The 60,948-nt window shown below is 40.5% G+C and overlaps 2 protein-coding genes across 8 annotated transcripts; one reads left to right on the forward strand and one right to left on the reverse strand.

Moving 5' to 3' along the window:
- Window positions 1-19,236: 19,236 nt before the first annotated feature.
- On the forward strand, window positions 19,237-36,221 carry fam131c (family with sequence similarity 131 member C). Of its 4 annotated transcripts, none has more exons than XM_051949431.1 (6): window positions 19,237-19,538; window positions 21,148-21,234; window positions 24,299-24,383; window positions 32,931-33,176; window positions 33,451-33,540; window positions 35,555-36,221. In XM_051949431.1, exons 2-6 carry the CDS (start codon window positions 21,205-21,207, stop codon window positions 35,824-35,826), a joined length of 723 nt encoding a protein of 240 aa, XP_051805391.1. In that variant the 5' UTR covers window positions 19,237-19,538; window positions 21,148-21,204; the 3' UTR covers window positions 35,827-36,221. The 4 variants fall into 4 exon arrangements, with proteins under 4 accessions (XP_051805391.1, XP_022049738.2, XP_022049737.2 ...); XM_022194046.2 differs by having other exon boundaries at window positions 21,169-21,234; XM_022194045.2 differs by having other exon boundaries at window positions 21,169-21,230.
- A 3,635-nt stretch (window positions 36,222-39,856) lies between these two features.
- clcnk (chloride channel K) lies at window positions 39,857-55,554 on the reverse strand. 4 transcript variants are annotated; one of them, XM_051949376.1, is made up of 15 exons: window positions 54,289-55,550; window positions 52,034-52,109; window positions 51,460-51,585; window positions 50,444-50,528; window positions 50,093-50,194; window positions 49,708-49,792; window positions 49,113-49,265; window positions 47,755-47,824; window positions 47,486-47,596; window positions 44,795-45,011; window positions 43,824-43,957; window positions 43,324-43,394; window positions 42,836-42,916; window positions 41,566-41,652; window positions 39,857-40,089 (listed from the first exon to the last, which is right to left on the reverse strand). In XM_051949376.1, exons 1-15 carry the CDS (start codon window positions 54,391-54,393, stop codon window positions 40,051-40,053), a joined length of 1,542 nt encoding a protein of 513 aa, XP_051805336.1. In that variant the 5' UTR covers window positions 54,394-55,550; the 3' UTR covers window positions 39,857-40,050. The 4 variants fall into 4 exon arrangements, 2 of the variants coding, with proteins under 2 accessions (XP_051805336.1, XP_051805337.1); XM_051949377.1 differs by lacking the exon at window positions 52,034-52,109 and having other exon boundaries at window positions 54,289-54,366; window positions 54,604-54,624; XR_007942468.1 differs by lacking the exon at window positions 39,857-40,089 and having other exon boundaries at window positions 41,637-41,652; window positions 43,335-43,394; window positions 54,289-55,554.
- Window positions 55,555-60,948: the final 5,394 nt, after the last annotated feature.

The raw sequence follows: 60,948 nt of genomic DNA on the forward strand, positions 1-60,948 counted from the left end.
ATGTGAAAAACAAACCATATGAACTGGATAGCCACTGTAAAGCATATTGGCTCATTAAAAATCAGGTTGAATTATAAAGCAAAAGAGTAGAAGAGAAAACTAAATGAAATAAAGCAGACTATCAATCCAGAGGAAGCCTTATTACTTAAGTGAAACCACAGTGTTTCTTCCCCCAGCTGCATATCTTTGCGATGCTGCTGGTTGATTTTAGTTCCAGAGTTAGAGTCTATCCCAGCTGACTGAGGGTGAAGGCAGGAGACACTCTGGACAGGTCTGATAGACAAAAGCATTTGATACCATTGATCATCAAATCTTAATTTAAAAAATGGAGAGCTACGGCATCAGAGGAATATTCAAACAATGGTTACAAAGTTATTTGAGTGAGAGACTCCAATATGTACATATGGACCAAAATAAATCAGGGTATAGGAATGTAACATGCGGGGTTCCACAAAGATCAATACTGGGTCCCACTTTATTCATAATGTATATTAATGACATGGTTAAAATATCCAAATTGTTTAAATTTGTACTTTTGCAGATGATACAAATATATATGTTCAGGCATGATATGAAACAACTTTTGGTGCAAATAACGGCTGAAATAGTTAAACTAAAAAAGTAGTTTAATGCCAATAAATTATCCTTGAATTTAAAAAGACAAAACTTATGTCATTTGGTCAAAAAAGACGTGACATACCTGTAATTATCATTGACAACATAACTATTGAGAGAGTGAAACAAAATGTATTTTAGGTGTTGTAATTGATGAAAAGATATCATGGAAACGCATATTAGTTATTTGCAAACAAAAGTTGCCAAATGTGTTGGCTTTATGAGGAGAGCTAGTTTATGCTCTTAATCATAATGCACTACTCATTTTATATAATTAATTTGTAATGTCATATCTAAATTACTGTGTTGAAGTCTGGGTAATTGTTATAAACCAGTTTACGTCCTCTAATTGCATTACAAAGAGGGCAATAAGAGTTGTGCATGGTGTACAGTATTATGACCACACTAATCCTCTTTTCTAAAATCGTCTGATCTGAAACTATATGATTTGGTCGATTTTAAAACAGCACAAATAATGTTTAAGGCATGTAGAAACTCTCTTCCTGCAATATACAAAGTCTTTTTCATGATAGAAATATCCATCATTCTTATTATTTGAGAGGAACTAATATGCTTATCAACCAAAAGTGAGAAGTACTTTAAAATCAGTGTGTATTTCTGTTCATGGAGTTCAATTATGGAATAAACTTACAGAAGATGATAGAGCTTGCAAAAATATTATCAGTTTAAAAAGCATTTAAAAGGAATGTTATGTTGAAATATTTGCAACAGAGACTGATGCTTCGGCTGTGTGGATGTGTGCGGGCACTGGAAAAGTGCTTACACACACGATGATGATGATGAGGATGATGATGTGATGATGATGTTGATGATGAGTTGGGTGGGGGTTGAGTTTAGAGTCAGAGAAGGTGGGCCTGTCTGTCTTTGTATGTCTGTCTCTGTAGTTTGTTTTTTCTTGTATTGTTGTATTGTAATGTTTTTGTGATGGTGAGTGGGGGGTTGGAAATGTAAAAGCTTTTTGCTTCATCCATCCCCTTTTCAAACCAAGATATATTGTTATGTCTGTTGTTAAAAGAGCTGTGTGAGAGTTTGAAATAAATTTGCTGAACTGAACTGAACAGGTCACCAGTCTACCACAGAGCTACACATAGAGACAGTCAATCACACTCACATTCACACCTACAGGCAATTCAGAATCACCATTTAACCTCAGCATGTTTTTGGACTGTGGGAGGAAGCCAGGGTACCTGGAGAAAATCCATGCTTGCACAGGGAGAACATGCAAACTCCATGTAGAAAGATCCCAGTAAGTCCGGGACACAAACCTGGGATCTTCTTGCTGCAAGGCAACAGTTCTAACCACCAACCACTGTTCATTACATCTAATGTCCCAGTTTCCTGAATGTCCTGATAATGTTTTTTTTAGATATACAATTCTAATCAAATAAAACAAATAACCACAAGATTAAAAAGTAAACTTGAAAATCTCAGATTTAGCCCTGATGTTTGTATTTCTTAAAAACAGATCAAGGTCTGAGGTCTGCTATTTGATTACTCTTGCTTCGGGAAATCGCTGGCTGTGTGACGCCAAAACTTTCTCCTCCATGAACTCTTTGGCTGCGTTGGAGGGCAGTAAGTCTGCCTTCTCAATTAAAAAAGTAGAACAGCACATAACAGTGAACAAGAAAGAATAAAATGACACTTCATAGAAGGAAAAATGGATGTCACTAATATCTTTAAGAACAATTCCAATCTTTAAATGTGTCCCAGTCAGTCATGACAGTGTGACAGTGAAGCAACATGCACAAAATAATAATAAAAAAATTAAACAGCTAATATAATTCAGCCATCATTCATCATTTTCTTATCTAGATTATGTTAAAATGTTTTAACATAAGAAAGACAAATACCTATTGGTGGTAACAATAAAAACATTATAAATTCTCTAGGTTTATGTGGCTTAAGTTTAATGGCTGAGATGTAGGAAAGCAGTTAAATCAGAAACACAAGTCAGATAATTGTCAGGCAATCAAACACACAATAAAGACGTGAGCAGGTAACTCATTCAACTAATTTTAAAGGCAAATTATGGAAAAGCCCTTCTCTGGTCACTTCTTGACTGACCACAGGTGTTCCTCAGAGATCAGTGTTAGGACAACTTTTGTACATCACATATTTCCTCCAGCTGCACAGCGGCTTTGTGGTTAGCACTTTGCCTTGCAACTAGAAGATTCCCGATTTGCATCCCAGCCTTCTTGGGATCTTTCTGCATGGAGTTTGCACAACATTTTTATCTTACAAAAACATGTCTGAAATGCAATCCACAGGCTGCAGAAGGTTGGATAAGAGTTTCCTCCTTAGGGCCATGCTGGAAGCTACTGGAAACACAAAAATCCACATTTGATTAAAAAGGAGGAAGCGAAAGGAAGATAGACCTGTCGAGTTGGTTTTGGATAGGTTTTTAAGCACCATTGCATTGCAGCTAGAAGATCCCTGGTTTGCATTCCAGCCTGGGTCTGGGATCTTTCTGCGTGGAGTTTGCATGTTCCTCCCTGTGCGAAAATATAGAAAAACATGCTGAGGTTTAATTGATAACTCTAAATTGTACTTTTGGTGTGAATGTGAGTGTGATTGTTTGTCTCCATATGTAGCCCTGTGATTGAATGATGACCTGTCCAGGGTGTCCCCTGCCTTCACTCTAAGTCAGCTGGATAGACTCCAGCCCCCCTGTGACATTAATGAGGATTAGGCTGTATAGATAATGGATGAATGGATTATATTTCCTCCCCACCCATGGAGGACATTTTCAATTGCTACCACCTAACAGTGACAGCAGAATCTACATCACCACAAAACTAAACAGCTCTTCTTCCCCTCAGCAGCTGTCACCAACATCTGGATGTCAAACAAACTTCTGCAATGCACCAAAATTACAATAGGCACAAAGTCCCATACTTCCCAAAACAACCCCTTCACTGGTCTCAATCCGATGGACTGGTCCCACGTCCACATCTCCGCCCAGATAACATGGTCATAATCTACTGCCTGTTTTATCCCTTTTGCATATATTATCTGAAGTGTTTTTTGTGAGCTTTTTTTCTTTTGGCATTAGCTGGCACTAGATCAGGAGTAATAATACGGTGAGGAACAAGAAGGCAGCAAAGGGCCCTGGGCTTGGAATCAACGCCCAGGATGTTAGAGTCAGCAATCCATTTCGTTCAACCATGTGAGCTACAGTGGGTACGGAAAGCATTCAGACCCCTTGAAATTTTCACTCTCTGTGTCCATTGCAGCATTGCCAAATCAAAAAAAGTTCATTTATTTTCTCATTAATGTACATTCAGCACCCCATTTTGACAGAAAAAACAGAAATGTAGAATTTTTTGAAAATTATATTAAAAAGAAAAACTGAAATATCACATGGTCAGAAGTATTCAGACCCTGTGCTCAGTCAGGTTGGATGTGTGAACGTTGGTGGACAGCCATTGTTGAGGTCTCTCCAGAGATGCTCAATTGGGTTTAGGTCAGGGCTCTGGCTGGGCCAGTCAAGAACGGTCAGAGTTGTTCTGAAGCCACCTCCCTTTGTTATTTTAGCTGTGTGCTTAGGGTCATTGTCTGTTGAAAGGTGAACCTCGCCCAGTCTGAGGTCTGACACTCTGGAAGAGGTTTTCCTCCAGATATCTCTGTTATTGGCCGCATTCATCCTTCTTCAATTGCAACCCGTCGTCCTGTCCCCTGCAGCTGCAAAAACACCCCCACAAACATGATGCTCCCACCACCATGTTTCACTGTAGGGATTGTATTGGGCAGGTGATGAGCAGTGCCTGGTTTTCTCCTCACATACCACTTAGAATTAACACCAAAAAGTTCTATCCTTGGTCTCATCAGACCAGAGAATCTTATTTTCTTATAGTCTGGGAGTCCTTCATGTGTTTTTTTGGTAAATCTATGAGGGCTTTCATGTGTCTTTGCACTGAGGAGAGGCTCCGTCGCGGCCACTCTGCCATAAAGCCCCGACTGGTGGAGGGCTGCAATGATAGTTGACTTTGTGGACTTTCTCCTCTCTCCCGACTGCGTCTCTGGGCTCAGCCACAATGATCTCTGGGTTCTTCTTTACCTCTCTCACCAAGCTCTTCTCCACAATTGCTCAGTTTGGCTGGACGGCCAGGTCTAGGAAGAGTTGTAGTCGTCCCAAACTTCTTCCATTCGAGGATTATGTGCTCTTAGGAACCTTGAGTGCTGCAGAAATTCTTTTGTAACCTTGTCCAGATCTGTGTCTTGCCACAATTCTGTCTCTGAGCTCCTTGGTCAGTTCCTTCCACCTCATGATTCTCATTTGCGCTGACATGCACTGTGAGCTGTAAGGTCTTATATAGACAGGTGTGTGCCTTTCCTAATCAAGTCCAATCAGTTTAATTAAACACAGCTGGACTCCAATAAAGAAGCAGAACCATCTCGAGGAGGATCAGAAGAAATGGACAGCATGTGAGTTAAATATGAATGTCGCTGCAAAGGGTCTGAATACTTATGACCATGTGATATTTCAGTTTTTCTTTTTTAATAAATTTGCAAGATTTCTACATTTCTGTTTTTTTTTTTTTCTATCAAGATGGGGTGCTGAGTGTACATTAATGAGACATAAAATGAACTTTTTTGATTTTGGCAAATGGCTGCAATGACACAGAGAGTGAAAAATTTCAAGGGGGTCTGAATGCTTTCCATACCCACTGTATCAGGATGTCCCACCGTCTCCCCAGACTTTCTCTCATCACAGCACTGCAGTCCTTTTTAAAGTGGTGCTAACTAATTGATCACTGCAATGTCATACCTTTTGAGATCCCAATAAACCTCCCAATCATTCAAACTCTGCAGTGACCGTATCACACCCTCCTCATTCATTCTGGCAAATCAAATTAATATTATCAATTGAATAATATTTATTTAAAAAATCTGTTGTAAACATCCACCACAGCATTCACATTGGACTTTCCTCCTGGGTAACTTGTCATACTTGCGGTACATAATGGAGGATTACCGCTGACTTCCAAATAAATTGATTTAGATAATCTGGCTAAACTGTTGGCTTGTTTGCAGCCTGTCTGACTCCGCCTGTCTCTTGTTCCTGTCAGTCGTTGTTGTAACAATGTCACCCGGGTTCCCAGACCTCAGCAAATACTTCGACGTGAACAGTATATCTCAACCAACAGAAATGATGGCCCAAACCCTGTGTAAATAAGACCCAGTTCAGATTTTAATAATTAAATTGTCAGCGCTGCCTCATACAAGAAGGAAGGTGTGTTGCATTAAGTGTCAGTGAGCCATGAAATATGAACCAGAAGGTCTAGTGTGAGTAATAGATCTATTCATTAGAAGGCTGATCTCATGTCAAAAACACAGCACAGCTATTTAGAATAATATAAAGCAGGACTTTACAAATCATCACATGGCAAATATGAAAAAGGCATTTATTACTCCACCAAGGAACACGCGGAGTCATGTGACAATTGCATACGTTTGTTGGTCTATTTGTTTGTCTATTAGTAATATTACTGAAAACAGCTAATGGATTTGTATGAAATTTTTCAGGGAAGGTCAGAAATGACACAAGGACAAGTGATTAGAATTGGCAGTTGAGCGACTTGTAGTCTGGATCCACAGATTTGTAAAGATTTCTGTATCATTGCATTTTTTTTTCCAAACCACTGAACTACTGAAAACATGTAGAGGGCAGAGGTCACAAATGTTGGGAGCCTTATATGTCTGGCCTTCCTGGGAATGCAGAACATCGGCAGCAGACAGACAGTAGTCAGTAAGTACAGGCTGCAAAGTGTAAGTGTCAAATGTTGGGTGTTGTGAGGAATGTGTCATCGGTTTAGTTTTCAGATTTGGAGACTCACACCTGCTGAGGACCAAAATGCCAATAAAAACGTAACTTTACAAGAACCCAACAAGTCCGAACATGCCCCGTATTCATTTCTCACTCCACCTTGACACTCCCCTTTGCCTTATTCTCACTCTGACCTTGCAGTGCAGGGAAGTCCCTGGCGCCCAGCATTTTGAACATTATCAGCTTCTGCTGATTTATGGCAAGTGACAAAGCCTTAAAGGCACTTCTCAGATAAGAGCCACACACTAGAAAGAGGAATGTCAATATTTAGCTATAGAATTAATCTGCATATAACAGAGAAGTAGCAAGAAAAAGTCCAACACAGACAGAGCATGGGAACTTGGATCTGCCACTAAGTCTCTCATGAGGCTTTGTCCTTGACTTTCATCTGGCTGTGCGTTCCCGCCTCTGTTAAACCAATAGGATGCCTAGAAATAGTCCTGGCTTTATGTGGCGACTGTAAACTGAGAATGTCTTCCACTATTTCCATCTCCATCTATCCATTCCCTCTGCGTTTGCACAGCGTGGTGGATTTTTTTCTCTCTCTCTTCCATCCACGATGGAAAAAGAGGAGCAGAGCCACACCGTTTAACTGCTGATTGTACTGTTTGGGTTTATGCAAATCCACGTCTGAGTGCATCCAAGTCGGTTTTGGTTTATGTCCCTGTCGTCGGCTGTAATGTGATTATCATCGCTCTGCAGGGGTTGAATGTGTGGAAGTTTGTGTCTTGTCATTAGGCTGTAAATGACAGGGATGCATGGAAAGACAGAGAAAGAGCCGGGGGGAGGGGGAGGGTGAGGGCTGGTGGTGTGGGTGGAGGTGGAGGGGGTGAGCTGCAGATTTGAGCTTTACTGCAGGCCACAATAGCATGTGTGGTGATTGTGTTGAAGGTTTGGCGTCCAGGGCCCGAGCCTCCCCCTGTGGACTGTTGTGCGTGGGCTGTCGCTTTCAGAGCTTTTCCCTCCTTCTTGTGGCGTGTTAGATGTCTTTGTTCTCAGGGCGATGGTCAATTTAAAATAAAGAAGAAGGAAAACATAACCATGGCAGTGCTCATGTATGACCTCTCCCTATCCCGCCGCCCTTACATTTTTTTTTTATGTTCTTCTGGCAACCCTCAGTGTCATGCACGGATTTGAAAAACCGGCAACGCTCAGGAATTTACATCCTTGCTAATTTTAGCAATGGGTTCCTGACCAGAAAACACATCCTCCAATTTCTGTCTATATTGGTCTTCCTGCGTCTTTCCGCTGCAGTTTCTCTCACCAGCACTCCGGGACTTGAGCAGATTGTTCTGCTCACTAAGTCTCCTGCAAGCCCCTCAATTTTCCTATTTTCACTGCATTCTCTGCAAAACATTTTACACGGCCTGATCCAAGCTTACTCTCTGAATGCTGCCAAAGCTCCTCTCCAGGTTTAATCCATTTAAAAACAAACTAAGCAGCTGGAACTAAATGCTTTAATGAACTTGTTTAGCAAAATAGCATGGAGCAAATAATTATTACCAGTATCAGGCATTTCCCAAACTGTGCTGCAGAGACCTGTTTGATGTCAACACAGGCAACAGGAGGGGGAGTTAAGAGCAGCAACACAAGCTGCTGTCGACATAAGCCCTGTCTTGCTGCAGACTTGTTGGATATTTTAAAACCCTGGGCTAATTCACTCCCTATTTCTGTAAATCACACTGCTGATGCCACTCAGCAGATGAAAATGTTCTCAGATCCACCTTTACAAGAGCCTGCACACATCGAGGTGCTGCAAGTTGAAAAGCTGGACAGTAAATAGGTGAGAGCATCTCAGTAATTATAGTTAGAGTCTATAGGTTGGAAGGTAATTTGGGACAGACACAAACATGCTTTTGTCATTATCTACCAACAGTGAAACATTTAAAACAAGAAAAGCACTCGGAGAGCGCAGTACTCTATCAAAGCTGCTCAGTTGTTGTATGATTTCCCACTTATAAGTCCCGATAAGTCCGCAGCAGTGCATTTGTAGTTAGATTGTAATCATGCGAACATCAACAGGCAGCTGATGTAGTGTTCACTTGTCATAGTTATAGTGACACCATGCTGCTATCTCGCAATGATGCAGAAATACTTAACAAATCTGTGGATCCAGACTATAAGCCACAATAAGTAAACTCTGAAGTTGGAGCAACACTGCGATCTGAAATGACACAGACTGACCCATTTGACAGTAAAGTGTACCTTTCTTAATGAAATAATCATTCTCAACATAGGACAACAATTATTCCATGAACAGCAAATCAATCCAAGTACTTTGACAACTGATGATTTGTTTAAGCCATTTTTTAAAAATGAAAATGTCCCAACTATTCATGAGGATTTGTCACTTTTTGTTTAGCAAGTGTTGGTGCTAACCAGAGAATTACAAAAAAAAAAAAAAAAAAAAAAGGTTGCTCCGCAGTACAACTGTAAAGTTTTTAGTGGCTCAGCTGCAGCCAAGACTTATGTGACAAACTTTCAAGGAGGCTATGTAGAGCCAGCATTTTTTTCCAGTACTGTAACACCTGTGGACACAATCATGTTAATTCCAGTTTTATTTTCATCTAAATAAAATTCAACTTACATTTCTTTTCTTTTTTATGATTTGTGGTATTGTAACTTTGTTATACTGTGGCATCCTATCACTGTGGTGCTGTTTCATAGAGGTGCAGGCCTTTACATTGCAGTGAAAATTGAATTTACAGTAAGTAAAAATGTGGCAGGAGCATAGAAACTGCTTGGAGTTCAGGGGCTTAACTGGAAAAAGTGTTCGTCACTTTACTACCATGACAATAACTTGTGTAGATTTTTTTTGTGTTTCACCTGAGGGCTGCACAGTGACTCAGTGGTTAACACTGGGATTTGTAATATAATAAATAGGTTGCTGGCACCATTGCTTCACTGCTAGAAGATCCCCGGTTTATGTCCTGGCCTTCCTACGATCTTTCTGCATGGAGTTTGTATGTTTTCCCTGTGCATGCGTGGGTTTTCTCTGGGCACTCCGGCTTCCTCCCACAGTCTAAAAACATTCTGAGGTTAATTAGTAACTCTAAATTGTCCGTAGGTGTGAATGTGAGTGTGATTGTTTGTCTGTATATATATCCTTGTGATAGACTGGTGAATTGTTCATGGTGTCCCCTGCCTTTACTTTAAGTCAGTTGGAATAGACTTCAGCCCCCTGCGACCCTAATGAGGATTAAGTGGTGTGTAGATGATGGATGGATGGATGGATGGATGGATGGATGGATGGATGTTTCACCTGAGAAGCTGGGCATTTTAATAAAAAAATAAAAAATAAATAAATGAAAATCCTCAAAAACAGAGATATTTCATCCACAGGGTGTCAGTGGTACTGCATCCTAAGTCACAAATTCAGCTTTCAGTCGCTGAGGTGGCTGTTTGTATACAGATGTTTTCTTTAGCGTCATTGAAGTTCACTTTTACCTTTCAACTGCATGGGTGGTACATCCTGTATAGGCCCATATGTGCCTCAGAGCACATCTCATTAAATGTTATTTTCTATCTAAAGAGGAACCAAGCCCAAGAAGTGAGTATGCCTATTTAAACCAAAATCCCATAAAGAAAGCCCCTCTAAAGCGCTGTGTCATTGTGCTGTTCTCTCACCCAGCGGGATGCTTCTGTGTCTGCAGCGTTATGCCTCTGTTCTTCTACACAGCTATTCTTTGTCTCAGTGCCCCCCTCTCTTAATTTCCGCCTGTCTGCATATGCTTTGGAGCCCATTAATCGTCCCCTGCACAACATGCACCCCAGCAGATAATTACAGTCATTAAACCAATTAGGGAGCACATGGAGGGGAGGTTTAAATCGGGCCCTGAGGCCTCCCACTCCAGTTCTGCACTACAGGACAGCCGAGGTGGTCTGTAGAAACTCTGGCAAAGCCTTAAATAAAGAAGGGAGTGAAGTACTTCAGCCCAGTTCTGGATTAATGCAATTTCCTGTTGGTGTAGCCTTGACAGACCTTGCCAACTTTGCTGCAGGCCAAGTAGAACTATTAGCCAGCAAACGTCCTCCCCATTTTCACATCTTTCTTTCTTTCTTTCTTTCTTTTTTTTTTTTGTAGGACGTAGGAACTATTTAGGCTGGTGTCATGAAAATATGTCTTCCTCAAAGCAAAGACGGTTATTTTGGTTCTTCTGTGGCAAAACATAAGAAGAGATCAGAAGTGGCAGGAATAGGAGGGGAATGGTCAGACGGTGGTTTTCAACATGATCGCTCAATCACGTGACTGGAGAGCTAATATTATGGTTTCATTGTGCCTGACACAGTGGGAGTTCTGGCAGCACGAGGCCGTCACACACAATACATGCAACTGCGATTACTCAGTTATTGAGACAAATGGAAGTGAGACTTCCACATGTGCAGGCAAGCCACAGAAAGTCCCTCACACTTTCTCACAAAGTCGTCTTGGATGACAGACTGTCCTCTGTTGTCTCAGTGAGGTATTTCCCAGCATTCTTCATATTGTGCTTGGCACATGTTATTTTCTGACCTCTGCAAAGAAAGCAAAAGTGAAAGCCAGAAAATCTGAGGAGAACAAGGAGCTCCATACAAGTTTTCTCTGCTGACTTATGACATATATGTAAAAGTGAAACGTAGATCTTGTGAAGACCCCAGAAAGCACAAAGAAAAACATATACACAGGTTGACAATAAGATCATGACAAGCACATGCAGTCCAAATGGGACTCAGCCAGCACTATTAACCATGTATTAACTATGTTTAGCTTTATTCCCAGGCTTTCAAAAGTAAGAAAATGTGGATCATACAAAGAATACTCTATACAGAATTTATGCATAAGCATAAGTAAAGGGGTTTATTTCATTGTGCTAATAGCTTAGCTGTATGCATGGGGAAACCAAACCAAACACTTCTCCAACTCAGTAACTGAGACACTGTTTTCTGGTTTATTAGGTCCAGAGGCAACAGAGGGTAAAAATAATCATTTGTGGTTTCATAGCTCGAGACAATGAACAGATAAAATTAACAGATGAACTACTGGTTTTACATCCATTAAAACTTTGCTGCCAGTAATGCTCAGTCCAGGCCAACTGCCTTCCTGAGTACTTAACATAGAGACTTCAAAGTGCTACTGATCTTCACAACAGAATTAATTACACTCCTGTACAAAATTATTTCAATGCATAATATTTCAAACTATATCATCTCTCAGCAACTGTATTAGTTCTCAGTTGAGCAGCAGACCACTGAAGCAAACTGAGTTAGAATTTGATTTCCACGTAGCCTAATTACATGCACATGGTTGTAACATGAGCTGTGAACACCAGAGCTTTCTCAGTTTTGGACAGATTGACTGTGTGCATCATGGCTTCACGTGGAAAAGACCTGTCAGATTACCTGACATTTTTTTATTGTGAGACTTCACAAAGCTCTACAAGATGACCAACTGGCGGCAAACAAAAATGCAGAAATAATAAGTCATGGTACCACTAATCAGAGCTGCAGTGGTTCTGATTAAATGACGGCATGCACAGTGTGCTACTTGCACAGTCCAGTCCTGAAAAACAGAGAGGCAGCTGCTTTAAACTTGGTAGGGGTGTTATCAGCAGACAACAGAGTTTCTGCAGCAGCTCAAAATGACATCTTCAAGTGTCTTGTTTTGGCCTCAACCCAAAGATTTAGCTTACTAGAGGAGAGGAGGAAAGAAACCAGAAAATATATACATTTAAGAAACTGCAATGAGAGAACTTTCACAAAATATTAATCACACAGATTAATTCTTTATCAAAATAGTTGCGGATTACTTCATTAGGTGGCAAGTAATCAATAAATCATATAATTGCTGCAGCTTTAAAGCAGACTGACACAGTTAAAGACTAACTGACTGATAAACATTTAGCTGTTAAGAGGCAGGACATGAATTGGTAGAGAATACAAAACAAGATTACAGATAGTGAATATTCACTATCTGGCCAGAGACATGACTCTAAACGGATGATAATTTTGCTCTGTAACTGATGTGCAAATAAGCAACAATTTGCTAACAAGGCTTCCAAATAGTGGTAATCACAGTGATTGCAACTTTTGTTTCTGCTGCATCCAAGTGACTAAAACAAGAAGGAAATGTAAAAACAAAAAAACCCCAAAAAAAACAATACAATGAATATAAATAGTTGCACTTATAAGGGCAGGAAAAACAAATGTGAAGCAAATTTTGGTTAGTGATGGCTCAGTTCCAGCAAGTATCCCAGCATCCTCTATAATGAGCTTGCCTGCACAATACCAAGGCATCAAGTAAGCCTGCTATGTTTTAGTCTGTTTGTTTTCTGCTGTTATATGCCAGAATGTCTGTGGTATGAAAAAGGTTTATTAACAACTGAACCTGAATGAAACCTGTTAGATCTCTTTCCTATCAGTTTTTGTTAATCAAGTCATGTGATGCAAACATGTATGTCTGATATACAGGATGAACGCGCTTTGATCATTTGGATGTTCAAGTGCTTTTAATCTTGAATTTGAAGCCTGAATTTAGTTATTCTGCCAAGGAGCATGACAGAGTTATGTGATGATCGCTGTATGTTTGTCTGTTTGTGCGCAACATCACTCAAAATAGGATTACTGGATTTGGGCGAAATTTTATGGGAAAGTCAGAAATGAGACAAGGACCGCCTCATTAGATTTTGGCAGGGATGTGGCTCATAGTCTGGATCCACAAATTTACTAAAAGTTCTGTATCATTGCTAGATAGAGGCATAGTGTCACTGTAACTATGATAAGTGAACACTACGTCAGCTGCCTGCTGATGATCACATGATTGTAATCCTACTCCAAACTGACCGCTCCAGACTTATCAGGACTTATTTGTTGGAAATGATACAAGGAACAACTGATTAAATTGTGGGGGTGTTTCCAAGTTACATCATTTCCCGCCACCTGCTTCATATTTAGGTCAAGCAATTTGGGATTTATACATAACGCACACATGAATAACACACACCTGTGGTCAGTGAAAGGTAATTTTTTTATTAAAGATTCCATTCTTAGGAAATGGTACAATGACTGAGCAGCCTTGGAGGAGTACTGTGCTCGCTCAGTGTTTTTTGTTTATTTAAGTGTTAGGACTTTTAGATGTGAAATATTTTTTTATATCAGAGCAGACTTTTCAGTTTGAGCAACATAATATGTGGTATTAATGGTTAAATCGTGCTTTCTGCTTTCAACTAACGTTAACCTTATTGCATGATTCTGCAACAACTTTTATGTGCTGTCATGCTGAGATGGCCTCACTTTCATATTTTTTGTTATTACAGCTTCTGCCTTCCACTAAACAAGCCTTCATCAAAGCGCCATCAGGGCTGATTTTGTTGTTGACTGCACATTTGATCCTACCATTATAATGCAAACAAACCATGCCCAGAATTGTTTTATAAAACTTTCAACTCTTGTTCTCCTTGAGGACCTGATTTTTTGCTGGGCTTCCACCCGCTGAGAGTGGAGGACTGTCCCGGTCAGATTCAACTGTGAAATGTGAATCTATGTGAATGTCAAGCAGGGTGGGTCTATAAAGAGCAGGGTGGTCTGCCAGCTTGACCTTGTTAAAGGTTTTAAAATATACCTCCAGGAAAGTTCATTTCCATAAATTTTTCAGACTCAGGAATTCCCAAACTGACAGAGACTGCAACAAAGAGAGGTTAATTTCCCCTCAAGCTGAATTATTAGATTAAGAGAATGAAAGTAATCACATTTATATTCCACCATGTGTTGACAGTATAAAGTTTAAAAAAAAAACTGCTTCATGTATGCTGTGCATATACATGCAGTTATTTCATAAGTTTATAGTAGCTGAAAATCATCCATCTTTCTCTTTACCTCAAAGGACCACAGAAGGAATTGTTGCTGAATACTGAGGAGCATCACCAGAAGAAGGTGAGTTTTATAGATACATCTAAGAACTTGACACAGCAACAAAACCGTTTAACACACGTTTAACAGTTGGGAATAAGACATGCTGAGGTGTTGTTAAGTAGATATGTAGTAGCAGAGAAATCACTTTTCCTGTAACATACAAGCAACTGAACCCTCAGGGGAGACGTGAAGACTTTGTTCTGCTGGACTGAATTATTGATGGAACACTTTGCAAAGCAATTTCTTTGTAATCCCAAGGCAGCTGCTGCTTGTCCGCATGCCTTGTTTGGCTTAACAATGCAGTTACAAAGAGCTAATATATAAAAGGTTGTCATAACATAGTTTTCTAAGACGGATGGCATACAGTACATGACATTAGATCTAATGCACTTTTTCCTTTTTACCACAAGAGGTCAGACTGCTCCTGAGCCTGCCCTCTGCTTGTCATCGTTTGTGTATAGGATTCAGGAACCAAAGAGGGTTTCAGAAGAGGACAGAGGCTGTTCAGAATGTTCTAGGGGAGCATTAGCTGAGGCAATAATAAGGTTCCTTGAGCTTCTCTGTGGGATTTCTTGAGGAACTTCATGGCCACCATACTGTGATAGGTTCACTGAACATTGTTGAGAGTTGTTCCAGTGGTAATTTAAAGGATTCAAGGGAAAATTGAGAACTATAAATTGTCCCAAACATAGGGAATTCTTTGCTTTGTTGTCTTTTGAAAAGTTTCTTTATGAGTCAATGGAAGGCCCCTTTTTGTTGAACATGTTGTACAGTTTCTGCAGTGAGTTTAACGGGTTCCTCCGTGAAGATTTTCAGAAGATTAATGAAGGTTTTTCGAGCTCTTTCCTTTTTCAAAAATAAAAAAAATTTGCCCTTACATGATTCCAGAGGCCTGTGGATTTCTTGAGAGATGTCCGTAATTTCTTGATGAGGTTTTATGGTTTATTGAGTTTTCCTGGGACACAAATTGCTTAAAATGTAAACTTGCATGTGCATGCTTGAAGAGGACTCCTCAAACCCACGAACCCATGAGATCATGAGGAAACCACAAAGACATTCCTGCGGTCTTTATGTGGTTCCAGGCTAATAAAAATTTAAGTTCATATACACAGCGTAACAAAAATCTTTTCAAACAGGTTTTCATGTGATGAAAACAATTAACTATGTGGAATTGCTTTACCAACAAGACAAAACATTGAGGTTGTGCAAAATATAATAATGTTATATTTTCATAACGGTCAAGAGACACTTGAATGAGGAGTGTTCTTGAATGCATCACATTCCTTGTCCAGGCGTAGAACTCTGGTTCTGTGTGCTCAGAATAGATGAAAAGGCAACAGCTAAAATAAAGACATCACAGTGTCCTCTTTGTCTGAGCTGAGATTTCATCGAGTGTTGCGATCCATATCTGATGTTGTGCTGACTTTATCAGCATCATCCGCCCATCGAACATTTCTTTGCCTGCTTTCCCTGGTCAATTAGTTACGAAAAAACCTCAAAAGCATGGAGTGACGTGGTTACTATGGTAACAGGATTTTCCTTGCGATGAAGGCAAGGGCACTGTTGCAGCTGGTGATGTCAGCAAAGCCCCAGTCACCCTGGCAGTTTTGTGCCAGAAGGAATCTGAGAAAAATGACGACAGCAAGAGCTGAAGAAGAACATTGTATCGGACTGTTTCTTTTCAGGTGTGTGTGTATGAGTGTATTTCCGTGAGCGTGTGTGTTGGCGTAAAGGTGTGAATATCTTCAAATAAAGACTGGAGTCAGATTAGCAAAATTTATAGAGAAAATACATCAGAGCTATGCATCACCATCTGTTCAGTAAATACCACAAATAACTGAAAAGAAAGAAATTGTATTCATTTTGTGGCTGCACAATGGCTTGGTGGTCAGCACTGTCGTCTTGCAGTTAGAAGATCCCCGGTTCATGTCCCATGGGATCTTTCTGCGTGGAGTTTGCATGTTCTCCCTGTGCATGCGTGGGTTCCACCAGCTACCCCAGCTTCCTCTCACAGTTCAAAATCATGTTGAGGTTAATTGCTAACTCTAAATTGTCCGTAGGTGTGAATGTGAGTGTGTTTGTCTCTATATGTAGCCTTGTGATAGACTGGTGACCTGTCCTGGGTGTCCCCTGGACTCTAGCCACCCCATGACCCTAATGAGGATTAAGTGGTTGATTTATAATGGATGGATGGATATTCATTTTGTCCCTGCAGTAAAACTTGTTTTTACACTTGAAAACTCTTATTCTTCCAGTGCTCAGGTATTTGATTATTTCTCTTACTGTGAACCTTCACTGTGATCACAATCACAAACTCTGTCTGGTCCTACATACACAGTGACATATGGTCATATAGATAGATGTAACTTCATTTCATAATAGCATCGCTTCAGATGCTAACTTAATTTTTTTTTGTCTAAAGATTTGTCGATGGAAAACCAGTTTGTGGCTTGAGCTTCTTGGCAGTCATATGGAGAATTCTCTTTGACACTAAGCTTAATGACATTTCAGACAGTGAAATGGCAACCTGGAGGCAATTTAATGTATATATGTTTTTATCCTTGTAGGGATCATTTTGCTGAGAGGACCTTACTGATAAGACATTTTGAAGGGACAGATGGGTAAATCATTATGAGACAACCTGTGCAAAGAAGTCTAAACAAAAGGCCTCTGACACTGATAACTTTGCTTGACTTTTATCAGAGTGCTTAAATAAGTACAGGATCTTCAACAAACATGACCAATTTTATAAAACATGCAATACAATTTGTTTTGAAATATGATGTACTGAAAGAACAAAAATTTCAAAATTCACACTTGATGGTTGAAAACATTTTTTGAGCCACCATTATTTCGTGCTTGTAATGTATATTCTCAATTCAATTTTATTTATAGAGCACCAATTTACAACATACGCTATCAGTCAAAAATTTTTAGAATATTCCAATTTTTCCAGTTTTTTATTGGAAATTATGCATGGTAATGTTTCATTGTACTCTGACATAAAAGTTTGGAACAATTAAACAAATGAAGTTTTCAAAAAATCAATTTAGAAACCAAAATGTATTCTAAATTTTTTACTCATCAACGTTGCCACTTTTGGCAGATATAGCAGCTGAACACACACGCGGCATTCTTTCTACAAAGGAAATCAAATATTCTTCAGAAAGTTCTTCCTAACTCTGTTGCAGAAGTTCCCATAAATGTGTGGCACTTGTAGGTTGCTCTGCTTTCACTCTTCTGTCCAGTTCATCCTAAACCAGCTCCATGGGGTTTCAGTCTGGAGACTGTGCTGGACACTCCATGTTTTCAAGCTTACCATCTTGTTCTTTTTTTATAAGGTAGCTCTGGCACAGCTTGGACTTATGTTTTGTGTCATTATCTTGATGTAGGATGAACCCCTGACCAACTAGGAACATACCAGAGGGTACTGCATGGCGCTGCAGAATGCTGTGGTAGCCGTTTAGGTTCAGGGTTCCTCTCACTCTGTGCAATTGACTGACCCTGGATCCAGCAAAACAGCCCCAGACCATCACACTTCCTCCTCCATGTTTGACAGTTGACACACTGAGGAAACATCCTTTCGCCGACTCGACGGCGTACAAAAATCCTGCATCATGAACCTCTTCAGTAGTCCATTGGTCGTGTTTCATGGGCCAGACGAGCCTCTTTTTCTGATTCTGACATCTCAGCAATGACTTTCTTGCTGCAACTCGACCTGTCAAATCTGCAACTCCAGTTCTTCTCTTCACAGTTGAAACTGAGACTTTCTTACTGCGACCACTGTTAAGCTGTGCTTGAAGCTGTTGTCCTGTGAGCCGCCTATCATCCAAGCTGTTGACTCTCAGAAACTTGTCTTCTGATTCTGTTGTGACTTTGGGTCTTTCAGACCTCTTCCTGTCAGAGTTTCCCCCAGTGTCTGAGTACCTTTTGATGGTGAAAAAAATTGTATGCCTTGACACCTTGATTTTCTTCACAATTTCTCTGTAGGAAAGACCTACATTTTTAAGTGTTAAGATGGTCTGTCTCTCTTCTATTGTTAATTCCCTTTTCCTTGTCATTTTTAAAGCAACACACTACTTTCTGCAGTACAATACAGTTCAGATAATGCTCTAGAGGGTTTGGAGAACTGGTAGCAAGCAACAAGTACATGAACTTGATAATCCTCATCAATGACTAAAAGATGAAAAACTGCAAGATGAGAAGAAGACAGCCATCTCGTTGCTGAACAAAGAGGGTTACAGTGAGAGACCCATCGCTAACCTGCTCGTAATCAAAACAGCTACGACCTGAGCAAGAAAATGTCGTAAGAACTGCAGAAGATGGGGCAGAAAATAGTGATCCCAAAGCTGTACAATGTGCAGTAATAGTGTCCAGTACACATTATGCATCAATGACAGACACATTATTCTGTACTGTAAGTAAAGTGCTGTATTGATGATCAAAGTTGAAACAGATCTCAAATGAAAGTTTCCACAATTCCAGTCCAGAAAAAAATTTGGTTCTGTAACAATTTTGAATTTTCTTTGACATATTTCATGATGTTTTTTGAATTCTGAAAATTGCTTTGGTCTCAGAATTAAAGTATGTATTGTACTGGAAAGTAGAAAAATAATCAAACCCCAGTGCAGATATTCTGTTCAATTTAATATACTCTGTGGTCTTCGCCAGACATAAATGACTGTGCCCAAAATATAGCGGTGTCAAACCGTCCTCACAGTGAGAGTCTAAAATATACAATAGGATGGAGAGGAAAGACGGAGTGGGAGGAGAGTAGAAGAACTAGAGAGGAGGGGATTCAATATCGTCAGCAAACAGGCAATCATGTTTTCTCCCTATTTCCCTCTCTCTCTCTCTCTTTCTCTCTCTCTCTTTCTGTACACCCTCCTCCCCACATTTCGTCTGTGTCACTCTCTCACCTCTCGTCTCCTATATAGAGAAGTCAGCCAATGCATAAGCTCAGCTGGCATTCACTCTTACTTTTCCCCCTGCCTCAGTTTCTCACTCCTCTCTGCTCCTCTGCTGACTGATACTTCTGCTACTACTGCTTCTTCTTCCCTTCCTTCATCCTTTTCCACCTTTCTTTCGCCCGCTCCTCGTCTTCCACATCTTCGGTCCACCATGGTGAACAGATAACCACCTGACTGTCCTGAGACCATGGGTGCCTGCCTCTGCAAAGGTCACAAAGGTCAGTGCCTGAGCCTACCTGCCTGCTTCTATGTGTGTGTGCATGTTTGAGGGTTAGCTCAACCTGCAGGATGAGTTGACAGCAGTCAACAACGGGATGGAGGATGCAGCCACCTGAATCACATTTTTAGCCAAACAGGCATGTTTATTAGTATGAAAGTGATACACAACACACATTCTGCTATATAACATTACACTAGACACTTTTTTTCTCTCACATTTATTCTTGCTTGAGCCTGTAGAGATTGCTATTGGGGGTGGGAGCTTTATGAAGAGCATTGTGTGGATCAGAGGAGAACAACAGGGGCTTTAGGATATGACACCTTCATCTGAAGCTCATGTCCAACTTGTCGTGACTTGAAGATGTGACTCGGGCTGCAATTTGCTCTCTCAGATTTGCTCTCTGTCGCAGCTTTATTAGACAATAAGTTTGTGTGTGCTGCTTCTTAACAGCTGTTAAATCTTAATGCCTTTGCTGGATGCAGGGCCTCTTTCGGGAAGAACACAAGGAGTGATTTCTGCTATCCGAACAAAAGATCCAGGGAGATTAAACATTGATTTGAGGTGTACCAGCTTTCTGTGATACCAAGCAACAATCCACCTGTTATTTTGTTAGAACGTGACATTTAACAACATTTTACAGTCTTAGACATTGTTTTCAGCTGCAGTGTGTGGTCTGTCTGAAAAAATGTTGTGAGACAAAGTCGGCTTTTGTTCAGAAAGAGCCCCTTTTAAAACGATGGAGGCGACCGAGCGCTTTCTAGCTGGGAAGAAAGAGAGGAGGTAGCTGTGAGGCTCCAGACAAACAGATAAGAAACAGCAGGAGTGTGTGTGTGTGTGTGTGTGTGTCTGTGTACGTGTGTGTATAGGTGTGTGTGTGTGAGTGCAGCTGGGATTCAACCCCACACGAACAGCAAATTGATTCAGAAATCATGATGGGGTTTCTTGACCTGCTAATAGCATCTGATGAGACCATAGATCAGAACTAGTCCTGAGCGTGTGTGTGTGTGTGTGTGTGTGTGTGTGTGTGTGTGTGTGTGTGTGTGTGTGTGTGTGTGTGTGTGTGTGTGTGTGTGTGTGTGTGTGTGTGTGTGTGTGTGTGTGTGTGTGTGTGTGTGTGTGTGTGCACTGGTGACCGTGGCTTAGGTAAGTGGACGGGTATACTCACCTCCTGTTGCTGTAGTGTTTCCATAGCGACAGCAAATTGTCTGGACAACACCTCCCTGGGGAGACACCAAGCATGTGTTTGTATCCTTACGTGTGTATGCCAATGTGTGTCTGCTGACCTTTCTAATAATGTTAATTCTCAATCCCACTGAGCTGCACTTTGTTTTGTCTTGCTCTTCATGTGAGCCTCATCACCATCAATTAGAAAGCAAATAGCCAGTGTGGGATGGTGCAAAACTAAATATGCAGAAAGGATTTGGTTAAATGACTCTAACAGGATTCAACAGTCTCTCCCTCTTTGTCACCCATTATATATGAGCCTCGCTTGACCCCTGACTTGACTTGACAACAGTTTTGAAAGACTGTGATCCTCATGTGTAAATGCACACACACAGACTGGCATACACAAAAGGAATGGTCACACACTATAAACCTAGCACCAGTGTTTGATTGATTCCCCACAGAGATCCACCTCCCTGTATCAACGCTGCAGCAGACTGATGAGGGTCAGCCATCATCTGTCAAAGTACGTAAGTAGCCCTGCTGTTATTTTGTAGGGATGTTAGTCTTTTCACTGTCTACTTTAATTACAGTACCAGTCAAAAGTTTGGACACACCTTCTCATTCAATGAATTTTATTGATTCTAATTATTTTCTACATGGTAGATTATTACTGAAGGCATCAAAACTATGAAAGAACATATGGAATTATGTTGTAAATATAAAAGTGTTAAACAAACCGGAATATGTTTTATATTTTAATTTCTTCAAATAAGCCGCCTTTTGCTATGATTACTGCATTGCTCACTCTTGGCATACTCTCAGTTAGCTTCATGAGGTGGTCACCTTAATTGGTTTTCCAACAGTCTTGAAGGAGTTCCCAGAAATACTGAGCACTAGTTGTCCCTGTTGCCTTCACTCTGTGGTCCATCTCATCCCAAACCATCTGGATTGGGTTTAGGTCAAGTGACTGTGGAGGCCAACTCATCTGACGCAGCACTCCATCACTCTCCTTCTTGGTCAAATAGTTCTTTCACAGCCTGGAGGTGTGTTTGGGGTCATTGTCCTGTTGAAAAAGAAATGATGGTTTCAGTAAGCCCAAACCAGATGGGATGGCATGTCACTGCAGGATGCTCTGATAGCCATGTTGGTTCAGTGTGTCTTAAATTTTGAATAAATCCTCAACAGAGTCACCAGCAAAGTACCCCCACACCATTACACCTCCTCCTCCATGGTTCCCAATGGGAACCATGCATGAAGAAAGCATATTTTGATATTTTGTTTAATACTTTTTTGTTTGCAACATAATTGACAATATATAATGACATTCTACCCTTTCGCTTGATTCAGTCTACAATGATATATATATATATATATATATATATATATATATATATATACATACAGTGCCTTGTGAAAGTATTCGGCCCCCTTGAACTTTTCAACCTTTCGCCACATTTCAGGCTTCAAACATAAAGATATAAAATTTTAATTTTTTGTCAAGAATCAACAACAAGTGGGACACAATCGTGAAGTGGAATGAAATTTATTGGATATTTTAAACTTTTTTAACAAATAAAAACCTGAAAAGTGGGCCATGCAATATTATTCTGCCCCCTTGCATTAATACTTTGTAGCACCACCTTTTGCTGCAATTACAGCTTCAAGTCGCTTGGGGTATGTCTCTATCAGTTTTGCACATCGAGAGACTGAAATTCTTGCCCATTCTTCCTTGCAAAACAGCTCGAACTCAGTGAGGTTGGATGGAGAGCGTTTGTGAACAGCAGTCTTCAGCTCTGCCCACAGATTCTCGATTGGATTCAGGTCTGGACTTTGACTTGGCCATTCTAACACCTGGATACGTTTATTTGTGAACCATTCCATTGTAGATTTGGCTTTGTGTTTTGGATCATTGTCCTGTTGGAAGATAAATCTCCGTCCCAGTCTCAGGTCTTTTGCAGACTCCAACAGGTTTTCTTCCAGAATGCTCCTGTATTTGGCTCCATTCATCTTCCCATCAATTTTAACCATCTTCCCTGTCCCTGCTGAAGAAAAGCAGGCCCAAACCATGAGGCTGCCACCACCATGTTTGACAGTGGGGATGGTGTGTTCAGGGTGATGAGCTGTGTTGCTTTTACACCAAACATATCGTTTTGCATTGTGGCCAAAAAGTTGGATTTTGGTTTCATCTGACCAGAGCACCTTCTTCCACATGTTTGGTGTGTCTCCCAGGTGGCTTGTGGCAAACTTCAAACCAGACTTTTTATGGATATCTTTGAGAAATGGCTTTCTTCTTGCCACTCTTCCATAAAGGCCAGATTTGTGCAGTGTACGACTGATTGTTGTCCTATGGACAGACTCTCCCACCTCAGCTGTAGATCTCTGCAGTTCATCCAGAGTGATCATGGGCCTCTTGGCTGCATCTCTGATCAGTCTTCTCCTTGTTCCAGGTGAAAGTGTAGAGGGACGGCCGGGTCTTGGTAGATTTGCAGTGGTCTGATACTCCTTCCATTTCAATATGATTGCTTGCACAGTGCTCCTTGAGATGTTTAAAGCTTGGGAAATCTTTTTGTATCCAAATCCGGCTTTAAACTTCTCCACAACAGTATCTCGGACCTGTCTGGTGTGTTCCTTGGTCTTCATGATGCTCTCTGCACTTTAAACAGAAACCTGAGACTATCACAGAGCAGGTGCATTTATACGGAGACTTGATTACACACAGGTGGATTCTGTTTATCATCATCAGTCATTTAGGACAACATTGGATCATTCAGAGATCCTCACTGAACTTCTGGAGTGAGTTTGCTGCACTGAAAGTAAAGGGGCCGAATAATATTGCACACCCCACTTTTCGGTTTTTTATTTGTTAAAAAAGTATAAAATATCCAATAAATTTCATTCCACTTCACGATTGTGTCCCAATTGTTGTTGATTCTTGACAAAAAATTACAATTTTATATCTTTATGTTTGAAGCCTGAAATGTGGCGAAAGGTTGAAAAGTTCAAGGGGGCCGAATACTTTCGCAAGGCACTGTATATATATATATATATATATATATATATATATATATATATATATATATATATACAGTATATATATATATATATATATATATATAAAACCCTAAAGAAATTACCCTCAGCTCAGAGTAATCTGTTGGAAAGCACTTACACAGATAGATATCTGTGGGTATATCTGGGTGTAAGCTCTAGACAGACTTAAAATACCTTCTTTTGTTTGCACCTCATTCAGACTGAGTGTGAAGTCTGCTGAATTCCTGGCTGTTATTATCACCATTTCCCTTGAAAAAAAAGTGGGAAATATGTGGGTTGATTCATCACACATAGGACGTGTTTGCTAGAAAGGATGTTCGGAAATATTCTTGTACATGTATGCGTTAGTATCTACAATCTTGTTTTCTGCATAATACTCATAAATGTAATTCTGGTGATTTGTATGTTTCAAGCAGTTACACGGCCCTCTATGCATTCAAAACTCAGAAGAAATGTCGTAGAAGCTGTTGTTTGAAAAACAGCTTTTCCACCTAGCATCAGTGATAAGGATCACTTATTTTTGTGCATCATACTGTGCAGGATGACCAGAATCCGTCCTACGGCAGCATCGCAGAAAAAAACAGCCGCTACGATATCGGAGAGCTGGCCACATCCTCTTTGATTGGTGAGACACACACACACACACACACACACACACACACACACACACACACACACACACACACACACACACATGTTTGTACTTCTATCTTAGTGAGGACATCCATAGGCGTAATGCATTTCCTAGAGCCTTACCCTAACCTTAACCATCACAACTGATTGCCTAAACTTAATCCTTACCCTAACCTTAACCAAACCTCAATTCATACCTGTTCTCTAAAAACAAGTCTTCACCCTCAAACATGGCTGTTTCAAAGTGAGGACCGGCCAAAATGTCCTCACTTTGTAAAAATGTCCTCACTTTGATAGTTAAATGCAGAAAATGGTCCTCACCATGTAGCAAGTACAAGAACACACACACACACACACACACACACACACACACACACGTTTGTACTTCTATCTTAGTGAGGACATCCATAGGCATAATGCATTTCCTAGAGCCTTACCCTAACCTTAACCATCACCACTGATTGCCTAAACTTAATCCTTACCCTAACCCTAACCAAACCTCAATTCATACCTGTTCTCTAAAAACAAGTCTTCACCCTCAAACATGGCTGTTTCAAAGTGAGGACCGGCCAAAATGTCCTCACTTTGTAAAAATGTCCTCACTTTGATAGTTAAATGCAGAAAATGGTACTCACCATACTCACACACACACACACACACACACACACACACACACACTGTTTTTTCTATCATTGTGGGGACTTACCATTGACTCCCATTCATATCTAACCCCTAACCCTAACCCAGACCAAAACAATGCCTAACCCTAAAAAAACGTTTTTGCACTTTTACTTTTTTCAGTAACAACAACATGGCCAACAAAACGCTGTTTAAACTTGTGGGGACCGAAATGAGGTCCCCACAAGTGACATTGTTTTCGGTTTTCCTACATTTGTGGGGACATTTGGTCCCCACAAGTATAGCCAGCACCTGAGCACACACACACGTTCATTGCATGGCGTATTCTTTCTGAAAATAGCATAGAAGCAGGGGGATTGTGTTTGTACCATGGGAGGTTAGTAATATAATTTTCCTCTACCTTACACACACACACACCCTCTCTCACACACACATTCAGCAAAGTCTTACCAGACAAGATGCATTTCCTTCTCCCATTTGATTTTCTTCTCCACCTTTAACTCTGGCTCTCTGCTCTTCCTATGTCAGTGCCTCCTCCTCATTTCCATCTTCCGTTCTCCATGCTGTGTCTGCCTCATCCTGACTGCTTCCCCCCTCTCTGCAGGAGGTTCATTTTCTCAGTTAATGTGTTATGCCTTGCTGAACTTTTCCAAGTGAAAGCTTCTTTATTATGCTGACAGTCTAATCATGAAGGCCATGAAAACCTCATGAATATGTTAGACAAATAGAGACATTCAGGAAGACAACTGAGAACCTGACACCTGCTTTGGAAGTGACCGATTGCATCCAATAAAAAACAAAAATGCTGTTTAACATTTACTCAGACTTAATCAGATGTCAGTCATTGCTTAAATTGTTGATGCAGGTTCTGTAGACATAGAGCCGACAACCCAACTGCTCAAATCAGATCTCACTGGGTTAACTCAAATATTATTGTACAAATGTAATCACATTTAGAATAATATCATGCAGACACTGCTGGTTTTATTCTTCTTCTATGGCTCTGTTTGAAAGATGCATCAGGCTGCTGTGATTTTAACAGAACACTATCAGCAGCTCCAAGAAACTGGCATGTTCATTAGACTGCACAAATGTAAAAAGCGAATTTAAAAAAGTAATAGTTTTGGTTTTCTTACTGCCTAATGGGACAAAGAATGCACAGTTTGTTCAAAGAATATTGTTGAAGGAAATGATGGTCGTTAAAATCTAATAGGTTTATCTCTATTAGAGTATGAACATGCTGAGCAAATTTTATGGAAACATTTTTCTGTTTTAACATATACTTGTAGTTCACAGACTATAAGGCATCATGCAGGGTTTTAGAAATGAACTCATCTTTACCCTTTACTACACATATATATTAAAATTCTACTTTAAAGGTTATCTTGATTTGAAGTGATACAAATTAAAATTTTCCAGTTTTTATTTTCAGATTAATTAATTCAGAACAACTCAATATATACAGTAATGTTGTTAGGACCCCTTGAGATCAAATTTGAATATACTGGGTACCCTTTCACATCATTTTTAATGTGCAGACACTTTCGCCTTTCACCCACTGGGAACATGTTTCACATGGAGCTCTGTTGTAGAGTCCACACACATCTTCCTGAAACTGGCTTAAGACAGAGCTCAAGTGTAGTCTTTGGTCTTCCATGTTTAATTTGTTATTTACTAATTCTATTCTAATCACAGTAACAGAGTTGCTAATCCATGCTAATGTTAGCTTTTTCTCAGGAGTAGAAACTAGACATTTAGCTGTTACTGCTGACCAAGAGGACAAACTGAATGATGGAAAACAGTAAAGAAAAAGCCAAAATAATCTGTCTTTTACTGATAATATGCAGTAGAATGAGACATTCAGTGAAGGCAGTCAATGTTATGAAAATATGAAATTAGAAGAGAGGACAGAGCTTTGGTCTGCCCATTCTTCTGGAAAATTGTTTACTGATGTTAATACCTGTATATTATGGAATTCAATGTTTTCTTCTTTTTCTACCAGCTAAAAAAGTTATGCTAACACGGTTGTTGTGGGACACACATTCTATGTATAATAATTATCTAAAATATTAAGTTAGTTAAATTTGTTTTTAAATTGATTTAAAATGGTAAAATGGTTCAAAATGTTCCCACAATTTTAACAAACATCAATGATTAAAAAAACAAAACAAAAAGGAGATTTAAATAACTGTTTTATTTGAGATTCAATTTTATTGTCTGGGGTTGGGACAAGAGAAAAAATGCATTTTAGGGGGAACTGCAGACTTATTTGGTATTTTAAAAGATATTTTCAAACATTGTTTTCTCCTTGTTTTTTATTTTTTATTTTTTTAGATTTGGTCTCAGGACAAGTACAACTGCATGTTTTAGTATTTTGTACATGGATTATTTGAAATTTGATGAGTGAGACGTAAAATGTCCTCCAATTCTGGAATAACCCTTATACTTAAAGTCACTGCGAGCAGCTTTGGGAGACCCTGGAGAGTGTAAATGTACAAGTAGAACTCTCTCCAGAAACTAGGTATCCTCTGTGCTGAGGAGGATTGCATCTGTAGTGAAAAATAAAATTTTAAATAAAGGTTTGAATCTCAGTATCAATTTTTGTTGTATTAAGTTCCTACTGTGTGGTCGATATTTTTAATAAAGTAAATCTACTTAGTTTTTACACCTATTGATCTACTTAGAAGTAATACAGTTACTGTAAGGTGATACACTGTTGAATCATTTGACCTTGCATAGTGTAATCTCATGTTTATTTTTCATACCACTACGGCTTCAGTTTGTATTTATTCTAATTAGTAGTTTGGGTATCACTGCTTGAAATCAAAAGCTCCTTACTAACTGTCATACTTCAGTACTAACCAATTTTACTCTCCATTAGCAGGACTGAAGGTTTTATCCAGAATTATTCTCATGTCACCTGGTAAATAACAAGCCCTGTGTCACGAACTAGGGGGGGGCTGGACCCAAGCAGAGAGCCACACTACCAAGACCAGAGGAGATTTAGAATGATTTATTGCAGGGGGATGAATAGTGGCTCGGTGGGGGAAAAACCAGGGTGCAGGAGCGGGGAGCGGCTGAAGTAGTGGGTGGTTTGGCCAGGTGGGTCTCCGAGTGGTTGGGAGGGAAGCAGGTCAGGGGGGTCCAGGTAGGAACGGGGGTCCAGGCAAGAACGGGGGGTCCAGGCAGGAACGGGGGGTCCAGGCAGGAACGGGGGGTCCAGTGAGGGGGGAAACCGGTGACGAATTGGCTGGGGAGAGCAGACGAGGGTTCTGGGTGGCTGGATCCCGGACAGCTGGGTCTGGGTGAAGGCAGGAGAAAACAACGTCAGAAAATGGCAAACTCAAACAGATTAAACAGGAGGCTAGAGAGCGAACTGACTGTGAGGTCTTTGTTCAACAATCTGGCAGGGAGTGGAAGGATGAGCCGGTTCTTATTGCTGAGGTGTGTAATCAGGTCGATGATCGTCAGCTGTCCGGGAGCCGTGGAGGTGGTTAATTGGCTGAGTGGCGTCAGCTGGGAAGCTAGACTCCACTCAGGCACTGAGCTGCAGGGGGAGAGACATGGCAGAGGAGCGGATGGGAGACAGCGAGACAGACAGGGCAGAGGAGCGGATGGGAGACCGGAGCATGAGAGGGAGAGGAACAGGAGAGGGGGAGAGGAGCATGAGAGGGAGAGGAAACAGACGGGGAAAAAGGGGTGTTTGGGATGTCAGGTGGGAAGGACAGGGGTGAGGAGGGAGCCCTGACACCCTGAATGTAGCTCCAGGTTTCATACCTTTCCTGTTTGTTCATTCGATTGTGCTTGCTCATGGGCTTGGCATCTCCCAACACATAGCATAGAGTCATGCTCCACAAATGCAGTATATGTCTATTTTTATGAAGTGACTTACTCCCTACTGACCCTGCGTACTTCATTACACCTAGCCCCTGTTTACTGTAGCAACATGATAAACAAGTCTGAGAAACTGAATCACTTCTTTCAGTGCACACAGAAGCTTAGATGGTATGTTGGCAAGCTTGTTTCTTGCTCTAATTTTCTCTCTGTTTCTCTTTCAGTTAAGATTCGTGCAATGAATAATAATGGCACTTATATTACAGTCATTTGACTCTCACTTCCACACTGAAATCCAGCAAAACCATCTGTCGGTTCCTATTAACATATCTAAGTGTGACATTACAGGGTTTGTTTATGTTAAGGGCTAACATTATGAAGTTCTTGGTTCCATAGAAGGCCCACAGCTGCCATCTTCAGCATGGATTAAGTGAATAATGTGAAAGCGGGGTCATTTGAATGATGAATAAATAGAAACTTATGACCCATACTCTGTAGCTCCCAAATGCTGACAGAGCAGTTCAGTGTCAGCAGCTTGTTATTTGACATTACTTTTAGTTCAGTATCAGTGCTTTCATCAACCTTATTTTGAAAAAAATAAAAGCTAGACAAAAACAAGACTGCACCAAGCACAGACTAACTTAGTGATAAATTGGGGAACATAGTGGAGAATTTAGCAGCTAAAGAGCAACACAATTAATAATACATATATTTATATAATATATACACAAATCCATCCATCCATCATCTATACACCACTTAATCCTTATTAGGGATGTGGAGTGCTGGAGCCCATCCCCGCTGACTTAGAGTGAAGGCAGGGGACACCCTACACAGGACACCAATCTGTCACAGGGCTACATATACAGACAAACATTCACACTCACATTCACAACTACGGACAATTTACCGTTACCAATTAACCTCAGCATGATTTTGGACTGTGGAAGGAAGCTGGTGAACCTGGAGAAAACCCACACATGCACAGGGAGAACATGGAAACTCCACACAGAAAGATCCCAGACCCAGGCTGGGGTGTGAACTGGGGGGCTTCTACCTGTGAGGCGACTGTGCTAACAACCATATTTTATTATACTACAAACCCCAGTTAACATAAAATGTAAATAAATACAAATTACAATGACTTGACAATCTTTTTTTGACGTACATTTAATCAAATGGACTACAAAGACAAAGATATTTAATGTTCAAGTTGCTAAACTGCTTCGTTTTATTTTTATTTTTTTTGCAAATATTCACTTATTTTGAATTTCATGTTGCAACAGGTTCGAAAAAACTAGGACAGGGGCACGTTTACCACAGGTGAAATTCTTTTCCATTCTTGCTTGATGTACGGCTTCAGTTGCTCAACAGTCCAGGGTCTTTGTTGTTATATATTATACTTCATAATGTGCCACATATTTTCAATGGGAGATAGGTCAGGCCAGACTTGCACTCTTTTACTACGACGCCACGCTGTTGCAACACATACAGAATGTAGCTTAGTTTTGTCTTGCTGAAATAAAAAGGGACGTCACTGAAAAAGACGCCGCTTGGATGGCAGCATATGTTGCTCCAAAACCTGCATGTACCTTCCAGCATTAACGGTGCCTTCACAGGTGTGTTTTACACAACGTCCAAACTTCATTGGAATAGGAGAATGTCCTCTTGTTTCGTACTTAGTGTTGCACTTGCTACTGCTTACTAAGCTTATTGCTTTGAGTGCACGGTAGTAAATGAAGGTGACTCAGATAAGCACATCAACATTCTTGTCAAATCCTCTCTTTTCAAGACTCTGGTGACTGCACAGAAAAGGAACAATATTCAAAAGACTCACATGAAAGGAAAACTAATCTGAAACAAGAAAGGGAAGGAAGACAAAAATAGCATATAAACAAAGACCTTGCAGGTAATGCAGGTTGAAGGTTTATCCATCCATCCATTCTCTATACACCGCTTTATCCTCACTAGGGTCGTGTGGGGTGCTGGAGCCTATCTCAGCTAACTCGGGCGAAGGCAGGGGACACCCTGGACAGGTCACCAGTCTGTCGCAGGGCTACATATACAGACACACAATCACACTCACATTCACACCTATGGACAATTTAGAGTAATCAATTAACCTCAGCATATTTTTGGACTGTGAGAGGAAGCTGGAGTACCCGGAGAAAACCCACGCATGCACAGGGAGAACATGCAAACTCCATGCAGAAAGATCCCAGGCCCAGGCGAAAGTGCTAACCACAACACCACTGTGCAGCCCGGTTGAAGGTTTATCTGCCATCTAATTATGCAAACTCATGTCAGTGTCATAGTTTTGTTCACACATCGACCATGTAAATGTGACATTTTGGATTCACATTGTTTATGCTCAGACATAATAACAAGCTGACCAGCGCAGTGTGCAGGAGTCCCCCAGGGAGCCGGTGGTATCTAAAATACAGTACTTAACTGCACTATATCCACAAAGTAATAGAGAAATCATGGCTGACTTACTGCTGCCCACTGCATTCTGGGAACGCCTTAAGCACATTACTGTTCTGCTTCAAGCGGTGCCAGTCTGTTAAAGGTTGGTCCTATTCACAGTGCAATGTGGACAAAATACCCCATTTGAAAAACAAGTTGGAATTTCTTGCTGTGTGCACATCACCCAAATAGATGGAAAAAGCTCTCCCACCATCAACATTCAGCACAGAGTCATGGCAGAGTCATCAGCGTCTGAACGTGGGGTGAGATAGTGTCAGTGTTCAACAGAACACAAAGAAGAGCTCTAAGTGTTGAGCTCACATGAAAATATCATGATTGTGATGATTTTCTTGATTCCCCCATTGCCTGCCTTGGATTTAACACTATCCATTCCTCGCCGTGAAATATTCTTCCTTCCACTTCTGTTCCTCTTTTTCCATGTCTAAGCTTGCTACCCCATGACACAGCCACTCTGCCCCCCTTCCTGTTCTTGACATTTTTCTGCCATTTTCCATAAATTCTTACCTTAACCTTTTTTTTCTCCGTCTCTTTTTTGACCTTTACCTTTTCAACATTTATGTTTTTGTCCTTTTATATCTCTTTAATTTGTACGTCCTGCAGTATGACCTGGGCTGTACGTCCATTAGTTTTTTAGTACATCTTGTGATCTGAACATTGAGGCTGGCAGAATGTCTCCTACCAAGTGTAATGACACAGGAAGGGCTCACAGAACATTCCTATCAGAGCTTCTTTTGACACTTCACATGCTGACCACATATTTCATGAGTCACACAAAGGAGATGACCCGTACGGCCTTTTCTCACATGTATATAGCATCAGTGGATTTTATCAGTATGATAGAGTCTTTTAATGTTCACCATTAGTACATTTTAGCTTCAATGATCATAAATTGACATGAAGTTAATGGTCATACACTTGATTACAATTTCTGACACAATAATTGAAATGACAGAACAGTGATTTCATGGATCATAAATCACACATTACTGAAGAAACACAGGAACATAGTAGCACATAGATACTGCCTGTCCATCAAACCTGCAGGATTTATAAAGACCTGTAATTTAACTTCCCCTGAGACTTAGAAACTCCACCAAGCAACAAATATCAAAGCTGTTATACCATGTTTACTTCATTTGGTTTCCCAGCCAAGTGCTCTCCATACAGTGCTGCAGAAACACGAATTCAGTTTATTCTCTGTGACTCTCTACATCAAAAGGAAGCAGGAGAAATACTTCTTTTCATGGTTCAGGTTATGTAAGTCAATTATAAATGCTTACTTTCAAGTCTGATAAACGCCAAAAAAAAAGAAGAGTAGAATTTGATCTTAAATAAAACCCTCTTTTGGTGGCTTACCATTCTCATGTCTCCATTTACATTTCAACATCCTGCCAATGCTGTCAAAACATTCATTCACTCTTCATATCTATCGTACTGTATACCTTTTCACATAGCTGTGTTATCTTCGATTTGTCATCTTTTTTGCTACTGTGTTACCACACTGGTTATCCATATCCATATCCATGGTTATCCATCTATTTTATCAAGATGTATCCCTTCTTGTCTTCCTGTTTTTCAGGTCTGGTTGCCACAATAAAGGAACACATCACCAAGCCGACAGCAATGGCCCAAGGGCGAGTAGCTCACCTGATTGAGTGGAAGGGCTGGGGTGGATGCGGTGAGGACGGGAGAGGCAGGGGAGGTTGGAGCGGGGCCTGGGGTAAAGGAGGAGGAGGCTGGGGGGGGATGGGGGCCGAGCTACAGGAAGATGAACAATACTACTCCCAAATGACGGACGAGATCAAGGAAGCTCGCTTTGCTGCAGGTGAGGCAAAAGGATGAGTCTCATTCAGGAAAAGCAAGATGTGATGAGTGCCGATGACGTGATGCTCTCATCCCTCTGATGCAGTTTTTGTTTGATTGGCTTGTGTAGATGAGCATCGAGAAACAATAGATAGCCCTTAGGTTCAATGACTGAGACTAAAATCTACCACACTTACGTTGCTTTTATTCGTGATGTTAGACTTTGTGATAAACAGCAGCAATTGACTTCCGAGCAAAGCAACATAAACTGTGTTTGTTATATTTGTGTTTCTCAGGTGTAGCAGAGCAGTTTGCCCTGGCTGAGGCAGCCATGAATATGTGGTCCATGAACGATAACTTAGAGCAGCCATCCACCAGCTTACAAGGTTGGTGTGTCACTACAACTTTAAATGTAACTGTTTCATTTCCTTTTCAAGGGCTTCAGGACTTACTGCAGACTTTACAGATCCATTCTGTTTGAAACGAATAATCAAAACAACAACATAGCAGGCCATTTCAGTTGTAACAGTTTCTTTCTGGGTTTGACTGATAAAATCCTTGTTTGTTTGTTTTGCTGTGCAGCCTTTTCTTTAATGCTAATAATGGATTTTTATGACATTATTTCATGTTATCACAGCATAATTGATTGCATATTTTCATATCAGATCATCAGATCTATTTTGGCTGTTGAAAATTTCTTGTTGTCATATTTGGTCTGCTGGAATGTCTGAATCTTCAGCCTGATGTATGGAGTTTATACTACTTTGAAGACATTTTCATTACTGGAGGTTAAGAAGCAAAGCTTTGTGTCTGTACTTTCTTTGTATTTTGTTTCTGCCATTCAAGTCTATAGCAGTCCCATATAGTAAAAACTTTGGAGTCGGGCAAAGCCTTACACTATTTTTGATAAAGATTTTTGAGTTTTAAAAGCATTCTTCTGTTATGACCAATTAAAACCAGCAGTAAATGGTCAAGCAAGGTCGCGTCTGAGCAACGATGTAGCATATCAAACTTGGTTCATGGACACTGGACCTTATTTTAAGGAACCAGTGTTTGACTGCTAAGTGGAGGTGTAAAAATCAGTCTACCACTGATGTTGATGCTTTAAGCAAATACTTCTTGTATCATGTAATGCTGTGGGAGATACTAAGGCAGAGACATGTCAGCTTGTCATGTCAACCCAATTGATGCAACTGCCATGTTGGGTGTTTTTGAAACAAACAAACAAAAAATCACAAGCCACATGTTTTTAGTTTTCTTCAAAAGAGTAATACAGATGACTGTCAGATAAAGATTCACAAAAGTTGTCAGACAGAAATTATGTTTTGAAAGCTATTCTGTTACAGCAGTTGAAAGGGGCGGGGGCACTGACAAACAGAAAGTGAGAGCATATCTTTCTGTTTACGGTTTCAGGATTTGACTGCAGACTTCCTAAAATTGACTGATTACATTCTGATTACATTCTTTTTGATTATAGAATGTTGCTCAAAGGAGGCTTCATCAGTCAATGAAGTGCTCACTGCAGTGTGAGCAAAGACTACAGGTGGCACTATTGCTCCCTTCCTAAATGTAGTGTGACCCCTTCATGGTCCCATTCTGTCTCAGATCTGTAATAACAAACGTTTGACAGTTTTACATTTACAGTTATTGCCATGGTTCTGTACAGATAAAATTCCATCTGTTTCGTATCTATATATTGCACAAAGAGGATACAGCTTTGAAGGGGAATTTAGCGTATGTTATATCAAAAACAGTTACTTCCACACATGTTTTTATGAGTTTAGATGTATTTATTAAAACTAAAATTGTTTTCAAATGTCATTTACAGTTCTGTTGTCTAATATATACTAGAGACAGCAGCTGGTTCAGAGCAACAGCACCTTTTATTTGATCCAGTTCAAGCTCTGTGTACACTAAAAGTTTAGGTTCACCCAGACAATTGAGACACTTTTATTCATGTGCTAGCATAATTGCACAAGAGTTTTCTAATCATCAGTTAGCCTTTCAAACACCGTTAGTTAACACAATGTAGCATTAGAGCACAGGAGTGATGGTTGCTGGAAATGTTCCTCTGTACCTCTATGTAGATATTCCATTAAAAATCAGCCATTTCCAGCTAGAAAAGTCATTTATCACACAAACAATGTCTAAACTGTATTTCTGATTATTTTAATGTTATCATCATTGAAAAAAACTGCTTTTCTTTCAAAAATGAGGACATGTCTAAGTGACCCCAAACGTTTGAACAGTAGTGTATAAATCTTTATTACTGCTATGCCAGTAAATAGACCTTCTGAAATTGCTTCACTTGGGGAAACTCAGCTGTTAGTGTTTGTGAAATTCAAGTAGTTCTTTTTTCCAAGAAACAACCATTTGACTGACACTGTTTTATCTCCTCAGCAGCACAGAGCCACTTCCTGTCTCAGTTCCTGCTCGATGGTGGAAGTGTTGGTGTTCCCCAGCACCTGTACAGCATTCATGCCCAGACTCATGGCAACAACAGTGCAGTCAACCTGGTCCAGCCACCGCCAGTCAACTCCAATTTCCCAACGCCTAATACCCAGCAGGACAGAGCTCAGCCCTTTGAGGACAGAAACAATATGACTGCAGAAGCAGCTGTTCGACATGTAGACAGCAGCTCGCTATCTGAGGATGATGTTTTTTACAACTAGGCTTGGAAAAAAGACAAGCCATCAATCTTGATGGCAATCTCGAAAACGAGCCTTACTTAGAGGACTTGAGTCTCAGCCACCAGCAATGACAGATATAAAAACATAAAAGGGAGACAGCTGTGAGATCTCTCAAGAGGCAGCCACTCGAATGGCTTTTTCTGGAAAGGTTTAAGAGCCTGGTCCCTAAACACAAAGACCCTAAATATTTTCTCTTTGGTTGAGACTTCTACATCTGTGAATGTACATAGCTCAACTGTTACAATTTAATTTTGTATTCAATGTACAATAAACACTTTCATAATACATGTAGAAGCGAACTGTGAACAGTCAAATGGTACTGGTGTAAATATCTTGTTATAAAATATCAGTTTGAATATATGTGCATTATAGTTGTGTTGGATTAGTTTTTCTTTCACTCTCCTTAACTGAAGAGAAGAATTTGGACAAAAACATGAAGTCCAACCTACAGACAAAATATCTCCAAGAAACTGAAAACGTGTCTCATCTGAATATAGAGAATGGAAAGAACAGCCAATTATCTGTCTGAGGCTCAACTGTGATTAGCAATAATTCACTTTTGTGAGAGCCACGGGTGCAGGGGAGCAGTGAGAGAAAAGATGAGGGCAGGAAAACAGAGAAGGAGAATGATACAGTCTCAGTCTGCTTTCATGTTTTTCAAAGGTTTACATAAAGTGAAGCTGTGGTGTGTTTTCTTTGGTTACTTCAGCATGGCTCTGAATGGTTACATCTGTCCTCAAAATCCTTCAGCAAAGCGGTGAAATAATTTGCAGTCTATTTAATACTCCAGTGCAACAACGTCTGGTTGCTTTGCTCCAAGATGTAAATCTAACACATGACAGTGAAAGTTAATAATATCACACTGGATAGTCACACTGAGTTTCAGTGGTGTGTACAGTATTATTGGTCTATATAGTTTTAGAACATGATATAAAAGAAAATGATCTATACATCAAAACAAGATTTGAAGTGTCCACAAGCAACAGGAAACCAGAAACTAAACAGGGACTGGAGCTACTTTTCACACTGCGGTTTCTGAACAGATCTGAATATGGCATCATTCTTACTTCTGGAGGAACTTTTATCAAACAATTGCTATTTTCATTCACAGTAATCAGAATATTTTTTTATCATGTACTAACTTGACATGGTTTGACTGTATAATTGCCTGCATGTACTGAGACAATGATTTTGTATTTGATGCATGAATAATTGAAATGCTCTATTTTCAGTAACACTCACCTCTCAGACCAGCAGAATTGAAATAGCACAATCCTACTCCAAACATGTCACATACTGCCACTCAGTCACATTTGAGCACATATATTTTTCAACACGCGGGTTAGTCTGATACTGATGAAAAACAGACATAAGTTCACAGTCAAATGTTCTCTGCTGGTGTCATCACTGTCACTCCTTTTCAGTTGACAAGAAGTGTGTATATAATGTGTTGTTGATGTTGAGAAAGCCCTTTGAACCCAAATCAAGATCTTGCCCTTGTCACAGATCAGGGCAGAGACACAAGTGCAGGACGACAAATACGCAGCAGACATGAAATTCAAACAATGATCTTTTTACACACACTGATATTTATACTAATTTACAAGAAGGTCAAAGGGAAAAACAGAACTGATGGAACAGAGCACACATGAGGTTGACTTCTCCCGAGGGAGAAAAATTGCAAACTACTAATTACTAATGTTAAGTACTATGAAAACAGGAGCAGGACGGAAGACTAAGATACAGCTTATCATACTTCTAAACAGACTCGATCTCACAAAAGCAGAATGCACTGATTAGGCATAACATTACAACCAATATTGTGTTGGTCTCCTTTATGCTGCTAAAACATCCCAGAGATGCTCAACAAGATTTGGACCTGAGTAATGTGGAACCTGGATGAACACCTTGGCTCTGTCATGTTCCCTGGGTCACTCCTGAGCAGTTTGCGGTGTGTCGGGGTGCATTGTCCTGCTGAGGGTGGCAACTGACATCAAGGACTGCTGTTGCTGTGAAGGATGTTGGTGGGTTAGGAGGTTGCTTGACTTACAGTGTTTAGGTGGGTGGTACATGTCAAACATCCACATGAATGTCAGGACTCAAAGTTTCCCAGCTGAACACTGCATTATAACAAGATGACCGATGTTATTCACTTCACCTGTCAGTGGTCACAATGTTGTGGCTGATCGGTGTGTATGCACAAAGCTGGGCTAACCAGGACTTGGTAATACAAAGTCAGGAAAGTCAGAAGCAGGGCAGGAATAGGAATGTACATATCGCACACAACACAATTAATACAACACTACGTGGTATAAAATGGAATGATAACTAAACGATCAACAGTATACACAAGCACAATGATAATCTAAAGACCCGAGAGAGAGAAAGCCGGGCTAAATGTAGCTGACAGCCAGATGGGAAGCCTGCCAGTGGTCACACATTTCACCCTCCTTTCGCCTCAGATTTTATTATCTGCATGTTATTGTTTTCAAAATTGATTTCACTATGAGAAACATCAACTTCCAGCATTGCTTAGAATTTGGATCATGCAGTATGCAGCCCTTCTAGTTTATTTATTTATTTTTGTCTTTTTTGTGTATTCAGTTATTGACAATGCTTGCCTCCCTGCCTGCAAATGTTTCACCAAAACAAACTCACATGATTGTATTTCTCAATACGGCTGTGATTGGTTTAAAGAAATAGAAACAAGTGTGCTTTTATCCATTGTATGAGAATTATATGAGGATGCAGCCAGACCATTCTGTTCTGCAGAATGGTTTAAAGAGTTCCTTCAAAGACAATTCCATTTTTTTAATGGTGTATGCCACAGGGCCTTTCTATTATTGCCACTTGAGGCACCAATTCCCATTGTTTTTACATTCGACACATTGCAGCTTTGACTCAGGCCTCTCTTAAATACAATTCATACTAGAAACTGCAGGATAGAATACTAAGGTTAAATGTGACACTAGCCCAAAGTGTTACAGTGTCCTGACATGAATAGAAACCATTTACTGTTTGGACTCAAACTTATTGCACATTATAGGGCAGAGACTGTTTTAAACTGTGGGTTTGCAAAAGCTCATAACTGTCAGAACATCTGTGAGCAAACTGCAAACAGGAAATGCTTATAGTGAATTTATTGTATGCGTGAAGGGAAAACATCTCATTTCCAACTCCTTACAAATGGACACTTGGTCACAACCCCTTGGTGTCAATTTTAGATGCTCCTGTCATAGTCATTCTAGGTTGGAGGCCTGGTGGTGGACAGACAATCTCTCTGGTTATGTTTAGACTTCAAACCTACAGATTTCTTAAAAAAACAAACAAACACTGGCTTAAAAAATAGATGTTAATTTTTAGCCTACAGTTCTCCAGCTTCCTCCCACAGTCCAAAGATATGCTAAGGGCTAATTAGTTGTACAAAATTGTCTGTAGGTGTGAATATGAGTGTGATTGTTTGTCTCTACATGTAGCCCTGTGGTAGACTGGTGACCTGTTCAGCATGTCCAGAGCCTTCACCCTCAGTCAGCTGGGATGGACTCCAGCCCCTCCTCATGACCCTAATAAGGATTAAGCACTGTGTAGATGGTGGACAGATGGATGGATGGATGGATGGATGGATGGATGGATGGATGGATGGATGGATGTTGCTCCATCTTTGCTGACTGCAGCCCAACAGCGTCAGACTTTAAACCCTCTGTTTTAGAACATGATTTATGACAAAAAATGCACAGCTTGTAATTACACAGCCCATATGCCACCACGGAAGCGAATACATATTCAACAGATACTGACTGAGAAGTGTGGTTTAGCAGGAAAAACACACCAGCAGGGATTTGCTGTGCTAACCAGTACACAGCAGTGTTTCAGGCTTTTGTGTTCATGCCCACTGGGCGTGATTCTGGATAGATAGATTCATAAATGTTCTATGTCACAGAGTCCAAATCAGTGAATTAAACTGTTTCCTCAGTGGATAAGATCCTGCAAATTAGAATGAAAGGCCAGACAATGAGCTCAGATTGATGTTTATCATAGGGGTTTCCAGTTAATGACAGTATTGTGTAAATATTGTCACACTTGAGGAATGATGAGATGCTATCACGAATAAACAAAGACTTCCTTACAAGCTAATCAGACAGAGACTGATTTATATTTGCAACATAAAATGGTCGTCCATTGTGTTCATTTCCTGTGTGATCCTGCTTAGATTTCTTTGGCCAAGTCCTCTAGTATTCTCTTTATCTGGAGGAGGAAATAGAGAAAGGAAGAGAGGGGAGGAAGAGAAGGAGCGGAAGATACTGCTATGAATTCATGAGTAGCCATTTTGTCTCTTACAGCTTGCATAATTTTCCAGAAACCCGTACAGAGATGTGGTCTTGTTTAAAAAATCAAAACACAACTGGATGAGACAAATGCCCACAGAGAAATATAACAGAATCATGCAAAGACAGTACTGATACAACATTGACAATTACACTGATCAGGCATAACATTATAACCACTGACAGGTGAAGTAAATTACACTGATCATCTCCTCATCATGGCACCTGTTGGTTGGTTGAATATATTAGGCAGCAAGTGAACATTTTTTGTCCTCAAACTTGATGTGTTAGAAGCAGCAAAAACTGACAAGTGTGAGGATTTGAGTAAGTTTGACAAGGGCCAGATTGTGATGGCTCGATGACTGGGTCTGACCATTTCCAAAACTGCAGCTCTTGTGAGGTGTTCCTGATCTGCAGTGGTCGGTATCTATCAAAAGTGGGAAGGAACGGAAGGAACAGTGGTGAACCAGCGACGGGGTCATGGGCTGCCAAGGCTCAATGATGTGCGCGGGGAGTGAAGGCTGGCTCGTGTGGTCCGATTCAACAGACAAGTCACTGTTGCTCAAATTGAAGAAGTTGTTCATGCTGGTTCTGATAGAAAGGTGTCAGAATACACAGTGCATCACAGTTTGTTGTGTATGGGGCTGTATAGTTAAAGACCAGTCAAGGTGTCCATGCTGACACTGCCCAAATGGCAAAAAGGGGCATGTGAACATCAGAACTGGACTGTGGAGGTAATGGAAGAAGGTGGCCTGGTCTGATGAATCCCATTTTCATCACTTGGATAGCTGGGTGCGTGTGCGTTGCTTAACCGAGGAACACATGGCACCAGGATGCACTATGGGAAGCCAGCGGAGGCAATGTGATGCTTTGGATAGTGTACTGATGGGAAACTTTGGGTGCTGCCATCCATGTGGATGTTACTTTGACATGTACCACCTACCTAGGCATTGCTGTAGACCATGTACACCCTTTCATGGAAACAGTATTCCCTGATGGCTGTGGCCTCTCTCAGCAGGATAATATGCCATACCACAAAGCAGAAATGATTCAGGAATGGTTTGAAGAACACAACAACAAATTTTAAGTTTTGACATGGCCTCCAAATACCCCAAATCTAAATCCAATCATGTATCTGTGGTTGTGATGGACAAACAAGTCCGATTCATGGAGGCCCCACCTCGCAACTTACAGGACTTAAAGGATCTGCTGCTAACACCTTGGTGCCAGATACCACAGCACACCTTCAGAGGTCGAGTGAAGTCCATGCCTAATGGTTCAGGGCTGTTTTGGCAGCAAATAGGGGACTACCACAAGGCAGGTGTTCATAATGTTATGCCTGATCAGTGTATATTTGTGATTATAAATTCCCTCATGACATGCAAACGCTCATTACCTCTGGCCATGTGATGAGGCCAAGCAGCCTTCCTCTGTCTGCTACAAACAAGGTCTGGGCTCCAACTAGAGTCAGTACACTGACAGCCTGAAAGGAAATGGTGAAAAAGAAATCTCTAGTTGCTTATTTTAAATGAGAAGTTCACTAGTCTTTGAAAAAGAGAAGATGAATGCTAATTTCATGTTATTAAATCTGCAATAACTATTTTTCTTTTAGTTGTTGGTCGCTTGAGGGCAGCAGGAACAAGTTGTAAACACATCTGTTTTTTCATTGATATTTCTGTCCACCAATGGTATGGAGCATTTTAAGTGTAAGATTAATATTCACTCACTTTTAGACCTGTTTTTGGTCTCTACCAACTCCTGCGGGAATTATGATGCTCTCTTTCAGCTAAATGCTACACTGTCTGCTATTTAGTAGTAAGTAATATAAAGTGAATTTTAATTGATGAGAACGGAGGGGTCTACTACAGAGTGAGACTAATGAGTTAGCGTTGAGCGTAAAGTCAGAGATTTCAGATTCATGAAGGTGGTTCTCCCTTAATTTCTTTTGATCACCATGGCAGTTTTTGCTGCATAGCTAACCTACTCCAGAGGAGGTTCTGTTCAGAGTTTGGGTTATTTGGCTGGAACAACTCTTTTTCTCTGGGCTATACAGATTCTCAGGTAAGGGACAACATTATATCTGCCAACTTGAGTGACCATAATGTGTTTGTAATCTCACTAGACAAATTGGGTTTTTACAGTAGGTAAACTGTATGTATCACATTGCACTCATTCAGTTTTTGACAGAAAATGCATAAAGTAAAACTGAGAGTAAAAAGTAATTTCCACATCTCTTGTCAGTATGGGACAGTGTCAGACTTTAATGCACTTTTTGAGTCTCAAGTTTAAACTATAAAAGCTCTAATGTGCAGCTGTCATGTTAGAAATCAGCAGCCACATTGAGAGTGCACTGAGTTGGAAAGGATAGTGTCCATGGCTCAGGTTTAGGAGTTCAGTCATTGCAGCTTTGATTAGTTGTACTATGGCTCATTCTGTACTTCCTGTTTACTGTTGTATCTATTTCCACTGATTATTAGTTGGTCAGTGTCACAGTCAGAGTCTTCATGTCCTCTGAGAATTCTTTTCCATGTGGAGACATGACACAAACATGCGGATAGATGCCGCCTATAGGTGCAAAACTGAGAAAGTTCTGGGGTAGACTGAGAAAGTGTTGAACTATTTGTTAAATGAATCCATGCTGTGTACATTTCTCAAAATCTGCCTACCTCCTGAATAGTGTTGTGAGGTGACAACAGGACAGAAGTTGGGTGAATGCAGCAGACCTCATCCAGATGTTTCTCCAGACTCTGTACAGAACAGCACAAACATGTTGAGTTGATGTCACAGGTACTGTATGTGTGTCACACAGCAGTCAGTATTAGTTGTTGTTTCTATTCCGCTGAAAAACCAATTTAATACTTTTTATAGTTTATCTTCGACCCTTGCGCCAGTCCTATCTTTTTAAAAGCCATTTTTGATAAGCAGCTCTGTTTTCATAACGTATTTTTCAGTGCCTAGATTATGCTTTGAAATGGACGTGAGCTGTCACAAAATGAGCTTCTGCATCAGCAGCAGTCCTCTCTGTAAATCTTGTTCCCATCCTCTTTTTGTGACTGTTTTACATTCAGTCAGTGTCAAACGGATTGTAAAGACGTGACCTGCTTTTAAACTAGCTCCCTCTGCAGCTACCTGTCTATCTACACAAAGCCTTTACCTCAGCCTTACAGTGATGCAGGAACATCAGCAGCTCTGGTCGCAGAACAAACCCCAGCAAAACCTGCGACTCTTTAACAGAAGAGAGGAGAGCAAATCAATTTTCCCTGCCACAGTTGGTGAAACAGTTTAAAGTGTGTGCAGCTCTCTAGTGGCTTTGAATCGTCCGTTCCAAACATAAGAATTCATCCATGTGATTGCTGCTCAAAGGCTCAGGTGGCCAATCGACTCTTTTCTCACAGTTGTCAGCCCCTCAGTGAGACGCTTTCACACTAAGGCATTGCTGCAATCCTTGGGACGGTGACATTTTTTCCTACTTTCTTTATATTATTTTTCTCTTTTCCTTTCTTTGGCTCTATGTGGTGTCATTACTGTGCTTGACCAACATGTGTATGATATTTGCTTGAAGATTATACAGACTTTGTGCCAATGTTCCATATCCATAAGAGTATTTTATCTTTATTTTGTTAGAAGATTTAGACGAAACAGTTGTTTGCGCACCATGTGACTCCACCACAGGGATTTGTGTGTCAGTGCTGCTATTGACAGCATGCTGAACCTCCGCTGGCCCTGCTGCTTTTTGAAGCTGGACTGATTTCACTCCCAAAACCTGTCCAACTGCTGTGGAGGGAAGCCTGCAAAACAGATGAATCATGTCACACCTGGAACTAAAGCAGCTGGAGTTTTATGAAACCATAACCTATGAAATCATATCATGCAGTGTGCTAACACAGGAATTATATAATTTCACATTGAAAGACTTTTCGAATGTATACTCATGCTGTAAGGATCCACAAAATGACATTTGATACTGGTAACAATCACTGTTTGTTCCTAGAGACAAACATGAGCAAACAGAAGTAGCCCTGCAGTCCTCAGACTGTGTGTTGTATGATGCTGCTTGGAGGAACAGACAGTCTCTACTGTCAGGACAGGGAAGGGCTTCACACCAAAATGAAACTTTTTGCTATTCCAAAAATATTGTCAAGTGGATTCATATTGTATGTCTGACAGAAAGCAAGAGGATTTGTGTGTGTCTAAATTTGGATACACAACCTGAAATCCTGTCGCACTTTACTAAAAAACCTTCTCTACAATGAAATACATTTAACAGGCGGGATGTTAGGGCTGGGCATCTTATAGATAGATAGATAGATAGTCTGTCTGTCTGTGGTGGTTTTTCTGTGGTGTTATCACTGCTAGGAACTACTCCCGAATTTTCTGTCAACAATAAATCCTGTTGCCCTTGACTGCTAACTTCTCCTGGTGATTTCTTTGAAGCTCTTTAGAGAAGCTTTTAGGACATTTGAACATGGTCAAGACTCTGGCCCATGATTTGGGACTAAGTTTCCACGTCACTGTTGACACACACACTGGTGCAGTAGCAGGATGGAGCAACACAGTTAGTGAATTTCTACATAAAAATGAACGATGTCTTTCTTATCCCCAAAGTTTCGTTTGTTTTTACTTACCGAGGATTTGCCTTCCTCAGAGAGGGCAGGTGTGGGAGCCTCTTGCTGATGGAGAGGGCGTCATAGAAAGACGGGCGGTGACCAGAGCGTGCCAGTGCATTGGCCAGCAGAGTGGCGAGGAGGATGGGTACAGCATGGCTGAACTGGCCAGTTAACTCCACAGCCAGGAGAGCTGGGGACAATGTGTGTGTCACAGCTCCAGAGAAAGCTGCTGCACCTACAAAGCAGAAACTATGCTTAATGTGTAAACAACATATTCACTGTAGGTAATATTTTGGATCAAAATCAGTTTATCGGTGACTTATCAAAGTTTATCACACACATTATACATAAACCCATTGGCCACAACATTGAAACAGGTGAAATGAATAGACTGATTATCTTGTTAAATGTAATGTTTTTGCGAAACTCTGGATCCTGGTATTCATGTGGATGTTGCTTTGACACATTCCATTCAACTAAACAGTGTTCCAGACCATGCACACCCCACCTTGGTGAAGGCACCCATAATGTCAGCAGAAGAGTGCACCCTGCAAAAGCTGTTCAGGAACAGCTCGAGGAACACAACAAAGAGCTCACTGTGATCTGTTGACCTGGCCTCTAAACTTCCCAGATATAAATCCAATCAAGCATGTGAGAGACCCACCCTGCAACCCCCTCTGGTCAGTGTTCTAGTGACGCCCCCAGAGTTTCTGCATCCATTCACCTATAGGTCAAAGCTGTTTTGGAGGCACCAGGGGGACCTACACAATATTTGGCATGTGGTGTTAATGTAACATCTGATTGTCCATCCATCCATCCATTCTCTATACACCGCTTTGTCCTCACTCGGGTTGCGGGGGGTGCTGGAGCCTATCCCAGCTGACTTGGGCGAAGGCAGGAGACACCCTGGACAGGTCGCCAGTCTGTCGCAGGGCTACATATGATTGTTGTATATATTATTTCTCACCTTTGTCCTTTTTTTTTTGCTAAGATGTTGTTTTATCTACAGCACTGCTAAATCACATGCAACATTTTAGCAAACTTACCATACATTTACATTTGACAGGTTTGTAGGGTTTTACATGTTGATTTGTAGCACACCATTCTTGTATTTTTAAAAAAAAATAAGATTACATAAAAAGATTTATATATTTCGTTAAATGATAATGCACTTAAGGCAGATTTGATGCTCAATTGAAAGTGCCTCATCAAAATCTCTACAACATTCACAACAGTTTAAAATACCTGAGAGAGGTATATTAACACTGCAGATATACAGTCAGATGCATAAATACTTGGACATTGACACAAGTTTCAGCAAGATGTGCTTTAACTGCAGACTTTCAGCTTCAATTTGAGGGTATTTGAATCGAAATGAGGTGAACGGTGGAGGAATTACAACACGTGTCCTCCACCTTTATAAGGGACCAAACATAATTGGACAAACTAACATTATCATGAATCAAATTGTCACTTCTAAAATGTGGTTGCAAATCCTTTGCATTCAAAGACAGTCTGAAGTCTGTAACCCGTAGACATCACCAGATGCAGAATTTGGTCCTTGGTGATGCTCTGCCAGGCCTCTACTGCTGCTGTTTTCACTTCCTGCTTGTTCTTCGGGCATTTTCCCTTCAGTTTTTTCTTCAGCATGTGAAATGCATGCTCAACTGGATTCAGGTCAGGTGATTGCCTTGACCATTGCAGAACATTCTGGTTGCTTTCGCAGTATTCTTCAGGTCATTGTCCATCTGCACCATGAAGCGTCATCCAATGAATTCTGAAGCACTTGGCCAAAGATGAGCAGATAATATTGCCCGAAACATTTCAGAATTCATCCTGCTGCTTTTGTCAGCAGCCACATCATCAATAAATATAAGAGAACCAGTTCCATTGGCAGACATACATGCCCACACCATTATACTACCACCACCACGCTTCACTGATGAGGTGTCTGCTTTGGATGTTGAGCAGTTCCTTCCCTTCTCCAAAACGTTTCTTCCTATCATTTGGTACAAGTTGATCTTTGTCTCATCTGTCCATAGGATGGTGTTCCAGGACTGCACAGCCTCTTTTGTTTCTTTTGTTTTTTTTGGCAAACTCTAATCTGGCCCTCCTGTTTTTGAGGCTCACCAAGGGTTTATACCTTGTGCGGTTTAGTTGTTGACTTTTACCTCCTGGAGAGTGTTCTTGATCTGGCCGACTGTTGAGAAGGGTTTTTTCTTGACCAGGGAAAGGATTGTTCTGTCATCCACTAAATTTGTTTTCCACGGTCTTCTGGGTCTTTTGGCATTGCTGAGCTCACCACTGAGTTCTTTCTTTTTAAGAATGTACCAAACAGTTGATTTGGTCACTCACACTTTTTTTGCTACCTATTTGATGGACTTGTTTCGGTTTTTCAGTCTAATGATGGCTTCCTTCATGACAGCGATGCTCTTTGGACTTCATATTGAGAATTAACCTCACCAAATAGAGGGCACATATAAAATATGTTGTGTGTCCTACACTGTTCACCTGATTTGGATGTAAATACCCTCAAATTAAAGATGAAAGTCTGCACTTAAAGCACATCTTGATTGTTTCATTTCAAATCCATTGTGGTGATGTACAGAGCCCGAATTTTGAACACTGTGTCAATGTCCAAATATTTATGGACCTGACTGTAGCTGCTTGTCATCACTATGTCAAGAATTACTGATCAAATTTTGTTACCAGCGAGTGCATAGCCTCCAGGGTTTATAGAAGCCCACTGCTGGCCTGATGTCCCTTCAGCAGAAGATACATAAACTACTCCTTCTCCAAGCAAACGGCCAATAGCTGCCCCTGAAAAAGAAAATAACACATTTTTCAGTTTGCCATATCAGGAAAACCCTTGCTGAATTTTTATGTTGTGAAGAGAGAATACAATGAGACAGACCTCTAATATCTAAATTTATGCTTGAGCTTTTCAACATTCTGCAAAAATCTGTCTCTTTACTCACCATAGACAAACACTGGCATGAAGTATCCAGCAGGCAGAGGAAGAGTGCAAGCGAGGACCAGCATCCACATCTCAGAATCAAAAACAGACACACTCACTGTCAGATCTTTAAAGCTCTAATAACACCTGCACCACAGCAGATGACTCACTTTTAGTCTATGCACAGGGAAATGTTTGCAATGCTCTCGATTTTATAAGCATAAATATTGAATCATGCACATTTGCATTTCAGATTTATGTGTGGTAATAGGAGAAAACCTCATAGTGAATGGATCCTTCTCTGGTTTCTCTCAGAGCTTCATGCATTAGAGGAGCTTTACTGTAGAAACTGACCTCAATGCAGAAATGATCACATTTTAAGCTGTTTTCGCGACACTAAAACAGGTTTTCTGTTTGCTTCGAACACAAATGAGAAAAAGAGAAAATGTTGATCCCCACTAACTCGGCCATTATTGTGCTGGCTGCTGGGATTTCTAGCTGTTTAATGTCAAACAATTTTTTCTTACACCTGCAGCGTTGCTATGAGTGAGCCTCAAGTATTGCAAGACATTTCAGCCTTAAAGGTTAAACTCCCTTTTGTTCTCTTATGCCACTGTCAATTATTGTATGTCAACTATGGGTCACTTTAACCTGACCCAGCAGAACAAGAGGAGTGGCTCCCAGAGCTCCCCACCTTCTTGTAATTCCTGTTTGTGATCAGTTATATGATATACTAAAAGTACAAAAGATGATATAATTATGGCAAATGAGATTAAACTGAAGAATAGAATGAAGATGTGCATGAACTACATAATAATGCAGTTTCTGCTAATTACCTATGTTTTGATGATATCTTGTGTTTGTCTGTGGAGGACACACACACTCCATGTATTTTTGGTGTGAAGACAAATCATATGTTTGCAGATAAATGAAATGTGAAGTGCTCAAAACATCATAATAAAGGCATCATAATTGTTCAAATATGTTAGAAACATAACAACATATAATGGTGTACTATGTGTGAAATCTGTCACAAAATAATAGGGCAAAGTCTGAACATGTCTGGGCATGTTTTCTGTAAAACATGACCTAATGATAACCTAATGCGCAGGTCCTCTGAAGGGTGTGATCTAATGGTGAAATGTGATAGCCTGATGTCAAGATATGACTAATAGATTTAGAAAAGTAGAATGATGTCAAAACTGTCTCTGTAAAAATATGAACTACAAGGCATGGAAAAAATGACCAACTATCACTGCATAAAAGATGATGCACAGCTCAGTATCTTCAGTTTTTCCTGTGATGTTATCACTGCTAGGAACTACTCTTGGAGTGGAAAGAAATATAAGATTTTGTAATTGACCTTTACAGTTTTTGTACCTTCATGAGCAGAAAGAAAGTCAAAGAGAGGTAGACAGGAATCCCTGATGAGCTCCATGCCAGCGAAGGCTCAGCTTGCACAGAGGCATTGCGGAATTGGGAGTTCCATTGTCCGTTATCCAGCAGGGAAGTGAGGAGCTGCTTCATGGTGTACTGATTAAGAGATTAGTGACATTTGGATTACTGTGTGAACAAAAGAAAAGCAGCTTTGATTTAAAAAGCTATAGGTGTAAGGCTGATGTTGTTCTGTGTGTTGGTTTTGTGAACAAATCTCACCAAAAGACCAAAACTCACAGTTCGCCCCAAGTTCATCTGCTTCTACTTCAGGCATAAATCTCTAAAAACAGGCCTTTTCATGACACAGTCTATGATACCTACACCAAGAATCCTGGAATGTGCTGTCTCTTCCAAATTTACTAGCTTATTTCACACACAGACCAACATTACACAGAAACTGAATGTGCATTGTAAGGGGTTTATCATATTATTAAAGTCTGTTAACTGGATTAAAACATTTTACTTATTTGAGAAGCATAACATTTGTATTTCATTAATCATGTACAGACACAAAAAGTTACAGACTGCTGATTCCCACCTTAGAAGCCATGAATTGACCAGCAGAATATGGAAACGTCAGCGATGCCAGGAAGAAAACCACCATACCCGAGTACAGACCCTTCCTACACAGAGGTTTTTACACATATCAGCATTCAGATCATTGAAACAGGTTTCAATTAGTTTAATGTCGTGTGCAACCTCAGAATAAACCTCAGCACTAGACTTAAATCAGTTTCTAATGTCTTTGGCCTGGTCAGTTTGCTATCTACTAAATGCTACCAGAGAAAACTGTCAAATGAGAAGCATTTTAAAACATACAACTATATTGCAGTTAACTGGGGATTTTTAGACCATTGTCATGTAGCTGGAAATTATCCTGCAACGACTCATCACCATCATAAACTGGCATGAAAAGCTCTCACTCTGATGTCAGCATCTTGATGAAGACTGTGTTTGTTTTGGTAAAACGCAGAATCAGTCGATGGCAGAAGAGGTAGCAGCAGCTCACAGCCCCACACAGCAGCCTGTTTCCAAGCAGTGACACAATGCACAGTGAGAGATGACAGGCAGCAACCGTTAATCAGAAGTCATTAGACCAGGAAATGATTATGAGAAAAACTCTGAGTGGTAATTAGAACAGAAGGAAAACACAACAGAACTGTTTTTCATTGCAACTGATATGAATATGAATACCAAGTGTGTGTTTTTATTTGTAAGACAGAGACAAATAGCGGATTTGTTTAACTATGCAGATGCTGTCAAATTAAACGTACCCCAGGAAGGCAAACAGTAGAATCTCGAGTGGGTAGAAAGGTACAGCAGTGGGGAAATTAGTTTTGAACAATGCCTGAAGAGTCTCTGAGGGCACAAAACAAATTGGAGTCATCACTCCAGTTTCTCCCGGAGCCTTTCAAAATCTAATATTCCCCAACATTACTGCATTGAAACTTTATTGAAATGTACAGTCTGTCAGCTCAAATGTTTCTCCTAATTTAGCTGAAAGTCATGCTCCTGCTCGTTACGATGGCAGATAATTAGACAGCTGTCAACATCATTTACAAGGGAGAAGATAAAAGCATTACAATAATAATTAAAAAAGAGTATTTACCGTAAAAAATAAGACCCCTGTGTGAAAAAAATACTTAAACCTAATTCAGTTGCTCACTGCCAAACAAACAGTGTGTACAGAATAAAACATAATGTTAGACTTTTTGCAAATTGTTGATGGCCATCTGCTGATGTCAGACCATCTGTTGATGTCAAAAACACGTGGTCACCAGAACACTACAAGAGTATGTGACTGTTAAACATTTCACACCAACTCTATGTTCATTGATGTTGCTGCAACGGCCTCCATTCACCTGGGAGGGCTCTGTTTAGGACTTTGTAACCTGGGGAACCATATTAATCACAATTTCTCAATGAACTTTGCTTTGTGCAGGAGGACATGGTTATGTTTTGAAAGATTTCTCCAAACTGCTGGAAGATGAAGTTGTTTAAAATGTTGTTGTTTGCTGTAGCATTAAGATTTTCCTTCACTGTTTGTTGCCGGGTGTCCTTTAGTTAAAAATAGACCAAAAGTACTCAAAAAGTTGTGGAATCGAGTGTGCATGTATTCATGGACACATAATTTACAAGAAGATGACACATAAATCAACATTTCAACTTAATCAAATAGAGTAATGGGTGTTTTGCCAAGTTTTCTACAGGTTAAGGTGTCAGTGACTCTAAAGTGAACCTTCTCCTTGCTGACCATGAGGGTGCGAGTGCTATTCAGTGCATCCATTACCTCCATCTCCACTCCACACTGAGAGCAGGCGGAAGGTCAACGCCCCACAGGCAGCTGAGAAGAAGCATGGGCAGTAATGTCTGAGGGCGAAGTGAGAACTCATCACCTCCACACTGAACAGCACACCTACAGGAGGAGAGACAGAGGAATAACAGAGTGAGTGTGCGAAAGACTCTTGCTGTGGGTAGAAATTCTGAGACACCTGTAGCAAGTAGTTTGTCTGCCCGTATGTCGGACATTAAAAATGGGAATTTATTGTGTTAACAGACAAGCAGTTAAATGTTTTATGTCAGTTGTTACAATTAGAATTAATAAATGATATGACAAGATCAAAATATTTTGTGAAGAGATGATCAAATGGGGAAGAGGTGAGAGAGAAAAGGCTGAACATGTAGACTTGATGGGAGAGCAGAGATGTGGGGGAGGATAAATGGGAAGAGCAACAAAGTTTTCAAAGGGAAAATCAAAGGTAGAAACGTGCTAATAAGTGTGAGGAGAACAGATATGGTGTGAAAAGCTATATAAAAGTTGTGAATGTGAATTCCTTATGCTGAACCTTTATTGGCTCTCTCACCACTAATGGGAGCTCCAAAGCAGCTGGCTACGCCGACTGCAGCAGCTACAACCAGCATCTCATCATCCGCTTTCTCCTAGAAGACACATACTGTCATGTGCTGTTTGTTTTCACACCTTTACCCGAACAGTTAATTTTACCAGCCCTTTCACAAGTCTGTTTCTCCAGTTCAGAAAAAAAATCTGTTTTTTTTTAACGAAGATGTAAAATAATATTTAAGTTTGTTATCTTTGAGTTGTTTCCCAGTGACATTATTGGTAAATGGTAAATGGTTGTATTTATATAGTGCTTTTATCCAAAGCGCTTTACATGATACGTCACATTCACACACTCACACACTGATGGCGGAAGCTGCCATGCAAGGCGCTAACCACGACCCACCAGGAGCAATTAGGGGTTCAGTGTCTTGCTCAGGGACACCTCGACATTTTCATTTACCTAATGAAATATTTTCTTTCTTTCTTTTTGGCCATTTGGGGCCAGAGAACAACATCTGATTTACTATCACCTAAGAAAATATAGGTTCCAGGCAACCCTACTGAGGATAAAGCGGTGTATAGAAATTGGATGAATTAATGGTTTTCTTGGCCTTACTAAGCAATGTTTATAAGATAAGAAAGTCTGGAGTGGTCTGGCCTTCTCAGTAAGATGAGATGTTACTGCTTACTTACATATCTCACCTGGCCTTGCAATGTCTTTAGATTTTTCATGAGGAGTTGGGAAAAGGGATTTGTGGAATGCCTGGATTTGCCTCAGCAAAAAAAAAAAAAAAAATGCATGGATGGGCCTGCATGTTTTTTCTTCAATTCCAGCCTGTGACCAACATTGTCACAAATCATCTACAACATTATGTTTACTGACAGGTGAAGTGAATAACATCGATCATTTTGTTATAATGCAACATTTTGCAGGGAAACCTTGAATCCTGAAGTTCATGTTGATATTTGACATGTATCACCCACCTAAGTATTGCAGGTCAAGCAACCCCCAACCCCCTAACAGCAGTCCTTGATGCCAGTTGCCACCCTCAGCAGAACAACACACCACGAGACACCACATAAACTGTTCAGGAGTGGCCCGGGGTACACGACAAAGCTAAAGTGTTCTCCCAGGTTCCACACTCTCCAGATCTAAATCTTACTGAGCATCTGTGGGATGAGCCAGAATAAGCCTGATCTAGATAGGCCCCACCCTGCAACCCACTGAAGTCACTGCCACCATCCCAGTGCCACAGGACATCCCTAGAGATCCTGCATCAATGCCCCCTGGGTCAGAGGAGTTTTAGCAGCATAAAAGGTACCAACACTATATTAGGCAGGTGGTCATAATGTTATGCCTGATCAGTGTATGTCAGCAGTGAATAAAATATTATTATAGGAGCCAAGAAGCAGCATGTGGATTCTACTAATTTATACCAGACTATATTGTGTTTTAACACCCACTAAAATGTTTGTGTCAAATGTGAATGTCCAGTGCATGCAAATTTGACACTAAAGTGTAATGAAGCGGGAGTGGAGACAGGGTATGAATATCTGAATGTTTAGCTGGTACATGTTTCACTAGGGGCTGCACAGTGGGGTAGTGGTTAGCACTTTGGCCTTGCAGCCTTGGTTCAAATCCCCGGCCTGGGCCTGGGATCTTTCTGCATGGAGTTTCCATGTTCTCCCTGTGCATGCATGGGTTTTCTTCAGGCACTCCGGCTTCCTCCCACAGTCAAAAACATGCTGAGGTTAATTGATTTCTCTAAATTGTCATAGGTGTCAATGTGAGTGTGATTGTCTGTCTGTATATGTAGCCCTGCGACAGACTGGCGACCTGTCCAGGGTGTCCCCTGCCTTCACCCGAGTCAGCTGGGATAGGCTCCAGCGACCCTAGTGAGAATAAAGCGGTGTATAGAGAATGGATGGATGGATGTTTGACTATGTTCACCAACTGATTGTCAGCTTTGTCTGCTGGTGGTTTGGCAATGGAGGAAGGTTGTGTACAGTGACTTTGTCAGAGCTTTTGTTGCTGATTGGTTGAAGATAAAGTTCTTTACAGGTGGGAAAACCAAAACACTGACCTAAATCAGACATATATTATTTACAGTCATTTAATCATTGTATATCAATTACATATGGCCATTTTATCCACTGTAAAATAAATATATTGGTAGGTACGGATTTATTTTTGACAGCAGAAAAGGGATAAAGCATTTGTAAAAATAGAAGCTTGGATAAATCATTCTATTTTTGAATTGTGCCACTGTGGTTTACCATCTTATTGGCTTGTAGAAGAGTGCAGAGCTTGCTCAGGTAGGCTCCCAGCATGGTGGAAAGATGTACAAATGGACCCTGATGTACAGAAATATAGAAATCCATGATAAAGCAGACAGCAGACAACTAGCTGCATAGATATTATGTATAGTTGCATATTTTTGTGACAACGATATCCTTAGTTGTGCCTTACCACTTTACCCAGAAAGCAGTGCTGCCGGCTGCAAGGGTACAGATAAGGGCCAAGAACTTGGTAAACATATTAGTAAGAGATAAGTAATGCGGCATTTCAATGCCAGCCAGCATGGTTCTCACCTCTGGAATCCCTGAGCCTGAGAGGAAAGAAAGCAACAGGACAAGATTTTTGAAAGACCCAGAGGTGTTATAGCAATCAAAAAGCAATTCTAAGTTAACACATACTCATTTTTTTTTTTTAGAATAATTAAATTGCTAGTAAGAGGAGGGTGAGGACATCAGTGGGATTTTAAGACAATCACCACAAAAGGGCTGCTGAAAATGAAACATAATTCAGTTTGGAAATGTGTGTGGTAAAGCTGTGATATCTACACATCATGCTTTTGGGCTTAGTCTGATTAACTAGACAATTGAATTTATATGAATCAAACTTATTCCTTATATTAGGGTTCATCTGAAATCTTTCTTTTCCTTATTTTAGAGTAAGAGAGCAGTGTCAACAGTGGGCTACACAGCAGTATGTCCAGATAAACAGCCGCTCGGAACGGACAAGCAACAGACGGGATATATGGGGGAAAAAAGGAAAAACACATGTCTTTCCCTGCACTGTCTGCAATATCAGCATACACCAGTGGATCCTGGAAATATAACATCTTTTAAAAGATTTCTGTGAGACTGATCAAATCAAAGTTGACTTTTTCATTCTGTACATCTTTTCTCAACACTCACTTAATCTTAAAGATAACATTGCACTTGACTTTTCTCAACACCGTTATTTAGATGTTTCCAAAAGAAACTGACAAAATGCGTACATACAGGGCCGGACTGGGAAAGAAATTCAGGCCGGGAGATTTCCAATCAGTCAGGCCACTTCCGCCACTGCAAGGGTTGTGTCACGTGGGATAATGCACCAAAATTTTGTTTTTTTTCCTTCCAAAAATATGCCTTTTGCAGTTATGTTATAGCAATTGCAACACTACTAAACAGACAGTAAATCTATTTAACACAACCATAACGACAGCTCCATACAGTCCAGTACTTTTCTCTTCTGTAATCTCTTCACTACCCTCACCAATTTTTCCAATGTTTTCCTTTCCTTATTATTTATTAACATGTGGAATTAAAATATATATATTATTTTTGTCAAGAAATCATTTAGATGTCAGCTGGTCATAGTTAATAGTATATGCAAACACCAATGTTCATTTTATCACTGAAAATTGTAAGTCAACTGCCTATCCTACCTGAAGAGGGGTCTCAAACGTTTTCGGGCTTCCTGCAACCCACCTGACACCTGTGGAGCTTATTTGGGCCAGACATTTTTTATATTATTTTGGCCTTTGAAGTCTGATGATGCATTTGTTGAGAAGAACCGACCGTTTGTAAACTTACTTGAAGTAAGGTGTGCTCCATAATCTTTGCTCCTTCCACTCTCTGGCCTCACTCTCATATAACCGCTCTGCAGCGCATGCTTACCCGTTCTCGCTATGAAGGGCGGCCATAAAGCAACTAACCAATCATGGCACGTTCTTCTAAAAAAAATGTCACTTTGACCAATCCCTATCCTTCTGATTCGAGCTCAGAAGCAGCTGCTTTGTGTGAGTGACAGGAGGGTGGCGTGTACTCTGTAGAGGCTTCTAGCGCTGCTGTCCCACTGTCTCTAGGCCTGTCTGGCCAAAAAGCCGAACCAACTTTTTTCATGGCCTGCCAGGTCCGTGGGCTGGCCTGGTCCAGGGCAGGCCAATAAGGAGGCAGCCACCGGGGAAAAGTCCCGCCCTCCCGATGCCAGTCCGGCCTGCGTACATACATTATCTACTATCCTACTGTATAATCTTATTTTAAGAATATGCTGAGGAAATAAACCTCAATGTGCTTTTTAAATTACAATATGGCCTTTCAAAATCATGCTGGACAAGCCAGCTTATCTAATGTTCCTTTGTTCAGGTGGTAGTTTATCAGTGTAACTTCTATAAGAATAAAACCATGGAAAAAGAAGAACAACAAAAACTTGTTCTGAATGTCATGCTTTTTTAGAGGCAAACAGGGCTTAAGAGCCTGTCCCAGTGTACATCTACATCTGGATGGCCTTCCTGTCTAATCAACACCTGCTTATCCTGCACATGCTTTGCCTTTTGATTCTTTTTTTTTCAGATTCCCATAACTATGACTTCTGAACCAATTCTTCAATCATTTGGGGAACTGTGCTGGACCAGACCTGTGGAGAAGGAACAGATGTGTGGGGAGAACGTGCTGCGAAGCAACAGAGGGCATGCTGGATAAAGAGTCCAGGCGAAAAACTGCAGCAGAATGTTGCCCTCCAGCTTCATATTAAAGCCACTGGTGAGCTGCCAGGTATTAGAAACATTAATTGTCAATTGTGTTTTTTGCTGTCAACTAGGATTGCATGTTGTAAATGTGTAATACGGTTCACACGTCTGTCGACCTCCGGTGAGTAGCTTTGTTACAACTGGAGGGTCCATGAGGAAGCTGAGGATGGCAGTCAAAATGCCCTTAGAAACAGCGTAGCCATACCACTCCATCCCACACACTGTTCCCAAACATAACCTCAGCCTCAGCAGCCACTCTGGAAATACAAAAAAAAGGTGAATAAAAAATGTATCTGAGACTCATGTTAAGTGTGTCAGAGTAACATGCAAATCATTGTAGAATGTCAGTTGAGAACAAATAGAGAGTTCTGCTGTGTAAAAGGGGCTTTTTCAAAGTTTTGCTAAATGATAGAACTGTTGCAGTAAGACATAACCAAGAGGACAGGTCAAACAGTGCTCATTGCAGGACCCCGTATCAGATACTGTACGATGTCTCAATGAAGAGTGTGCAATGCATCTGACTAGACTCAGACCAGGTTCTCTGATGGCACCTTTCCACTGTGGAAGTTTTGTTGAAACACATTCATAACATGAAGCGGATGGCGACTGGTAGCATAACTGCTAAGAAAACCGAACTTCTCTTTTGCTTCTTGAAGATTTTTCACCTTCATCCAAAGATTCCCAGATATATACCATAACCCTCCAAACATGCAGCTAATGGTCCATAAACAACACAAAGCTCATATGCCTCAAGGTGTGTGCTCCTTTTTTCCCTGTGTCATTGGTAGAGACAATTCAGTAAGGAACACACACACACACCACACACACACACACACACACACACACACACACCACACACACACACACACACACACACACACACACACACACACACAGAAGCATAGGACATACTGTGTTTCTCTCTAGGAAACTTTTAAGGATTTTCTCCAAACATAAGGTTGTGGTACAGTTCGGATCCAGAAACACACTGAGACAAAACAAATGGTTTACGCCAAGATAAAACAGCCAAACACAAACAGAGCAGTATGATATATGTATTCCAGTCCAGTGAGGCGTGTGTAGACTGATATAGACACGGGAGACTACACAACAGCACCACAAGTGCATCACACAATCCAGGAGAGCTAGTTAGCAGTCCTCTTGCTTCTGAAGGATAGCAATGTGAAGCAACTGGAGAAACTGTTTACGCAAACAGGAGAAACCATCTCTAAACAGAACAGAGAGTCTGCCACACTACTTGTCAGGTACCTATAATGCAGTCTTGAGGTCCCTCCCTAGATTCCTCATTGACACCTTCAATCATTCCACACCTGTAGTTATACAACCATTCCTACCTAAAGGCATGAGGGTCTTGAGTCTGAATGGACCATTAGCCACGTGATTTCAGGGTAACAAAGTGACCTGAAGAGAGCTTGGGATAAGAAGTGAAGCATCTCAGTTGCCTTCTACTGTAGCACTTAGAATGACCATGATCTGGATGACTGAGAATCTACACAGTCAGAATGGACATAACCAGTATTATCGTTGCTTTTTCATTGATGAATATCTATATATCTAATATCTGTCTCATTTGCAAAATACAGTTAAACAAAAGAGGAAATCAAAACTTTACAAAGTTCTGAAGGTGAAAGTCAAACAAAGCCCAGGGTTGTTAGGTTTTTAAAGTGGAGAAAGGCTTAATGATTTCTGTCTGAAATGTGCTCAGAAGCATATAGCATACAAAAAAATAGCCTTGACCAAATGGAAAGCAACTGACAGCACTATATAATACGAAACTGAAATTGTAGCATACGTGCAGAGAGTGGCAAAATAACATCAACACGTTAAAGAAGTATGAGCTCTGAATATTAATGAAACATAAAGTCTGTAATTATCACTCAGTATTAAGGTAAATAACCACAGCCTGTCATGCATTGACTCTTAATGTAAAAAATATGGACTTAAACAGCATGAGATATGATCTTATCATCACAGGTCTGGAACATTGAGTGTGCTGCCCTTGAACTCAACATAATCTATGCCTTCTCAGATTAAGGTCAAACATAACTCCGTTTTTTGTGTTTGATCGCATGCATGATGAAGACTGCCTCACAAGTAAGCTGCTCTCTGATGGATTGATTGAGTCATATTCTGGTGATCCACTCTGACCTTTGACAATGCACGCGGTCGTCGCAGGGTTTCCATGGATTAGAAGGAGATAGTTCTTATTATGGTTTCCTAGCTCCTGGTTGTTGTTCTCACCATCTGTCTCACTCCAAGAGACTCATCCCAGCTATTCATTTTGCCTTGAAACATTTGCAATATAGTATTACTAATACAGTGTCAAATAAACAGCTTGAATGAAGATGAGATACTTATATTGTGTATATGTGTAAGCAGGGTCACTTACCTTGCATCTGTTTGTAAGGTCATATGTCTATGTGTAGTGTAAATGAGTTGCTACCTGGTTGCTGTGAGCCCTCTGGTACGGTATTAGCATAGAGGTGATGGAGCAGTCACGGTTGAAATGGCAGCTATGATGTTAACTCTTTGGAGGAACACTGGTAGATTTCCTCTATGTACGTAAACTGTAGCAATACAGTTGAGCAAAACATTTTCTGCTACTCAGTTTATTTATACATTTTTGGAGATATCAGCAACACTGAAAAAGTAATCTGTCTTATAAAACCTGTTCCATAAATGTTATAATGCAACATTCTGCTTAGAAACTCTGAGTCCTGACATTCATGTGGATGTTTGACATGTACTACCCACCTAACATTGCAGGTCAAGCAACCTCCCAACCACACATGGCAACAGCAGTCCTTAATGGCAGTTGCCACCCTCGGCAGGACAATGCACCAAGACACAAAGCAAAAACTACTCAGAGTGACCCGGGGAACACGATAGAGTTAAAATGTTCACCTGGGTTCCGCATTCCCCAGATCTAAATCTTTTTGAGCATCTGTAGGATGTACCAGGATAAGCCTGATCTAGGTAGATCCCATCCTGCAACCCATAGAATTCACTGCCACCATCTTGGTACCACAGGACATCTTCACATCCTCAGAGGTCCTGTGTCCATGGCCCACTGGGTCAGAGGAGTTTTAGCAGCATAAAGGAACCACGCAGTATTACTTTACTTTCACCTTCAGCAGGAGGTAAACCTTGATTTTTTGCGAAGTGTAAGACATCTACAGGATTCATGAGGATTGTTTCACGTGAAACAATAAGATGAAACTCACAGCTGCATTGTTTCACATATATTGATTTAGTTACTTAAACGTACATTGTGGAGTTTTCTTTTTCACCACACACATTATGGTTTTATAATTTGTAACCTTTGTTATTTGGTCCATGGTGTCTTCTTCATCCTTGTTTCTGTAGGCATAGTGCTACTCTACTTGGCCCCACCTGCTGATCATTGGAGCAGCACAATACAGCAGGAACCACTGCAGAAACCTTGCTCTGCAGCAGTCAAACTCAAATAACAAACTAACAAACCGACAATAATGGCACAGTTGTAGAATAATTAAACAAGCTTCAGAAACAAGGTGGTGCATTAAAAGTCTTATCATGATTATCTTCACTTTGTACTCAATGAAATTTTTACAGCTTTGGCAGATATGAACAAGTGTCATTGCGATGACCTTCCTTACACCCAGTGATTGCTTCAAAGACTCTCATTAAAAACCCTAAGAACCACAAAGGCACATTTAACGTGACACAATCATCATGAATCCTGTGGATGACTTGCACTTTGTAAAAAAAATCAAGGTTTACCCCTGCTGAGGGTCAAGATAATCATTGTTCAGATACACACAGACCTTAAATAGCCCTTAGTTAATGTTTGTCTTTCTCAGTTATCCCTCCCATTATGTTTCCAATTAGCACCTGTGTTATTTTAGGCAGTTGAAATCTGCATGCTGTGAGCAGCAGTCACTCTCTCTCTCTCTCTCTCTCTCTCTCTCTCTCTCTCTCTCTCTCTCTCTCTCTCTCTTATACACATGCATATGCACATACAGACTGCTTTTCTCAGTGTTTCCATGGGAACAGCAGACTGAGGCAACTAGAGAACCAGACATGATTACTTCACTTCACTTTCATCACTAATCATTGTTGATGACCTGAGACGTTT

Source organism: Acanthochromis polyacanthus, chromosome 6 (genome assembly GCF_021347895.1).
Source record: "Acanthochromis polyacanthus isolate Apoly-LR-REF ecotype Palm Island chromosome 6, KAUST_Apoly_ChrSc, whole genome shotgun sequence".
Lineage (NCBI taxonomy): Eukaryota > Metazoa > Chordata > Actinopteri > Pomacentridae > Acanthochromis > Acanthochromis polyacanthus.

What these genes read in the sequence shown, in the direction of transcription:
- fam131c (XM_022194045.2), top strand. Translation starts at nt 19,508, where the DNA reads ATGGGTGCCTGCCTCTGCAAAGGTCACAAAG. An exon ending in GTCAGCCATCATCTGTCAAA is followed by an intron (nt 21,231 to 24,298) that starts GTACGTAAGTAG and finishes CATACTGTGCAG; the next exon opens with GATGACCAGAATCCGTCCTA. An exon ending in GCCATCCACCAGCTTACAAG is followed by an intron (nt 33,541 to 35,554) that starts GTTGGTGTGTCA and finishes TTATCTCCTCAG; the next exon opens with CAGCACAGAGCCACTTCCTG.
- clcnk (XM_051949376.1), bottom strand. Translation starts at nt 54,393, where the DNA reads ATGGATTTCTATATTTCTGTACATCAGGGTCCATTTGTACATCTTTCC. An exon ending in CTACTGTTTGCCTTCCTGGG is followed by an intron (nt 50,195 to 50,443) that starts GTACGTTTAATT and finishes GCTTGGAAACAG; the next exon opens with GCTGCTGTGTGGGGCTGTGA. An exon ending in TGCATCACTGTAAGGCTGAG is followed by an intron (nt 42,917 to 43,323) that starts GTAAAGGCTTTG and finishes TGTTCTGTACAG; the next exon opens with AGTCTGGAGAAACATCTGGA.